This window comes from Plecotus auritus (assembly GCF_963455305.1).
Source record: "Plecotus auritus genome assembly, chromosome: X".
NCBI lineage: Eukaryota > Metazoa > Chordata > Mammalia > Chiroptera > Vespertilionidae > Plecotus > Plecotus auritus.
The window spans coordinates 79,025,695-79,097,783 of record NC_137784.1 but is presented as its reverse complement, the minus strand read 5'-3'; the positions used below and the strand labels follow the sequence as shown (position 1 = coordinate 79,097,783).

At 43.7% G+C, this 72,089-nt stretch overlaps 2 protein-coding genes and 1 pseudogene across 8 annotated transcripts; 1 reads left to right on the top strand and 2 right to left on the bottom strand.

The window, feature by feature from the left end:
- Positions 1-6,241: 6,241 nt before the first annotated feature.
- TCEAL1 (transcription elongation factor A like 1) lies at positions 6,242-9,711 on the bottom strand. 6 transcript variants are annotated; one of them, XM_080652795.1, is made up of 3 exons: positions 9,348-9,433; positions 8,876-8,925; positions 6,249-8,528 (listed from the first exon to the last, which is right to left on the bottom strand). In XM_080652795.1, the coding sequence occupies exon 3, from the start codon at positions 8,514-8,516 to the stop codon at positions 7,995-7,997; it is 522 nt and encodes a 173-aa protein (XP_080508921.1). In that variant the 5' UTR covers positions 8,517-8,528; positions 8,876-8,925; positions 9,348-9,433; the 3' UTR covers positions 6,249-7,994. The 6 variants fall into 6 exon arrangements, with proteins under 6 accessions (XP_080508922.1, XP_080508918.1, XP_080508921.1 ...); XM_080652794.1 differs by having other exon boundaries at positions 9,377-9,427; XM_080652796.1 differs by lacking the exons at positions 8,876-8,925; positions 9,348-9,433 and adding an exon at positions 9,595-9,711 and having other exon boundaries at positions 6,242-8,528.
- Positions 9,712-26,087: 16,376 nt separating this feature from the next.
- LOC308239931 (uncharacterized protein) lies at positions 26,088-37,469 on the top strand. Its single transcript, XM_080652790.1, has 2 exons — positions 26,088-26,531; positions 30,499-37,469. Exon 2 carries the CDS (start codon positions 30,666-30,668, stop codon positions 31,839-31,841), a length of 1,176 nt encoding a protein of 391 aa, XP_080508916.1. The 5' UTR covers positions 26,088-26,531; positions 30,499-30,665; the 3' UTR covers positions 31,842-37,469.
- A 20,797-nt stretch (positions 37,470-58,266) lies between these two features.
- On the bottom strand, positions 58,267-58,801 carry LOC308239929 (annotated as a pseudogene). Its single transcript has one exon. The product of its transcript is annotated as an uncharacterized misc_RNA (transcript).
- Positions 58,802-72,089: the final 13,288 nt, after the last annotated feature.

Here is a 72,089-nt window from a genome sequence, read left to right as displayed (position 1 = left end):
GGAATAAACACTCATATATGATTTTTTAAGAAAGAAAAAAAAAAAGGAAAAACCTTTCACAATCTCTTATCAAGAACAGACCAATGGTCCAGAAAACATTGTCCTTTTAACAGAGAAAAAGGAAGTTAAGTTTTAGTTTTATATAAGTATACTATTGACATTAAAGCTTATGTTTAAAACCCTTATAATTAATTTGTTCAATTTTAGCCAGTTTGACTATGTAAGATTGTCTCTCGCATCAAGGGGTGTGGTTGATATAATACCCATATGAATGAATGTCATGTGCATAGAAAACAGACAAGAATAAATAAAATATATACTATATAAGATATAACTACAGCCTTGGCCGGTGTGGCTCAGTTGGTTGAGCATCATCTCATGCACCTAAATGTCACCAATTTGATTCCCAGGCAGGGCACATACCCAGGTTTCAGGCTTGATACCCATTTGGGGTCCATATGGGAGGCAACCTACTGATGTTTCTGCCTCTCTCTTCCTCTCTCTCTAAAAATAAATAAAAATATATAAAAAATACATAACTACAAATATACAGGGTGTCCCCAAAATGTATATACACTTTGAATAATTATAAAGGCAGTGTTTATTAAAATACATTTAATTTTCAAAATGTAATAGAATTTATAGACATTGTATATACATTTTTGGGACACCCTATATATGAATACATAAAGGTATTTGTATAATAAAGTAATATACATATATACTATATAAAAGTACATTGATGGAGTATATAAAAGGAGCTATTTATACACACAATATGACTACATGTATGTTAATATTAACAATTATTTTCTCCAGGTAAAAGAACTATAAGTAATTTACATCTTCTTTTATACTTTTCTACATTTGATATTTTCTAGTAGAAACATATAATTTCCACAATCAGAGAAAAAGTGAAAGTAAGACCATCCAATTTAAACACCCATACATACACACACTTAATTTGACTTGAGACAAGAAAAAAAAATCTAACTACTATATGTTGTTTCTTATATCATCTCACCCCTCACCCCAGGAAGAGGCCAGTGTGGGTCAGGGTGGAGGCATTGCCCGCCATAATAACAAGTCTTCTCCCCACATCCACCTTCTTCTGTCCCTTCCCTCTCTGTCCTTTGTTAGCTGCGTTCAGCTCGCAGTTCTCGCTCTGCTCACCAGATGGCGCGCTGACCTCTATTTTCTAAATACTCTTCAAAGCCAGGCTGCGGGCTCAATTCCCAGTAGGGGGCGTGCAGGAAGCAGCCGATCAATGTTTCTCCCATGGATGTTTCTCTCTCCCTCTCCCTTCCTTTCTCTCTCTAAAAAAATCAATAAAAACGTATTTTTACAGGGTATTGTCTTGGTAAAAGGAAGGTTTAAAGAAAAAGTTGATTTTTATACATAGGTTTTGAATCAGTCCATTCAATACAATCCCACTTTACTTTGAAAAATATATATTCATATTAAAGGCTAGAAGGAAATACAATTAAATTCTTCATTCATTCATAGGGTGCTTACTATGTGCCAGGTATCCACAGCCTCAATCCATATTTCCAGGCTGATTTCTTTTCCAAACTTGATAATTATATCTAACTATCTGGACAATAACTATCTGCTGACTGGACAATTCTACCTGGGTAAATGTAATGTGAAAATTCACCCAAATGCACAAACCAACAAGGATATAATACTTAGCAAGTCTAAGTTAACTATGTATCCCCTAAAACCTGAAGAACTACAATCAAAATTGAAGGCAGTATGGTAGAGTGGGAAGAAGACAGAATTTTATTCAGACAAATCTGAGTTAGAACACAGGATTGGCCTCTTGTTAATCTGTATAAGCTTATTCCTTCTTTGCAAAGGTAATTGAGTTTCTATTAGTATTTCTGAATTGGAGAGAGAGGAATCTCTGGGTATTTTGCAAGGACCGGAAACCTGATCCTTCTCCACTGCCTCACCACAGGGCTCTCATGCACTGTCTTCTAAGAGCCAGGGCATCCTGGTTAGCACAGGGCTCTCTCTCCAAGGTCCTAGACACTCAATGCTTTCTGCTCCGGATTTGGCCGGGCAAGTCACCTCTTGGACATGTGATGGAGATACAGCATTCTACATGGGCAGGGAGATGGTGAGGGAACCGAGAACCAGGCTCTGGATGCTGCTGATCCTCCACAATCAATGTCTTCAGAAGCATCTTCACACCAATTCACAGCTTGACCTCCTTGGCCCTAAGTCGTGGGCTGGACTTGCAGTGCATAGGGGTGTTCACACGGTAGTGACACCTCTTTTCTCCTGAGTTGAAAGACCACATGGTTTTGCAAGCTCCCTTTACCTGGGGTCTCCTGTGTCTCTGGGCCTGGACTGATGCAGACATCACAGGCACTGCGCCAGGCACACACACAGCTAAAGTCACCAGAGAACCAACCAAACAGGCTGGGACACATTCAAGGCCCTTCTTGGAGTCTGAGCAAAGTGGATAGGGGAGCGATGAGAGAGGGCTGCTTTAGCCCCAAGTTACCTGGTCAAGCCCAGGTCAGACATTTTGCTCAAAGATGATGCCAACCAATGTTCGCAGTTAGAAATGGGGGCTTTATCTTCTCCCCTACAAAGTTCTCCAAAAGAGAAACAGAGAAGGAGGGAAAGGCAAAGTGCTCTGCCTTCAGATGGGGCCAGTCATCGTCCTCCAGGTTAGTACTAGTATGTCCAGGACTGCCTGGCCATCAGCCTTGGAGGGTCTGGTGCCTGCTGCAGGCTGGAACAGAGAAGCCAAAGCCAGACAACCTGGAGATGAGTGTGGTTGGGGTGAGTCTTTCTAATCCTCAGAGCACCAGGGGGATGGATTCATCCTGTCTGTAAAACTGCCACAGTGAGCCCCTGGACCCTCATCTCACTCCATCCGGAATCCAGCCCCACCAGCATCCACCAGGCTGCCATAACCTTGACGACTGCTCTGGAGACATGAAGACCCTCCCAAATGGCATCACACAGTGAAAAAAATAAAAATAAAGGCAAGCCCAGCCGGGACTCAATGGTTGAGAGTTGACCTATGAACCAGGAAGTCACGGTTTGATTCCCAGTTGGGGCACATGCCAGGATTTTGGGCTCGATCCCCAGTATGGGGCATATAGGAGGCAACCAATCAATGATACTCTCTCATCATTGATGTTTCTGTCTCTCTCTCCTCCCTTCCTCTCTGAAATCAATAAAAATATATTAAAAAATAAATAATAAAAATTAAAATGTGCTTGAACAAGACTTTCACCCTTTTAATTTTGATATAATCATCTGTATTTTCTACTGTCTCATAGTTTATTAGTACTAAAGTTAGGAGTATATTGCCCAGCTGGTGTTGCTCAGTGGCTGAAAATCATCAACCCATGAACCAAGAGGTCATCAATTCAATTCCTGGTCAGGGAATATGCCTGAGTTTTGAGCTCCATCCCTAGGAGGGGGCATTCAGGAGGCAGCCAACTGATGTTTCTCTCTTATTGATGTTTCTATCTTTCCCTCTCACTTCCCCTTCTCTCTGTAAAATCAATAAAAACATTTTTTTAAAAAATTCAGGAGTAGGAGAAACAAAGATGGCGGCATAGGTAAGCACCTAAACTGCTGCCTCGCACAACAATTTCAAAACTACAACTAAAAGACAGAACGGACACCATCCAGAACCACAGGAAAGCTGGCTGAGTGAAAATTCTACAACTAGAAGGAAAGAGAAAAGCTCACACAGAATTGGAGGTACGGCAAAGGGTCTTTGTGCACGCAGAGAGGAAGGGCGGCTGAGAGCCTGGCTGACTTTCTCTGGCGGAAGGGGGAAGGAAGCTTCCGACCGCACTGAACCCCAGTTCTGACTGCACTGAACCCCAGTTCCAGGCGAGCCCCTGGGGACCCACGCTCTTATGGGGGGAATCTGGACTCTCGGGCGGAGACTCGGGAGCTGGGGAAGGCGGAGGACTGAAGGCGCGCACATGCCAGTGTGCACAAAGGCTGCGGAGGTTGCCACAGGCTTTCCCTAGTGGAAAGGAGTCAGAAGCTCCTGACTGCACTGAGCCCCAGTTCTGACTGCACTGAACCCCAGTTCCAGGCGAGCCCCTGGGGACCCACGCTCTTTTGGAGGGAATCTGGACTCTCGGGCAGAGACTCGGGAGCAGGGGAAGGCAGAGGTCTGGAGGCGCGTGCGTGCCAGTGCGCACAAAGGCTGCGGAGGTTGCCACAGGCTTTCCCTAGTGGAAGGGAGTCAGAAGCTCCTGACTGCACTGATCCCCAGTTCTGACTGCACTGAACCCTAGTTCCAGGCGAGCCCCTGGGGACCCACGCTCTGGTGGGGGGAATCTGGACTCTCGGGCGGAGACTCGGGAGCCAGGGAAGGCAGAGGTCTGAAGGCGCGCGCGCACAAGGGCAAGGCTGACTGGAAGCCAAGACGGTCTGTTCCGCCCTGAGACTCCACCCCATCCAAGCTGAGCACAGAGGCTATTGCAATTTGGCAAGTCTAATCCTATAAGGCTTTCTCCAGCACTGAACTTCTCCCAGCATAGACACAGCTGATCCTTACAGCCAACTGGCCTGGAGGTCAATTCTTCCCAGTGATACCAACAACAATCAAGACTTAATTACAACAAGGCTGTACACACAGTCCACAAAGAGGTGCACCAAGAGTGTCCACCTCAGGTTAACTGGGGAGGCAGACCCACTGGGCCATATAGGAAACCTAGCACACAAATCTACCCTACCAACTCAGGGAAGCAGTGAAAATGAGGTGTCAAAGAAACAGATCACAAACGAAAGAAATGGAGGAAAACAAACAACTGGATATAGAATTCAAAACCACGGTTATAAGGCTTTTCAAGAATATCCTAGAAAAGGCCGATAAATATAACGAGACCCTCGAAGGTATGAAAAAGGACCAACTAGAAATTAAACATACACTGACTGAAATAAAAAATATTATAGAGACCCAAAAACAGACTAGAGGAACACAAGAATCAAGTCAAAGAATTGAAATACAAAGAAGCAAAAAACACTCAACTGAAAAAGCAAAAAGAAAAAAAAAAATCCAAAAAGTTGAAGATAGTGTAAGAAGCCTTTGGGACAACTTCAAGCGTACCAACATCAGAATTATGGGGGTGCCAGAAGAAGAGAGAGAGCAAGATACTGAAAACCTATTGGAAGAAATAATGACTGAAAACTTCCCCCACCTGGTGAAAGAAATAGACTTACAAGTCCAGGAAGCGCACAGAACCCCAAACAAAAGGAATCCAAAGAGGACCACACCAAGACACATCATAATTAAAATGCCAAGAGCAAAAGACAAAGAGAGAATATTAAAAGCAGCAAGAGAAAAACAGTTAGTTACCTACAAGGGAGCACCCATACGACTGTCAGCTGATTTCTCAACAGAAACTATGCAGGCCAGACGGGAGTGGCAAGAAATTTTCAATGTGATGAATAGCAAGAACCTACAACCAAGATTACTCTACCCAGCAAAGCTATCATTCAGAATTGAAGGGCAGATAAAGAGCTTCACAGATAAGAAAAAGCTAAAGGAGTTCATCACCACCAAACCAGTATTATATGAAATGCTGAAAGGTATTCTTAAAGAAGAGGAAGAAGAAAAAAGTAAAGATAAAAATTATGAACAACAAATACATATCTACCAACAAGTGAACCTAAAAATCAAGTGAATTAAAAACCTGAGGAACAGAATAATCTGGTGAATATAATAGAATCAGGGGCATAGAAAGGGAGTGGACTGATAATTCTCAGGGGGAAAGGGGTATGGGGGGTTTCAGGAAGAGACTGGACAAAAATCATACACCTATGGATGAGGACAGTGGGGGGGAGGTAAGGGCAGAAGGTGGGGTGGGAACTGGGTGGAGGGGAGCTATGGGGGGAAAAAGGAGAAACAATTGTAATAATCTGAATAAAGATTTATTAAATAAAATAAAATAAAATAAATAAAAAATAAAAAATCAGGAGTATATTGTATACAGCAGTGGCTCTGTGATTTGTGTGCTAATTTATAGAAAAGCAGATTTAGTGGGTCTGGGGTAGAGCCCAGGTCTCTGCATTTTTAATAAGGGAAACACTGATATATAAAATATATAACCAATTTTAATGTTAAATCTGGGAAAATAATCCCTCCACCCCACCGTGATCCTTTTGGAACTGCAAAGTATACCTTCTGGAGAAGTTAACACTCATTGAAACTTATTAGTCAAACAGAAATTAGGTTTCATGACTGAGTCATACGTTTTTAAAACATATTTTTATTGATTTCAGAGAGGGAGGGAGAGAGATAAAAACATCAATGATGAGAATCATTGATTGGCTACCTCCTGCACGCCCCACACCAGGGATCAAGCCCACAACCCGGGCATGTGCCCTGACCGGGAATCAAACCCTGACCTTCCAGTTCATAGGCCCAGTAGATGCTCAACCACTGAGCCATGCTGGCCGGGCCCGAGTCACACTTTTAAAAAATTATTAACCACCATCTGTGTGTCTAGAATTAACATGATTAATAGAACAAAATCATAGGTTTTATAAAGGTAGTTTAACAGAGGAATCATAATATCTGATACACACACACACACACACACAAAAGTACTTTGTAAGTGGGGTAGAAAGGAAAAGTCCAAGCTTGGGCCTTACTTTCCTCTTTAGTGTAAACAAGTTGAGCAAATCAGCTGAATTGATCAGGCAAGCCTGCCAGAAGAGAACTCAGCCTAAAGCAAGTATTAAGCAAATAAAACCAAAATCATTGGAGATTATTTGGGAGGGAGGTTCCAATTCCAAGTACACACCATTGTGTCTGGCTCACAAATTTGCTTCCTAGCCAGGACCCAATGAACTCATGGTTGAGACCAATGGAGAAAAGGGAAGCTTTCAGAAAAAAAAGATAGGAAGGACTATTTTGCTAAGAGTTCTTTAAGACATTGACATTTAAGCAGCACTGGGATGGTATCCACCTGGGTAAGTCCACCTGGGTAAGTATAATATTAAAGCTGGAGGAGGGGCATTCACTGAATATTTGTAGGAGACATAGTTCAGCTTTAGCTCAGCACGGACTCCAGAGCGATCATTGAGACTTGCATCCAGTGATGGGGGTCATGGAAGGAGCAGTACCCAAGAGAAGGGCAGCTGTGCCTAACAGACATGACAGTATCCAAGGGAAGCGAAAAGCAGGGCAGGAATAAAATGTGGCATTCACCTGGAATCTCACAGGAATTGTGAGTGCAAGTGAGCCCTCCTTCCTGGCTCGAGTTTGACATGCTTGCTCTAGGGGTTGGAGTTCTGAACGTTGCAGGTGGGGAAAAAACACACAGCTCACGTGATTTTTACCTCATTTGGTTCCACAGCAGCCCTGTAAGTCAAGTATTACTCCTATTTAAGTGGGAAAAGATTGACCCTTAAACAAATATATATTTCTGCCTGAGATTCAGAAGAAACATGGGATTTACTTTTTAATAGTTCTGACAAGTATTTATTAAGTGCTACATTGTCTTTATAAGGTGATAAGTGTGTAAATTGCTTGACATTTCCCCCATTATATTGGGGTGTGGATTTTTTTGCAGCACAAGTAAAATGTGTTCATCCTGAAAAAATGAGACGTTCCAACAAAGCAAAAATGAAAAACAAACACCTATTATCTTACCACAAAGACAGCCACTATTAAGCCTTTGAAGTATATACTTTGTTTTACTTTGCATATTAATATATAAATATACTTTTTTACAAAAATGGGATACTACATATACTTCTTGAAAATTGCTTTTTTCACTTCACAATATATAATGTCCATCTGTCCATGCAAATGGATGAGACACATGATTGATAGGGAGACTTGCAGATGGGAGGGGAAGGAAGCCCAATTTTACACCAGTTACAAGCGAAACACCTTAAATAAAGCCATGCAAAAAGAGTTAAAATTAGGAAGATGGCGAGAGGGATTCGAGTGGCAATACTGAAATTAGGCAAACCAGCATTAAAGGCCGGACACATTAAATAGGATAAGGACGGTTCCGTCTCGCCTTCCAGTGCATGATCATCAATTTGTTTCGTACTCTTTTCATCTCTTCCATCTCCTCTGCTACCTTTATCATCTCCTCGTTGCTCAAATTTCTGCCGTGTATGTCCCCTTTAAATTGCGGGCGAGAGCGAGCCAGCCTCTCCTTAAAGCTTCCTTCTTCCAGCTTATGTTTTCCCACTCCGCAAGGAGGCTGCTCCATGGGAGGGCGCGCCTCGAACAGGTCCGGCCCAGAAAGGCGCTCCTCTGGAGGGCGCCCCTCGGACATCAGCATCTCGGGAAGGAGCTCGGGAAGGAGCTCCTCAGGAAAGAACTCCTCCTCGGAGGATTGCTCTTCCGAAGACGGCTCCTCAGTAGAAAGCTCCTCCGGACAAGGCTCCTCTGGACGATGCTCCTCCGGACTAGGCTCTTCGGGCGAGGGCTCCGCCTGAGGCTGCTCCTCGTCCGTCTTGGGCACGCCCTGTGGCTGTTCATTCGCTTGACAGGATCTGTCCATGTTGGGAATAACCTTCATAAGCACAGTTATTCAGAAGAGACAAGAAAGACAGTCGAGTCAGCATATTTGGTGGCTGGACCAAAACCCCGGCCCTGGGTTCCAAAAGCTGCCTGTTCCTGATTCGGGGACCAGGTCCTCCCTCCCACCCACCCACCCAGGCCTAGAAGCCCTGACCTCCGGGACCCCGCCCAGGTCGCCCCCTCCTTCCCGAAAGCCCACCATTTTCCCAGCAGGCCTTGCCCCGGGCCTCTCCCGCAGCGGCAGGGGCGGGGCGGTAACGCCACCGCGACTCGGTTCCCACCCGCGGCCTTCCTCGCACCCCATCGCGGTCCCCTGCCCACCCATTCCTGGACCCGGACCTCTCCAGGCCGTTTGCTCCCAGGCCTTCTCTCCGCTGTGATCTGCAGACCTGCAGACGGACGCCAGACAGGGTAGGGGGAAGGGAGTGGGTAGGGAGGAAGGACTGACTGACACTCGCGCTCCTTTCTGGGCACCAGCCGCCAACCCCGCGCCAGCCGGCTCTGCTTCCCCCTCAGCCAGGCACCCCCACCCCCTCCATGTCTCCCTTCGTCTCAAGCTTTGTCCTTCGTGCCCCCCACCCCCACCCTTCAGTGCTCATCATTTCTTTTCAGGCGGGATGTGGAAGCTAAGGATTATTTAGAAACTATATCTAAGTGTCTGTGGCTCCCTCCCAGGGTTGGTCCACACACCTCCCCACCCCCAAAACCACCATTTTCTGCACCGAAGTGCGGGCGCGGGGCTGGCATAGGGAAAGGCCTGGACTCTCTGCCATCCTGATCCCTAGGATTACTGGGCAGCACTGACACTCACACAGATTTCAGAGGACCGCAGGGACTTACTTCCTTCTGCTTTTCCCCTCGACCAAAGGGCAGACGGTGTCTGGACTGGCAAAAAGGACCAGGATGAGAGTGACTTGGGCAGACATAGGCTCCTGGTCACGTGAGGGCCTCGCGTCACCGCCGAGCTCAGATCCCCAGTTACCACTTTGACCCACGGCGGTGCTGCAGCAATCTGCCAGTGTTTCCAGATCCCCAATGCACTAGGCATCGTCACTCACCTCTCTTTGTTTATATTTGCCTTTTCCTGGTTACCAGGGACAGTCAGTATCCAGCCTTGAGGGTTATTGCCTCTTCCTCTCAGCAGCTTCCCCTGATACCACCTCTCCCCCTTTCTCACGTCATCAGTCACCAAGGCCCATTATTTCCCCTTCACTCCAGATCCTGCACTGAAATTTGACTATTTCTCCTTAATGAATCAATATCATATGCCACCTCTCCCAGTTTAAATCCACATCCATAACTCTATCATGTCCATGTAGGCTCTGTCAACATGGTTTGCATCTCTTATCACTTTCACGGGAGATAACCTTTCATTTTTCCATTACTTGAGAATTTTATTTTTTTGTGAGCCACCACACCTATATCACAAATAGAAACTCTAGTCTAATTTGGTAATCATTCAGTTCTAGAACTCTAGAAAGAATTAAGTTTGTAAAGTATGTAATTCTAAAAAGACTGAATACTTTGAATTTCATAAATCAAAATATATATTTGTCCAAGTACAAATAGTCTGGAAACTTATCTGAAATGGGAGCATTTTTGGTGCAGAGTGTGACATTATATATATATATATATATATATATATATATATATATATATATATATATATATATTTATTAGAGGCCCGATGGGTGCAAGAGTAGGCCTTCCTTCCTCCAGCTGTGGGCACCGGCTTCCCTCTGGCCGCTGGCAGGCACCCTGGACCTGGGCTTCCCTCGCAGCCCCAGCTTCGTCCAGAAAGTCTTCAGGAAAGACATCTAATTAGCATACTATGCTTTTATTATTTTATATATATATATATATATATATATATAGAGAGAGAGAGAGAGAGAGAGAGAGAGAGAGGGAGAGAGTAATGTAAATAATATAAGTATACTAGTATACAGTATATACTATTCATAATATAAGTATATATATACTATTACTATTCAGTCATTATTTTTCATAATAGAAGCAAGAGATTTTGCTGGGACTTGGATCCTTAACCAGCCATTTCTTGGTGTTGCTGGTTGAGGAAGTTTATATTAATTCACTAAATCAGCAAGTATTTGGGGCATGGGACTGCTAGACCCAAAAAGATAGATTCAGCACAGAGGACATTCATATTAAACTGTGCAGTAATTCTGTTGACCACACACTGACTAGTGGGATTAAAATCATGCTAACATAATTGTCATTACAAATCTGTATTTTGGGATCAAATTGGGTTTTATGATCTTCACCCTCATGCCTGCATCTCACCTACTCCCGTCAGCCTGGATGCTACTTTCTCATGCAGATGCCCTTTCTTCCAGAGAGCAGACTATACCTCTCTTCTCTGAATTTTATACTTTCAGGGTAGGTGGTGATCAGATCTGTGAAGATCTTGGGATTGCTTCTCTCAAATCCAGTGTGACCATCTAGTACATTTCCAAACAAATTCATACGTGAAATTTTCCATTTTGTAACTTTTTGTCAACATTTAATTTATTCTGGGCTGAGATAGCAAAAAGACAGATATTAGTTCACCTTTATATATTTTCCATAACTGTTACTTTTTAAAACCAAGTTTCACTGCACTATATTTCTTTCTTTTATTTTTTTTATTTTAATAAATATTTATTCAGATTATTACAATTGTTTCTCCTTTTTCCCCCCATAGCTCCCCTCCACCCAGTTCCCACCCCACCTTTTGCCCTTACCTCCCTCCACACTGTCCTCATCCATAGGTGTATGATTTTTGTCTTTTCATGAACCCCCCATACCCCTTTCCCCCTGAGAATTATCAGTCCACTCCCTTTCTATGCCCCTGATTCTATTATATTCACCAGATTATTCTGTTCCTCGGGTTTTTAATTCACTTGATTTTTAGGTTCACTTGTTGGTAGATATGTATTTGTTGTTCATAATTTTTATCTTTACTTTTTTCTTCTTCCTCTTCTTTAAGAATACCTTTCAGCATTTCATATAATACTGGTTTGGTGGGGATGAACTCCTTTAGCTTTTTCTTATCTGTGAAGCTCTTTATCTGCCCTTCAATTCTGAATGATAGCTTTGCTGGGTAGAGTAATCTTGGTTGTAGGTTCTTGTTATTCATCACTTTGAATATTTCTTGCCACTCCCGTCTGGCCTGCATAGTTTCTGTTGAGAAATCAGCTGACAATCATATGGGTGCTCCCTTGTAGGTAACTAACTGTTTTTCTCTTGCTGCTTTTAATATTCTCTCTTTGTCTTTTGCTCTTGGCATTTTAATTATGATGTGTCTTGGTGTGGTCCTCTTTGGATTCCTTTTGTTTGGGGTTCTGTGTGCTTCCTGGACTTGTAAGTCTATTTCTTTCACCAGGTGGGGGAAGTTTTCAGTCATTATTTCTTCAAATAGGTTTTCAGTATCTTGTTCTCTCTCTTCTTCTGGCACCCCCATAATTCTGATGTTGGTACGCTTGAAGTTGTCCCAGAGGCTTCTTACACTATCTTCAACTTTTTGGATTTTTTTTTCTTTTTGCTTTTTCAGTTGAGTGTTTTTTGCTTCTTTGTATTTCAATTCTTTGACTTGATTCTTGTGTTCCTCTAGTCTGTTGTTGGGTCTCTGTATAATATTTTTTATTTCAGTCAGTGTATGTTTAATTTCTAGTTGGTCCTTTTTCATATCTTCGAGGGTCTCGTTATATTTATTGGCCTTTTCTAGGATATTCTTGAAAAGCCTTATAACCGTGGTTTTGAATTCTATATCCAGTTGTTTGTTTTCCTCCATTTCTTTCGTTTGTGATCTGTTTCTTTGACACCTCATTTTCACTGCTTCCCTGAGTTGGTAGGGTAGATTTGTGTGCTAGGTTTCCTATATGGCCCAGTGGGTCTGCCTCCCCAGTTAACCTGAGGTGGACACTCTTGGTGCACCCCTTTGTGGACTGTGTGTACAGCCTTGTTGTAGTTAAGTCTTGATTGTTGTTGGTATCACTGGGAGGAATTGACCTACAGGCCAGTTGGCTGTAAAGATCTGCTGTGTCTATGCTGGGAGAAGTTCCGTGCTGGAGACAGCCTTATAGGATTAGACTTGCCAAATTGCAATAGCCTCTGTGCTCAGCTTGGATGGGGTGGAGTCTCAGGGCAGAGCAGACAGTCTTGGCTTCCAGTCAGCCTTGCCCTTGCGCGCGCACGCCTGCGCGCACCTCTAGACTTCTGCCTTCCCCTACTCCCGAGTCTCCGCCTGAGAGTCCAGATTCCCCCCCACAAGAGCGTGGGTCCCCAGGGACTTGCCTGGAACTGGGGTTCAGTGCAGTCAGAACTGGGGCTCAGTGCAGTCAGGAGCTTCTGACTCCCTTCCACTAGGGAAAGCCTGTGGCAACCTCCACAGCCTTTGTGCGCACTGGCACGCGTGTGCCTCCAGACCTCTGTCTTCCCCGGCTCCCGAGTCTCCACCCGAGAGTCCAGATTACCCCCCGTAAGAGCGTAGGTCCCCAGGGGCTCACCTGGAACTGGGGTTCAGTGCAGTCAGAACTGGGGTTCAGTGCAATCAGGAGCTTCTGACTCCCTTCTGCTAGGGAAAGCCTGTAGCAACCTCCGCAGCCTTTGTGCACACTGGCGCACGCGCTTCAAGACCCCTGCCCGCCGGGGCTCCCCCGGGTCTCCCCTGGCTCTCCGAGACTCTGGGTGCCTTTCTCTCTACCTGACAGTCCAGACTCCCCCTGTATGAGCCTGGGTCCACGGGGTTTCGCCCGGGACTGGGGTTCAGTGCAGTCAGAACTGGGGTTCAATGCGGTTGGGGGCTTCCTTCCCCCTTCCACCAGAGAAAGTCAGCCAGGCTCTCAGCCGCCCTTCCTCTCTGCGCGCACAAAGACCCTTTGCCGTACCTCCAATTCTCTGTGAGCTTTTCTCTTTCCTTCTAGTTGTAGAATTTTCACTCAGCCAGCTTTCCTGTGGTTCTGGATGGTGTCCGTTCTGTCTTTTAGTTGTAGTTTTGAAATTGTTGCGCGAGGCAGCAGTTTAGGTGCTTACCTATGCCGCCATCTTGGTTTCCCCATCTGCACTATATTTCTTTTTTTTTTTTTCACCAAGGCTTGGTTTCATTATTTGTATGTTTTCTTTCCAAGAGGAGCCCCATTTCTTCATTTCTATCTTTTTTTCCTTAAATCCTGTGATGGAGAACTCATTACCTTAAAAGACTCCCTATTGAAAGTTCAGGCAATTCTAATCATTCAGCATGGGTTTTTGATGTTGTTGTGCTGAAATCTTCTTCCCAATAGTTTACACACATTGATCTTGGTTCTACCCTCTGGAGGGTACAAGTATAAAATACAAAAGTGCCTTTTACCCTTGATAGCCTGACACACCAGAGTCAATGTTCTGGTTCTTTCCCCTTCCCATCTGTGAAGCAATCTACTTGACCTTTCTGTGACTCAACTTCCTCATCTTCAAACTTGGAGACATAATAGTTCCTACCTTATAGGATTGGTAAGAGGAACAAGTCAGTATATGTAAAGGGCCTGGAAGAGTACCTAGCATATAGAAAGCAGTCTATAAGCATTAACTATAATAATAGTAATAATAATAGTATGACATAGTGCTAATAACACTACTAATTATAATTCTTTTATTATTAACATTAATTGATCACTTATATTGGGCATTCTAACTAAGCACTTTCAATATGTTATCTCATTTAATCCTTAAACAGTTATGTTCTTATAAAAAACCTCCTCTCTTATTTCATCTCTTTCTGATGTGATACATCTTTTCAAAGTCACTCACCATCCTATATATTCCTGAATTTGTAAATTTCTCTGAAAATACTAAATATTCTGACTAGTGTAGAATGGAGTGATCTTATCACATCCTTCATTCTAGAATAGCCACTATACGTCTATACATGCATCCTAAGATCATAGCAGATATTGTGGATGCCATATCACAGTTGAATCCAGTTGTGTGTATTTTTTTAAAGAACCAATTGCATCGCCCGGCTGGTGTGGCTCAGTGGTTGAGTAATGACCCATGAACCAGGAGGTCATGGTTCAATTCCCTGTCAGGGTACATGCCCAGGTTTCAGGCTTTGATTCCCAGTAAGGGGTGTGCAGGAGGCAGCTGATCAATGATTCTCTCTAATCATCCATGTTTCTTTCTCTCCCTTCCACTCTCTGAAATCAATAAAAATATGTTTTAAAAAATGCATTGCATATTGATTTAGAGACTTTTTTATTTTACTGATTTGAAAAAGAGAGAGAGAAACATCGATTTGACACCCATTGATGCATTCATTGGTTTATTCTTGTTTATGCCCTGACTGAGGATCAAACCAGCAACCTTGGTGTAGCTGAACAATGCTCTAACCCAGTGGTTGGCAAACTGCGGCTCGCGAGCCGCGGTTTGCCGCTCTGTTGACTAATGAGTTTGCCGACCACTGACCTAGACTCTCGATTCCAGTAATTACAGGCTGTTGTTGTTCCTTGTGATTAAGCCCCTATCCCAGTGGTCGGCAAACTCAGTCAACAGAGTGGCAAACCGCAGCTCGCGAGCTGCAGTTTGCCGACCACTGCTCTAACCAACTGAACTACCTTGACAGGGTTACAGTTGAATCCAGCTTAAGTTGCAATCAACTGAGACCCTCCCCCCAGATCTGTTTCATACATCCCTGTTAATGTACTACTATAAGTCCATTTTAACACAAGTACAGAAGCTTCTATTTTTCTGGGTTAAATGTTGACTTGTTAGATTCTCTCCCTCATTCTTTGAATCCAGGTTCTGTTATTCAGTACATTAGCTACAAAATATTAATTTAAAGCGCACCAATCTCAGGAAAGATCTAGGGAGATCTCAGCAAAGAGCTCTGACTCCAAATAGAAAATTCCTTTTCCCTGTTGAGCGTGGCAGCCAGGAGTGTGTGCCCTGCTGGGCCAGTTCCTTTCATTTCCTCTCTCAGTGTGACTTCTCAGAATAGGATTACTTTCTAGTGCTGCTGATAGAAGACACAGTTGCCCCTGGAAGCTCCCAAACCAGTATAAATTAATCCTTGATGAGAACTTGGTAAACATAGGGGGTGGTCAGACAAGGGAGGTAGGAGGAATTGGAACCAGGAAAGGAGGAAGGAAGACAGTGTCTTGGTATTATAGGCTCTAAGTCTCTGCCTGACTGTAGCTGATTTGGGGTTCCCTTGAGAGGAAGGGCTCTCAACAAGGAATAGGTGAAGGTGGTCCTACAATGGTGACAACCATTTGTTACAAAGGAATGTGATCGGCCCCTTGTCTGTGTGTGGTCAGGGTAGGGGCTGTGAAATAATCCTGATAGATTTGATTTGATTCTGCTGATGTAAGGTCTGTGACGATATGTTGCTGGGCTCACTATTGCTAGTGAGAGTTGAAGTCTATGAAGCTCCATTTTACAGGTGAGAAAACTGAGGCTCTGGGATGTTATAGATTGTTCCCACAGAAACACAGATGATAGTAAGTAGCTAAGGTGGGATTTAAACAACAGCAGTATGACATGAGTAATTGAACCTCTAACCACTTTGTAAAACTGTTCCTGGGCAGTGGGCTCCAGACACCTTTATGTGCAGCTGGAGTGGACAGCACAGGCCTTTTCATGTAATACGAGCTGAAGGCTGGCAAGGCAGCCAGGGTGCAGGGGAAAGACAGTCAGTCCTGGCAGCTGCTGCCATGACAACAGTCTCCAGGGGCGAGGCCGTTTTATAAGGGATCTGAGGAAGCCCACAGGTTTCTGGTTCAGGGATTCCTGTACCCTGGTGAGGCTGCACTTCTGCAGCATGATCAGAGCCCTCCTCCCTCATGAGCCCCTCTACAGCACAGACTCCTTGGAGGTCTGGTTTCACTGTTCAGGGCCAATCAGCCTGGAGTTGAGTTCTGCCATCCAGCCCTGAAGTTCTCCCTGCTGCCACCTCTGCATTCTTTCCTAATGACACCCATGGCAGTTCTTTGGTCTCAAGACTTGCTGCTGTGGGCTACAGCAGGCCTTGTCCAGGCTGTGGCTCTCAGACTCTCCTCCCCGACTCCACTCCAGGGGAAATAGTCAAGTGGGAAATGCAATGACTAGAGCCTCCTCTTTTCTGCTTCTGGCCTTATCCTACCAGGGCCTACACACACACCCTGTACATGCCCAGAGAAGCAAGGAAGGGTCTTTGAGGAAAAGTGGGATAGCAACTCAGGCTGCTAGGAAATACTCAGGCCCGGGGAAGGCAGGGCCAATCTGGGTCAAAGGGAGGCAACATCAGGCTCTGGGCTGGGCAGGACTTGGGCTGTCACTCACTCGCTGGAGGCTCTGGAGGCTGGGAGTCTTCTACCCCACTCTGTGCTTCTATGTTCTCCTTTCTAAAAGGTAGAGGAAGGAGTTGTGGTAGAACAATGAATGAGATCCCCTCCAGCTCTAGGATGTTACAACTCCATGCTGTCCACCATGGTGAGGAGGGGCTTCTCGTAGAAACACCATTAGGGCTGAGTGGGGACCTCTGCATTCTATGGCTGCTGCTGCCTTTCCCAGGATCTAGAAGAGCTCAGAGCACAGAACTGAACTCATCATGCTGGCCTTCTCCGCTGGGCTCTGACACACTCACAGCCTTATTCTTAGCCTTTCAGAGACTCTCAAAAGGGCCTAGACACCAATCTGATGTCTGGATGACAGGTTGGGACAGAGGCAAGGTAGGTGACATAATTTACATGGCCTAGTGTAAAATGACAATGCAAGGCCTCTTGTTCAAAAGCCAAAAGAATAAAAAAATAAACTCTTTATTGTGGAATACTTTTTAAAATATATTTTTAATTGACTTCAGAGAGGAAGGGAGAGGGAGAGAGAGATAGAAACATCAATGATGAGAGAGAATCATTTATTTGCTGCCTTCTGCACGCATCCCAACTGAGGATTGAGCCCGCAACCCAAGTATGTACTCTGACTGGGAATTGAACTGTGAACTCTTGGTTCATAGGTCGATGCTCAACCATTGAGCCACATCGGCCAGACTGGAATACTTTTTAAATAACAAGAATATCATCAAAAGTACTAAAATACAAGTGTAAAGTTTTTCTTCTCCTATCGTCTTTCGACTTCTCATGTTTTTTTAAAAATAGACTTCATTTTGTTAGAACAGTTTTAGATTTACAGAGAAATTGAGAAGATACAATAAAGAATTCCCATATATTCCACACCCAGTAGCATCTTACAATAGTATGGTACATTTGTTATAATTAATGAACCAATATGAATATATTGTTATTAAAGTCTATACTTTATTCATATTTCCTTTGTTTTTACTTAATGCCCCTTTTTTCTTCTCCTGGATCCTCTCCAGGATACCCTGTTGCTTTTAGTTGTCACATCTCCTTAGGCTCCTCTTGGCTGTGACAGTGTCTCAGACTTTGTCTGATTTTTTTTTAATCCTCACCTGAGGATATGTTTTTTAATTGATTTTGAGAGAGAAAGGGAAAGAGAGAAACAATGATGTGAGAGAAACATTGATCAGTTGCCTCCTGCACGCTCCGGGATCAAGGGTCAAACCCACAACCTGGGTATGTTCCCCGACCAGGAATCAAACCCACAAACTTTTGGTGTATGGGACGATGCTCCAGCTAACTGAGCAACTCAGCTAGAGCTCAGACTTTCTCTGATTTTGATGACCTTTACAATTTTGAGTATACTAGGCAGGTATTTGTCGATCTCCCATCTATTAGGATTTGGCTGGTGTTTTTCTCTTGGTTAGACTAGGTTTATGGGTTTTGGGGAGGAAGATCACAGAGATAAAGTGCTATTTCATTGCATCATATCAAGGCTACATGCTATCAATATGATTTATGACCATTGATGTTGCCCTTGTCATGGTGCTTTTTATTTATCATTTAATATTGTTCTAAGTAAAGAAAAATTAAAATGTTAAGTTATTAACATGAATTAAACAGTTCATATTGTACAATGCCAATTTTATTTTTTTTAAATATTTTATTGATTTCAGAGAGGACAGGAGAGGAAGAGAGAGAAAGAAACATCAATGATGAGAGAGAATCATTGATCGGCTGCCTCCTGCACGCCCCCTACTGGGGATTGAGCCCACAACCGGGCATGTGCCCTTGACCGGAATTGAACCCAGGACCCTTCAGTCCACAGGCTGAAGCTCTGTTCACTGAGCCAAACCAGCTAGGGCTACAATGCCAATTTTAAATGCAAACATAAGAGTATCTGACTCATGAAGAATCACCAGAAATGCACAACTCATATTTCTGTAGCTCATACATGCATATTTACTTCTTACCAGAACAGTGGAAATGCTGCACAAAATTAACTCAACTGTTTTTATTGCACTTCTTGATACATGCACATGTGCATATTCTACAGGACTGAAAGGAAAAGGAACTGTGGTTGCTCTAGCTTTCCCGTTGTCATCATTTTCAATGTGTAAGTGGTTGGCAAATACAGGGAAGTAATACATGTGAGAAATGATATGACTTGGTTTCTTGGTCATTTATCTTTCTTAAAATAAGATTCTGTGTTAGAAGTAAGTTCTGAATGGAATCAAAAGGGTGGCCTTTCCTATCTGTCGGCAATCCTATCTAATAAAGAGGTAATATGCAAATTGACCATTACTCCAGCACACAAGATGGCCGCCCCCATGTGGACACAAGATGGCCACCACAAGATGGTCAGCAGGGGAGGGCAGTTGTGGGGGACCAGGCCTGCAGGGGAGGGCAGTTGGGAGGGACAAGGCCTGCAGGGGAGGGACAAGGCCTGCAGGGGAGGGCAGTTGGGGGTGACCAGGCCGGCAGGGGAGGGCAGTTGGGGGCAATCGGGCCGGCAGGGGAGCAGTTAGGCGTCGATCAGGCTGGCAGGGGAGTGGTCAGGGGGTGATCAGGCTGGCAGGCAGAAGCGGTTAGGTGCAATCAGGCAGGCAGGCAGATGAGCAGTTAGGAGCCAGCAGTCCCGGATTGTGAGAGGGATGTCCAACATCCCTCAAGGGGTCCCAGATTGGAGAGGGTGCAGGCTCAGCTGAGGGACACCCCCCTATGCATGAATTTCATGCACCGGGCCTCTAGTCATAAAAGTCATAGGCTTACCATTTACATGTTTGAGTGTTGCCAAATTTCCCATACATCAAGAGTCCATTGGAATTTTGTGCTTATGGGGCATAGGGAATGCAGTATGCAAGTGAGGCAATGAGAATGGCAGACATACATACTGTGTTTCTTCTCTCCTGTCCTTTTGCAAATACTATGCTGTCTTGATTACTGCAACTTTATAGGAAGCTCAAAGTCAGGTATTATCAGTCCTCTGATACTGTTATTTTTAAAGATTGTTTCAACTGCCACAATTCCCATGGATTTCCTCACAGATTTTAGAATCAGCTTGTTGATTCTCACACAAAAAACCAGCTGGGATCTTACTTGAAATTATATTCAATATACAGATTAATCTGGGAAGAATTGCTGCTTTGACACTATTGAGTCTTCTGATAGGTGAACATGGTATACTTTGCCATTTTTTTAGGTCATCCATAATTATTCTCAACAATATATCATAGTCTTCATGTCATGCATAAAATTTATTCCAAATTACTTCATGCTTTTTAATGCCATTGCAAATGGTATTTAATTTTTTTCATTTTCTAATTATTTATATACACTGAGAGGCCAGATTATTATGATCTCTGAACACATAATAATCTGGCCACTCAGTGTATATCCTATATAATAAAAGGGTAATATGCAAATTGTCTCCTTGACCAGGAGTTTGACCAGCAGGCAGGTCGCGCAACCACCCATGTCCCCTCCCCCTGGCCAGGCTGGCCGCACCCCCACCCATGCACGAATTCATGCACCGGGCCTCTAAAAACCTCTAATATATATATATATATATATATATATATATATATATATATATACACACACACACACACACACACACACACACACTCTGAGTGGCCAGATTATTATGCATTCAGAGATCATAATAATCTGGCCACTCAGTGTATATAATACATGTGTATATATTTGATTTTTGTATATTGACCGTTAATCCTGAGACTATGCTAAATGCACTTATTAGTTGTAATAACATTTTATAAAAATATTTCTTTTATTCCAGAGAGAGAGAGAGAGAGAGAGAGAGAGAGAGAGAAACAGCAACGATGAGAGAGAATCTTCAATCGGCTCCCTCCTGCATGCCCCCTACTGGGCATTGAGCCTGCAACCCAGGCACATGCCCTGACTGGGAATGGAACCATGATCCCCCAGTTCATGGGTCGACGCTCAACTACTGAGAGACACTGGCCAGGCAGTTCTAATAACTTTTTATAGATTCTTAGGGCATTCTGCACACTCATGATATTCCTGCAAATGAAAAGTTTTACTTCTTGCCCTAGATGGTTTAGCTCAATGGATAGGGCATCAGCCTGTGGACTAAAGGGTTGTGGGTTCGATTCTGGTCAAGGACACCCAGTCAGGCACATGTGGGAGGTAAGCAGTCAATGCATCTCTCTCACATTGATGTTTCTCTCTCTGTGTGTCTCTCCCCCTCCATTCCACACTCTCTAAAAATCAATGGAAAAATATCCTCGGGTGAGTATTAACAACAAAAAAGTTTTACTTCTTTTCCCATCTATAGGCCTTTTCTTTCCTTGCCTATTGCACTAACTAGGATTTCCAGTACAATGGTGAATAGCAGTGGTGAGCGCAGACATACTTGCATTATTATAGGAAGAAAGCATTTAGTGATCTTTCACTATCTATACTGATAAAAGGGTAATATGCTAATTAGGGAAGACGTCTTCCAGATGTCCTTAGGGACATCCATCCAGACCAAGCCACAGCAGCTGTAAAGGCAGCTGGGTGGCTGTAAGGGCCGAGGGCCAGCCCAGAGGTGTGGTCCCTTTCGCAGAGGCCTTGGGAGAAGGACGGCACCAAGAAAAGGGAGAAGGCCAGCATCTCAGTAGAAAGGAGAAGGGAAAAGGTGGCAGTTAGGGAGTTAGGGGGATCAGGCCAGGAGGGAGAGCAGTTATCAGTTAGGGGGATTAGGCCAGGAGGGGAGAGCAGTTAGGGGGATCAGGTCAGGAGGAAGAGCAGTTATCAGTTAGGGGGATTAGGCCAGGAGGGGAGAGCAGTTAGGGGGATCAGGTCAGGAGGAAGAGCAGTTAGGGGGATAAGGCCAGGAGAAAGAGCAGTTAGGGGGATCAGGCCAGAGGGGAGAGCAGTTAGACAGTTAGGGGGATCAGGCCAGGAGGGAGAGCAGGTAGGCAATTAGGGGGATCAGGCCAGGAAGGAGAGCAGGTAGGCAATTAGGGGGATCAGGCCAGGAAGGAGAGCAGGTAGGCAATTAGGGGGATCAGGCCAGGAGAAAGAGCAGTTAGGGGGATCAGGCCAGAGGGGAGAGCAGTTAGTTAGGGGGATCAGGCCAGGAGGGAGAGCAGTTAGGGGGATCAGGCCAGGAGGGAGAGCAGGTAGGCAATTGGGATCAGGCCAGGAAGGAGAGCAGTTAGGCAGTTAGGGGGATCAGGCCAGGAGGCAGAGCAGTTAGGTAGTAAGGGGGATCAGGCCAGGAGGGAGAGCAGTTAGGGGTATCAGGCCAGGAGGGAGAGCAATTAGGGGAATCAGGCCAGGAGGGGAGAGCAGTTTGTGGGATCAGGCCAGGAGGGAGAGCAGTTAGGGGGATCAGGCCAGGAGGGAGAGCAGTTAGGGGGATCAGGCCAGGAAGGGAGAGCAGTTAGGGGATCAGGCCAGGAGGGGAGAGCAGTTAGTAGGATCAGGCAAGGAAGGGAGAGCAGTTAGGGGATCAGGCCAGAGGGGAGAGCAGTTAGGCAATTAAGGGGATAAGGCCAGGAGGGAGAGCAGTTACGGGGATCAGGCCAGGAGAGGAGAGCAGTTCAGCAGTTAAGGGGGATAAGGCCAAGAGGGGAGAGCAGTTAGGAAGATCAGGCCAGGAGGGGAGAGCAGTTAGGGGGATCAGGCCAGGAGAGGAGAGCAGTTCAGCAGTTAGGAAGATCAGGCCAAGAGGGGAGAGCAGTTAGGAAGATCAGGCCAGGAGGGGAGAGCAGTTAGGGGGATCAGCCCAGAGGGGAGAGCAGTTAGGGGGATCAGCCCAGAGGGGAGAGCAGTTAGAGGGATCAGCCCAGAGGGGAGAGCAGTTAGGGGGATCAGCCCAGAGGGGAGAGCAGTTAGGGGACCAGCCCAGAGGGGAGAGCAGTTAGGGGGATCAGCCCAGAGGGGAGAGCAGTTAGGGGGATCAGCCCAGAGGGGAGAGCAGTTAGGGGGATCAGCCCAGAGGGGAGAGCAGTTAGGGGGATCAGCCCAGAGGGGAGAGCAGTTAGGGGGATCAGCCCAGAGGGGAGAGCAGTTAGGGGGATTAGGCCAGGAGGGAGAGCAGTTAGGGGATCAGCCCAGAGGGGAGAGCAGTTAGGGGGATAAGGCCAAGAGGGGAGAGCAGTTAGGAAGATCAGGCAAGGAAGGGAGAGCAGTTAGGGGATCAGCCCAGAGGGGAGAGCAGTTAGGCAGTTAGGGGGATAAGGCCAAGAGGGGAGAGCAGTTAGGAAGATCAGGCAAGGAAGGGAGAGCAGTTAGGGGATCAGCCCAGAGGGGAGAGCAGTTAGGCAGTTAGGGGGATCAGGCCAGGAGGGGAGAGCAGTGAGGCAGTTGGTGAATCAGGCCAGGAAGGGCGAGCAGTTAGAGGAGAGGAGAGCAGTTAGGCAGTTAGTTGGATCAGGCCAGGAGGGGAGAGCAGTTAGGCAGTTAGGGGGATCAGGCCAGGAGGGGAGAGCAGTTAGGGGGATCAGCCCAGAGGGGAGAGCAGTTAGGCAGTTAGGGGGATCAGGCCAGGAGGGGAGAGCAGTTAGGAAGATCAGGCAAGGAAGGGAGAGCAGTTAGGGGATCAGCCCAGAGGGGAGAGCAGTTAGGCAGTTAGGGGGATAAGGCCAAGAGGGGAGAGCAGTTAGTTAGTTAGGGGGATAAGGCCATGAGTGGAAAGCAGTTAGGCAGTTAGGGGGGTCAGGCCTGGAGGGGAGAGCAGTTAGGGGGATCAGACCAGGATGGGAGAGCAGTTTGGGGGATTCGGAGAGGAGAGCAGTTAGGGGAATCAGGGCAGGAGGGTAGAGCAGTTAGCGGCATCAGGCCAGAGGGGAGAGCAGTTAGTCAGTTAGGGGGATAAGGCCATGAATGGAAAGCAGTTAGGCAGTTAGGGGGGTCAGGCCTGGAGGGGAGAGCAGTTAAGCAGTTTGGGGGATCAGGCCAGGACAGGAGAATAGTCAGGGGATCAGGTCAGGAGGGGAGCATAGTTAGGGGGATCTGGCCTGGAGGAGAGAATAATTAGGGGGATAACGCCAGGAGGAGAGAGCAGTTAGGGGCATCTGTCCAGGAGGGGAGAGCATTTAGGCTGTTAAGTGATGAGGCTGGAGGGGAGAGCAATTAGCGGGATAAGCCCAGTAGTGGAGAGCTTTTAGGGGAATCAGGCCAGGAGGGGAGAGGTCTTAGGGGGATCAGGCCAGGAGGGGAGCGCAATCAGGGGGATCAGGGTGCTGCTTGCATGGTGGGTGGGCCGCTCACACAGCTTCTGCTCCTTGGACAGGGTTGGGCTGCTCACGGGGCTGCTTCTTTTTGGATGGGGGCAGGCTGCTCATGCAGATTTTTTTTGTATCCTTTGTGCCACTCAGGGTGTAGTCTGGGTGTGGCTGTATTGGTTGCCTGGAGACTGCAGGGAGGGGCTATGTCTTCAGGAGAAAATGGCTACCTAGGTCTGGCAAGTCAGGTATGACTCAGCGCCAGACTTGCGGCCACCTTTCCCCGACCCTCTCCTCTTCCCCAGACTCTACAAGTCTGCACCTTCTCCTGCACCTCAGGCACGGGTGAGTGTCCGTATCCAAAAGGTCCTATAAACTAGGTTCAGCGAAGAAAAGCAAAGGCCACAAAGAGGGGAAAGAGCTGCACCACTGCGAGCTCCTCTCCTCCCTGCACGGTCCTGACTGCCCCCTCTGGGCTCAGTCTCTCATGAATGTGGACCCAGATATAGAATGCCCTGCCACCAGCAGTCCTGCGGACCTCCCTTCCACAGTCAGACGCTATTCTACGCCTGTCCCAAGGGACGTGGTCTCGGTGCCGTGCGGTTTCCCTCTGACCCTCTGGCCTCGGATGTCTTGCAGTTCTCCCCAGTCCAGATCCCTGATTTTACCATTCTCTAGGCATCCTCTACCCTTCCCCTTGCCTGCTTCTTTTTCCTGATATGTTATACTTTCCTATTTACACATAATTTTTTGTTGGAAACTGCACATTTTAGATAATGTATTATAGCAACTCTGGGTATTGGCTCTCCCTCCCCATCTGGGGCTTGTTATTGTTATTTTCTAGCGACTAGCTGGATTATTCTAGAGCAAGCATGTCAAACTTGTGTCCCGCAGGCCGCATGCGGCCCACAACGAATATTTTTGCGGCCCAGCCAATATAACGGTATGTAAGAAACGTTTTAATAAAAAATTCTGGTAACTTAATTTTTACAATATCCTGTTAAACATAATTATTAATAACAAATTACAATGTTTGTTAATGACTGATTACTATAATCATGTTTCATTCATTTCCTTTATGTGCCTAATGCGCAGGTGCTCCATTTCTCTCCACTAATACTAGCAGCGAATATTTTAGTAGCTGATTGCCACATCATTAGTCTTGGACTGACTTGGTTGGTGTGTACAACAGGAAATATTTCACTTTTGGAAAACAAGAAAAATAGGTTTATTTGCATTACACTTATTAATTTGTGCAGTTATTCAGTGTCTGGTAAGTTAATGTTCAAGAAAAAAGGTAAATTTTTATTAAAATGTTCTATTATTTTATGTTAATGAGCCCTCATTTATTTCAGCCCTTTGTATTCAGCATATCTCTATCAAAATAAACCTACGTTTCTATGGAAAATGAAACTTTTGTTTTTTTGTGGCCCACATAAATTTAAACCTTGTTTATTTGGCCCGTGTTAGCCTTTGAGTTTGACATGCTTGTTTTATTTTTTATTTTTTAAAATATATTTTTATTGATTTCAGAGAGGAAAGGAGAGGAAGAGAGAGAGAGAAACATCATTAAGGAGAGAGAATCACTGATTGGCTGCCTCCTGCACACCGCCTACTGGGGACCGAGCCCACAACATGAGCATGTGCCCTTGACTGGGATCAAACCCCGGTCCCTTCAGTCTGCAGGCCGGTGCTCTATCCACTGAGACAAACTGGCTAGGGCTGACATGCTTGTTTTAGTTAATTTAGATTATTTTATATAATCCAACTAGTCTCTAAACAAATAATATCTGTGCCCATACAGTATGACACCTTATTTTGCTCCTCAGTGGGCACAGCATTAGGTATGCTCACAATCAGGTGGTTTTGTTAGGGCTCTCTTTGACTATTTCCCTGAACACACACAGCTATTTATTTATTTGCTTATTTATTTATTTATTTATTTATTTATTTATTTATTTATTTGTTAATCCTCACCTGAGGATATATTTCCATTGATTTTTAGAGAGTGGAAGGAAGGGAGAATGGGGAGAGAGAGAGAGAGAAAGAGAAACATCAATGTGAGAGACACAGCAATTGGTTCCCTCCCACATGCACCCCAACCAGGGCCAGGGTTCAAACCACAAGGTATGTGCCCTTGACCAGGAATCAAACCTGTGACCCTTTGGTCCTCGGGCTGATGCTTTAACCACTGAGCAAAACTGGCCAGGGCCACAAAGAGCTTTTAAATGCCACTAATTGTCTGCTGATTGCTCTATTATTTTTTAATATAATTTATTTGTTTATTTATTTATTAAATATGTTTCTATTGATTTTTTTTATAGAGGAAAGGAGAGGGAGAAAGATAGAAACATTGATAAGAGAGAATCACTGATTAGCTGCCTCCTGCACGCCCCCTACTGGGGATTAAGCCCACCACCCTGGCATGTGCCCTGAACAGGAATTCAGCCGGGACCTCTTGATGTTCAACTGAGCCACACCTGCTGGGTAAGCACTATTATTTTTAACAATGCCCTGAGGCATAAATTGTTCTAGTGACTGAGATTAGTTCTTCTCTTGGGTCTTCTCCTAGTTTTCTCTCTTTCCCAGGTTTTCTCAGGTAAATAGCTGACCTAGAATTTATATCTCTAATGAATCTACCACTATCCTCTAAAAAAGATAATGCCGCACCATGTGTGGCATTATCTGACACTACTTTATAACACCAAAAGTGTTGTGTTCTTCAACACCAACCAGTTCTCTAATTCTCCAGCAACTGGGTGTCCTACAACTTGATTCAATTATTTCTGTTTTACATTTCTATTTATTGCCGAGAGAGAGAGAGAGAGAGAGAGAGAGAGAGAGAGAGAGAGAGAGAGATTTTTGTTGTTCCACTTATTCATGGGTTCATTGGTTGATTCTTGCATGTGCCCTGACTGTGGATCAAATCCACAACCATGGTCTCTCAGGAGGATGCTCAAACAAACTGAGCTACCTGGCCAGGGCTCAATTCAGTGCTGATACTAATTCATCAAATTAATGCAGATCCAACAGGTTAAGGGCTGAATCCTACAAAAATGCCCCCACGAGCCACAAATGCAGTACCCAGGGTACTCATATGTTTACCCAGCCAGCTACAAATTTGGGGAGTTCTCATGATCCCCTCTTCAATTTTTTTTAAAATACATTTTTATTGATTTCAGAGAGGAAGGGAGAGAGAGATAGAAACATCATTGATGAGAATCATTGATTAGCTGCCTCCTGCACGTCTTCCACTGGGGATCGAATCCAGAACCTGGGCATGTGCCCTGACCAGGAATGGAACCATGACCTTCTGGTTCATAGGTTGATGCTCAACCACTGAGCCTCGTCAGCTGGGCTCCCCTCTTTAATTTTGATAGTTTACTGGAACAACTCAGAGAACTCAAAGTGCTTTAGTTACTAATACCAGTTTATTTTAAAGGATGCTACTCAGGGACAGCTAAATGGAAGAGAGAGGCTCAGGGCAAGGCATTGGGAGAAGAGAGTGGTACAGGGTTTCATCACATGCATATTGATTAAATCATTAGTCATTGTTGATTGAACTCAATCTCCAGCCCCTCTTATCTCTATAGAGGTCGGGGGTCAGGGTGGGGTGAGACTGAAAGTTCTAACCCTCTAATCATTTATTTGATCTTTATGGTGACCAGCCCCCATCCTGATATTGGGGGGGGTCCCACCATGTATCATCTTGTTAATAATAAACTCAGATGTGATCAAAAGGGACTTGTTGTGAATAAAAAAGACACTTCTATCATTTAGGAAACCCTAATGGTTTTAGGAGCTCTGTGCCAGGAACGAGAGACAAAGACCAAATATATATTTTTATTATACCACATACCTCCAGTGTTTTCAAGAGCAACTTTAGGCTTGATCTCCACACTGTACAAATGAAGTCATTTCCTTTGGGAAGATTTAGAGCTCTCTGTTTTATAGTCTGCTTCTCTCCCTAGGTAAAATATCCAAGCCATGGCTCTGGAGTTTACAATATTTATTTTATATTATCACAGTATACCTTTAAATAATATTATGTGACTTTGTGGATGATGGAAGAACTTTACTACTGTGTATTCCCCCTCTCATTCTTTATTGTTTTATATTTTACTTGTACATGTGTTATAATCCCACAACACATTGTTATTATTTATTGTATAATTTTTTCTCTTTAACAGTGTTATTGAGGTATAATTTATATGCCATATAATTCACCCACATAAAGAGTACAAATAAGCCAGCCAATGTGGCTCAGTGGTTCAGCATCGACCTATGAACCAGGAGGTCATGGTTCATTTCCCAGTCAGGGCACATGGCCAGGTTGAGGGCTCAATCCCTAGTTGGGATGCCTGAAGGAGATACCCGATTGATGATTGTTTCTTATCATTGATGTTTCTATCTCTCCCTCTCCTTTCCTCTCTCTGAAATCAATAAAAACATTTTTTTTAAAAGAGTACAAAGCAGTGGTTTTTAGTACATTCACTGGGTTGGGCAGCCATCACACAATCTAATTTTAGAACATTTTTATTACCCCCAAAAGAAATCTGGTATCCATTTTCAATAATTTCCTATCCCTACCCTTTTGCCAGCCCCAGGCAACCCCTAGTCTACTTTCTGTCTCTATACATTTACTAATATGGAAATTTCTTGCAAATTGAATAATAAAACATAGTCTTTTGTGACTTCTTTCACTTAGTATATTGTTTTAAAGGTTCATTCATATTATAACATGTTTCAGTACTTCTTCCTTTTAATTGCCAAGTATATTTTATGATACATATCACATATTATCTATACCTCAGTTGATGAATATTTGGGTTTTTTTCCTTGGCTATTATAAACAATGCTGCTATGAACATTTGTGTTTAAGTTTTGTGTGGCCATGTATTTTCCTTTCTCTTGGGTATATACCAAGGAATGGAATTGCTTGGTCATACCATAAATCTGTGTTTAACATCTTGAAGCACTGCCAGTCTATTTTCCAAGGCATTTTACATTCCCATCAGCAATGTTAGAGTGCTTGTTTCTCATCACCCTCGCCAAAACTTTTTCTTTTCCACCCTTTTCTTTTTAGCCATCATAAATTGTCCCATATGAGAGACTGGAAGTCGTAGCAGATCTACCTAAAACATGGACACAAACCCAAACAGGCAGCCAAAATGGAGACACAAAAAAAGAACAAGCCCCAAATGAAAGAACAAGAGAATTCTCCAGAAGAGATAAATGAAATGGAAATAAGAAAAGTGTCAGATAGCTCTAGCTGGTTTGGCACAGTGGATAGAGCATCGGCCTGTGGACTGAAGGGTTCTGGGTTTGATTCCGGTCAAGGGCACATGCCTGGGTTGTGGGCTTGATTCCCAGTAGGGGACGTGCAGGGGGCAGCTGATCAATGATCCTCTTTCATCATTGATGTTTCTATCTCTCCCTCTCCCTTCCTCTCTGAAATCAATATATATATTTTAAGAAATGTATCCAGATATAGAGTTCAGAATGATGATTACAAGGATGCTCAACAGCATGAGAAAAGATGTAAAAACTATGAAAAATGACCAATTGGAAATGAAGGATGACATACTATCTAATAAAAGAGTAATATGCAAATTAGCCATCACTCCGCTACAAAATGGTGGCGCCCAGTGCTCTCAGCCCTGCCGGAGGCCCACAGTCTGGCTGGAAGGCACTCGCACCCCCACACCCCCCACACACCGATCCCAACCGCCATTGGAGGCAGCAAGGGGTGCGCCTGGGAGGCACTCTCACCCCCACACACCGATCCCCACCACCAGCGGAGGCAGCACGGGTGTGCGCCTGGGAGGCACTCTCACCCCCACACACCGATCCCCACCACCAGCGGAGGCAGCACAGGGTGTGCGGCTGGGAGACCCCTGGGGTGTCCAGCCAGGGGTCACGTGGGATGCACCCACTCAGGTAGGGGATCAAGCCTGGCTCCTCTGCAGCCTCTGGAATGTCTGGGGCTGAGCAGCGAGGCTGGAGTGTTTGGGCCTATGTGCCCGGCCAGGGGTCGTGGGGACGAAGTGGACAGGCGGGATCCGCCTACTCCAGTGGCAGATCCAGCCTCACTGCTCCCCAGCCTCTGGCATGTCTGGGCCTGTCAGCATCTCCATGAGGCTGGATGTTGAGTCCAGGGGATACACAAGTGGGTGTTCTGGCGCAGAGGGACTTGATGCTGTGTCCCAGTTAGTGCTGGCCCAGACTCTGACAGCAGGGAGGAGGAAGTCCCACCCCCACAGAATCAGCCAGAATCAGCCATTGGTCAGACAGCTCTCAGTGGCCTGACAGCCATCTGACAGCAGGGGGAGGAAGGCCCACCCCTAGAGAATTGGCCGTTGGTCAGACAGCTCCCTGCCACCTGACACCAGGACTCTCATTCACCTGACAGCAGGGAGGTGGGACTATGTCTAAGCATCTACTATTGATACAGGTAGCTCTGCGGCTGAAAGAAGCCGGCATTATCCACAGAAAATGTCTGAAGACCAATGTGCTTCTGATCTTGAAAGAAGGCGGCACCTGCGACAGAATGTATCTGAATAACAGCTATTGGGAAAACGTCGCTCTGAAGCTGAAAGAAGCCAGCGTCATTGACAGAAAATGTCTAAAGATCAACGTGCCTCTGAAGTTGAAAGAAGGCGGCAGTGTCGACAGACTATGTCCAAAGAACAGTCATCAACAAGTACTACCAACACTGGTAGGAACTGCCTTCTCAGCGAAAATGGAGTACATGAGGATGCAATTCTCCAACATAGTTGTGGTGGAATGACTGTTAGATGTGAATTTTGCCTATCACTAAATTTCTCCGATGAAAAACCATCTGATGGAAAATTTACTCAATGTTGTAGCAAAGGTAAAGTCTGTCCAAATGATACACATTTTCCAGAATACCCAGCATATTTAAAAAGATTAATGACAAACGAAGATTCTGACAGTAAAAATTTCATGAAAAATATTCGTTCCATAAATAGTTCTTTTGCTTTTGCTTCCATGGGTGCAAATATTGCATCGCCATCAGGATATGGGCCATACTGTTTTAGAATACTCGGACAAGTTTATCACCATACTGGAACTTTACATCCTTCAGATGGTGTTTCTCGCAAGTTTGCTCAACTCTATATTTTGGATACAGCCGAAGCGACAAGTAAAAGATTAGCAATGCCAGAAAACCAGGGCTGCTCAGAAAGACTCATGATCAACATCAACAACCTCATGCATGAAATAAATGAATTAACAAAATCGTACAAGATGTTACATGAGGTAGAAAAGGAAACCCAATCTGAAGCAGCAGCAAAAGGTATTGCTTCCACAGAAGTAACTATGGCAATTAAATACGATTGTAACAGTGACCCAGGGAGATATAATTCTCCCCATGTAACTGAAGTTGCTGTCATATTCAGAAATGAAGATGGAGAACCTCCTTTTGAAAGGGACTTGGTCATTCACTGTAAACCAGATCCCAATAATCCAAATGCCACTAAAATGAAACAAATCAGTATCCTGTTTCCTACATTAGATGCAATGACGTATCCTATTCTTTTTCCACATGGTGAAAAAGGCTGGGGGACAGATATCGCATTAAGACTCAGAGACAACAGTGTACTCAAGAATAATACTAGACAAAATGTAAGGACACGAGTCACACAAATGCAGTATTATGGATTTCATCTCTGTGAGGGACACGTTCAATCCTATTTTAAATGCAGGAAAGTTAACTCAACAGTTTATTGTGGATTCATATTCAAAAATGGAGGCCAATCGGATAAATTTCATTAAAGCAAACCAATCTAAGTTGAGAGTTGAAAAATATAGTGGTTTGATGGATTATCTCACATCTAGATCTGAAAATGACAATGTGCCGATTGGTAAAATGATAATAATTCCATCATCTTTTGAGGGTAGTCCCAGAAATATGCAGCAGCGATATCAGGATGCTATGGCAATTGTAACAAAGTATGGCAAGCCCGATTTATTCATAACCATGACATGCACCTCAAAATGGGCAGATATTACAAACAATTTACAACACTGGCAAAAAGTTGAAAACAGACCTGACTTGGTAGCCAGAGTTTTTAATATTAAGCTGAGTGCTCTTTTAAATGATGTATGTAAATTCCATTTATTTGGCAAAGTAATAGCTAAAATTCATGTCATTGAATTTCAGAAACATGGACTGCCTCATGCTCACATATTATTGATATTAGATAGTGAGTCCAAATTACGAACGGAAGATGACATTGACCGTATAGTTAAGGCAGAAATTCTGGATGAAGACCAGTATCCTCGACTTTTTCAAATTGTAAAATCAAATATGGTACATGGACCATGTGGAATAAAAAATCCAAACAGTCCATGTATGGAAAGTGGAAAATGTTCAAAGGGATATCCAAAAGAATTTCAAAATGCGACCATTGGAAATATTGATGGATATCCCAAATACAAACGAAGATCTGGTAGCACCATGTCTATTGGAAATAAAATTGTCGATAACACTTGGATTGTCCCTTATAACCCATATTTGTGCCTTAAATATAACTGTCATATAAATGTTGAAGTCTGTGCATCAATTAAAAGTGTGAAATATTTAAATACATCTATAAAGGGCACGATTGTGCAAATATTCAAATTTCTGAAAAAAAATATTATCAATCATGACGAAGTACAAGACTTCATTGACTCCAGGTATGTGAGCGCTCCTGAGGCTGTTTGGAGACTTTTTGCAATGTGAATGCATGACCAATCTCATGCAATCACAAGATTAGCTATTAATTTGCCAAATGAACAAAATTTGTATTTTCATGCTGATGATTTTGCTGAAGTTTTAGATAGGGCTAAAAGACATAACTCAACTTTGATGGCTTGGTTCTTATTGAATAGAGAAGATTCTAACGCACGTAATTATTATTATTGGGAGATTCCACAGCATTATGTGTTTAATAATTCTTTGTGGGCAAAACGCCAAAAGGGTGGGAATAAAGTATTAGGTAGACTGTTCACTGTCAGCTTTAGAGAACCAGAACGATATTACCTTAGACTTTTGCTTCTGCATGTAAAAGGTGCGATAAGTTTTGAGGATCTGCGAACTGTAGAAGGTGTAACTTATGATACGTTTCATGAAGCTGCTAAACACCGAGGATTATTACTTGATGACACTATCTGGAAAGATACGATTGACGATGCAATCATCCTTAATATGCCCAAACAACTACGGCAACTTTTTGCATACATATGTGTGTTTGGATGTCCTTCTGCTGCAGACAAATTATGGGATGAGAATAAATCTCATTTTATTGAAGATTTCTGTTGGAAATTACACCAAAGAGAAGGTGCCTGTGTGAACTGTAAAATGCATGCCCTTAACGAAATTCAGGAGGTATTCACATTGCATGGAATGAAATGTTCACATTTCAAACTTCCGGACTATCCTTTATTAATGAATGCAAATACATGTGATGAATCGTATGAGCGACAACAGTTAGAGGTTTTGATAAATTCTCTGAATGATGAACAGTTGGCAGCCTTTCAGACTATAACTTCAGCCATCGAAGATCAAACTGTACACCCCAAATGCTTTTTCTTGGATGGTCCAGGTGGTAGTGGAAAAACATATCTGTATAAAGTTTTAATACATTATATTAGAGGTCGTGGTGGTACTGTTTTACCCACAGCATCTACAGGAATTGCTGCAAATTTACTTCTTGGTGGAAGAACCTTTCATTCCCAATATAAATTACCAATTCCATTAAATGAGGCTTCAATTTCTAGACTCGATATAAAGAGTGAAGTTGCTAAAACCATTAAAAAGGCCCAACTTCTTATTATTGATGAATGCACCATGGCATCCAGTCATGCTATAAACACCATAGACAGATTACTAAGAGAAATTATGAATTTGAATGTTGCATTTGGTGGCAAAGTTCTCCTTCTCGGAGGGGATTTTCGACAATGTCTCAGTGTTGTGCCACATGCTATGTGATCGGCCATAGTACAAACGAGTTTAAAGTACTGTGATGTTTGGGGATGTTTCAGAAAGTTGTCTCTTAAAACAAATATGAGATCAGAGGAGCCTGCTTATAGCGAATGGTTAGTAAAACTTGGAGATGGCAAACTTGATAGCAGTTTCCATTTAGGAATGGATATTATTGAAATCCCCCAGGAAATGATTTGTAACGGATCTATTATTATTTTTTTTAAATATATTTTATTGATATTTCACAGAGAGGAAGGGAGAGGGATAGAGAGCCAGAAACATCGATGAGAGAGAAACATCGATCAGCTGCCTCCTGCACACCTCCCACTGAGGATGCGCCCACAACCAAGGTACATGCCCTTGACCGGAATCGAACCCAGGACCCTTCAGTCCGCAGGCCGACGCTCTATCCACTGAGCCAAACCGGTTTCGGCAGTAACGGATCTATTATTGAAGCCACCTTTGGAAATAGTATACCTATAGATAATATTAAAAATATATCTAAACGTGCAATTCTTTGTCCAAAAAATGAGCATGTTCAGAAATTAAATGAAGAAATTTTAGATATATTCCATGGAGATTTTCACACCTATTTGAGTGATGATTCCATTGACTCAACAGATGATGCTGAAAAGGAAAATTTTCCCATTGAATTTCTTAATAGTATTACTCCTTCGGGAATGCTGTGTCATAAATTAAAACTGAAAGTAGGTGCAATCATCATGCTATTAAGAAATCTTAATAGTAAATGGGGTCTTTGTAATGGTACCAGATTTATTATCAAAAGATTGCGACCTAATATAATCAAAGCTGAAGTATTAACAGGATCTGCAGAGGGAGAGGTTGTTCTGATTCCAAGAATTGATTTGTCCCCATCTGACACTGGCCTCCCATTTAAATTAATTCGACGACAGTTCCCCGTGATGCCAGCATTTGATATGACTATTAATAAATCACAAGGACAAACTCTAGACAGAGTAGGAATATTCCTACCTGAACCCATTTTCGCACATGGTCAGTTATATGTTACTTTCTCTCGAGTTTGAAGAGCATGTGACAAAGTTAAAGTTGTAAATACTTCATCCCAAGGGAAATTAGTCAAGCACTCTGAAAGTGTTTTCACTCTTAATGTGGTATACAGGGAGATATTAGAATAAGTTTAATCAGTTTATCAGTCATTGTTTGCATCAATGTTGTTTTTATATCATGTTTTTGTTGTTTTTATATCATATTTTTGCTGTTTTCATATGACGTTTTTGTTATTTTTATATGTCTTTGTTGTTCTTATATCATTTTGTTTTTGTTTATTAATAAATTCATATATTATTTTCATATACATTTTACTCATTTCCTTTCATCTCTCATACTTCTATTATAGAGAAAGGGCAAATAGCAATATTAACATATTTCCTCTAATTCCCTTTTAATGTGCATGAATTTCATGCACCGGGCCACTGTGTGATCCCTGTGGGATCGGGCCTAAACATGCAATCAGACATCCCTTGATGGGTCCCAGATCAGAGAGGGTGCAGGTTGGGCTGAGGGACACCCCCCCACCCCCAGTACACGAATTTCGTGCACCGGGCCTCTAGTAGTACTAATAAAGAACACATTGGAAGGAATATACAGCAGATTATGGGAAACCGAAGATCGGATCAGTGAGTTTAGAAGACAGGATAGAAAGAAATCAATCAGAGAACCAAAAAGAAAAAACAATTTTAAAAAACAGGAGTATAGCTTAAGGGAGCTGTTGGGACAGCATGAAACATAACAATATTCAAATAGTAGGTGAGCTAGAAGAGGCAGAAAGGGAGAAAGGGATAGAATTTTTCAAGAAATAATGGCAGAAAACTTCCTTAACATGGTGAAGGAAAAAGACACAAGTTCAGGAGGCACAGAGAGTCCAAAGCAAGAAGAACCCAAATAGGCCCATGCCCAGACACAGCATAATTAAAAAGCCAAAAGTTAAAGACAAAATATTAAAGGCAGCAAGAGAAAAGGAATTTGTTACCTACAGAGGAGCTCCAATAAGGCTGTCAGCAATTTTTCATCAGAAACTCTACAGGCCAGAAGGGGATGGCATGAAATATTTAAGGTAATGAATGAAACCATGGCTACTATATCCAGCAAGGCTATCATTCAAAATAGATAAGGAAATGAGCTTCCCAGACCAAAAAAAAAAAAAAAAAGGCTAAAGGAGTTTATCACCACCAAACCAGCATTGCAAGAAATGCTAAAGGGACTGCTGTAATAATAATAAGAGAGAAAGAGAGAGAGAGAGAGGCATAAATAATTAAAATGGCAATAAATAGTATGTACCAATAATCTTAAATACAAATGGATTAAATGCTCCAATCAAAATACATAGGGTTCCCTGGCTGGTATGGCTCAGTAGTTGAGCATCGACCAATGAACTGGGAGGTCACAGTTTGATTCCCAATGAGGGCATATGCTCGGGTTACTGGCTCAACCCCCAGTGTGGCATGTGCAGGTGGCAGCCCATTAATATTTCTCTCTCACCATGGATGTTTCTATCTCTCCCTCTCCCTTCCTCTCTGAAATCAATAAATATTTTTATTTTCATATATTTTTATTTTTTTTAGCCCAGCTAGGGCTAAAACTTTTTTTTTTTAAAGACATGGGGTATGTGAATAGGTAAGAAAACATGACCCAAATATATGCTTTCTACAAGAGACCCACCTGAGAAGAAAAGACTCACACAGGATGAAAGTGAAGGGATGGGAAAAAAATTTCCATGCAACTGGAAACAAACAAAAAAGCTGGGGTACCAATACTCATATCTGACAAAATAGACTTCAAAATGAAGACCATCACAAGAGACAGTAATGGTCAATACATAATACTAAAGGGATTGATCCAACAAGACAATATAATCCTGGTAAACATGTGCACACAATATAGGAGCACCTAAAAAAACTTCTGGAGGACTTTAAGGGAGAGATTGACAATAATACAGTCATTGTAGAGGACTTTAACACCCCACTGACTTCACTGGGTAGATCTTCCAGACAAAATCAATAAGGAAACAATGACTAAATGATACACTGGATAAGATGGATTTAATTGACATTTACACAACATTTCACCCCAAAGTTGCAGAATACACATTCTTCTCAAGTGCACATGGGTCATTCTCAAAGATAGATCACAATTTACAATAGCAAAGATCTGGAAACAGCCTGAATGTCCATCAATAGATGAGTTGATAAAAAAGCTGTGGTACATTTACACCATGGAAAGTATGCAGCAGTAAAAAAGAAGGATCTCTTACCCTTTCATATAGCATAGAGGGACCTGGAGAGTATTATGCTAGCAAAATAAGCCAGTCAGAGAAATACAAGTATCACATGATCTCATATGTGTAATCTAATGAACAAAATAAACTGATGAACAAAATAGATCCAGACATAGAAGCATGGAACAAGCCTGTCTGTCTAATCCCAGAGGGGCAGGGATGGGTGGGTGGGTGGTAAGAGACTAATCAAAGAACTTGTATGCATATATGCATAACCCATGGACACAGATAATAGTGTGGTGAAGACCTGTGGTGGGGGGCGGGAATGGGCTAGAAGGGGTCAGTGGGTAAAAAAGGGGGACATATGTAATACTTTCAACAATGAAGTTTTTTTTTTACCTGTGAACAATAAAGATTTTTTTAAAAACTCTTTGAAAATTTAATATGCTTCAGTATATATATATATATATATATATATATATATATATATATCTCCTATCTAATAAAAGAGTAATTGCAAATTAACCATCACTCTGCTACACCCACCAGCCATGCCCACCAGCCACACCCACCAGCCAATCAGGAGCGAATATGCAAATAAACACAACCAAGATGGCTACGGCCATAGAGAGCAGGAGGGAGGCTTGGGTTTCCCCGGCGATGGAGGAAGCCAAGCTTTCCACCTGCCCTTGCCGGCCTAGGCCTCCACTCAAGGCTACAAAGCTTCAATGATAGAAGATACATAAACCCAAACAGAAATGGCGGCAGCCACGGAGCTGGAAAGAGCAGGAGGCTAGGGTTGCCCCCGGTGATGGAGGAAGCCAAGCTTTCCGCAGACCCTGGCGGGCCCAGGCCTCCGCTTAAGGCTACAAAGTTTCAATGATAGAAGATACATAAACCCAACAGAAATGGCTGCCGCCACAGAGCAAGCAGAAGGCTTGGCTCCGCTCCAGGCTACGAAGTTTCAATTGTAGAAGATAAATAAACCCCAGATACCAGGGCCTCTGCTTGGGTCACCAGGGGGCATGGCCAGCCTGCAAACCACCACAGGTCCCTCGCCCAGGCCACCCCACACCCCAAGGGAACCCCCACCCTGATCCGGGACACCCTTCAGGGCAAACCAGCTGGCCCCCACCAGTGCACCAGGCCTCTATCCTATCTAATAAAAGAGTAATATGCAGATTGACCATCACTCCAACACACAAGATGGCTGCCCCCATGTGGTCAAAGATCCTGCCCCCATGTGGACACAAGATGGCCACCACAAGATGGCCAGCAGGGGAGGGCAGTTGGGAGGGACCAGGCCTGCAAGGGAGGGCAGTTGTGGGCGATCAGGCCAGCAGGGGAGGGCAGTTGGGAGCGACCAGGCCTGCAAGGGAGGGCAGTTGGGGGCGATCAAGCCTGCAGGGGAGGGCAGTTAGGGGTGACCAAGCCGGCAGAGGAGGGAAGTTGGGGGCAACCAGGCCTGCAGGTAAAGGCAGTTGGGAGGGACCCAGGCCTGCAGAGGAGAGCAGTTGGGGGGGACCAGGCCTGCATGGGAGGGCAGTTAGGGGTGACCATGCCTGCAGGGGAGGGCAGTTGGGGGGGACTCAGGCCTGCAGGGGAGAGCAGTTGGGGGGGACAAGGCCTGCAGAAGAGGGCAGTTAGTGGTGATCAGGCCTGCAGGGGAGGGCAGTTAGGGGAAAACAGGCTGGCAGGGGAGCAGTTAGGCATCAATCAGGCTGGCAGGGGAGTGGTTAGAGGGTGATCAGGCTGGCAGGCAGAAGCAGTTAGGGGCAATCAGGAAGGCAGGCAGCAGTCCTGGATTGTGAGAGGGATGTCCCAGATTGGAGAGGTTGCAGGCTGGGCTGAGAAACACACAGTCCCGTGCACGAATTTCGTGCACCGGGCCTCTAGTATATATATATAAAAGCCTAAGCAACTGGAACGACTGGTTGCTATGATGCGCACTGACCACCAGGGGGCAGACACTCAATGCAGGAGCTGCCCCCTGGTGGTCAGTGGACTCCCACAGCCAACCTCCCCCATCCAGCCAACCTCCCACAGTTCCTCCGCCTGGCCCCGGGTCTGGGACAAGGAACCAGGGATTGGTGGCAGCAGACATGGCCCCTTTCCCAGGGGGCCAAGGGCTGGTTCCCTCCTTGAGGCCAGCGGCCAACCTCCCATGCCCTGTTCCTCCCCGTGGCCAGCAGGCCCCAATCAGCCCACCACCCGCCCACCATGGTGGTGGCAAGGGGAGGGGGGGAGGGGGAGAGGCAGGGAACCACACAGTGGTGGGGTGCCAACGATGGCAGTGTCGGTGTCTGGTGTATGTTCCTTCCACGCCCAGCCCAGCAACTGTCGCCTCCTCTCTGGCCCGGCCCTGATCGGCCTGGCCCCAATCAACCCTGATCGCTGGCCAGACCTCGGGACCCCACCTGTACATGAATTTCATACACCGGGCCTCTAGTTTTTTAATAATACTTGGGAAATTTGTAAAGTGTTGGTATTTATTCTTCTTTAAATATTGGTAGATGGAAAGAAAAACACACTCCTGTGTGTCTCTGCTCTCAATACTCTACTACCACAGTACTTCACTGCTGACACCATGTGTGCAGGTTTTCCTCACATCAAGCAATTCTGTGATACCAGCTGGGTATCCTGTTTTAACTCAGTTCTGACTATCTCCCAGGAGATAGCATCAGATCCCACAAATAGAGTGTTCAGTCCTACAACACCGCTTCCACCCCCATTTCAGATGCCAATTGCAAGTCCAGGTTACCTGTGCTTCTGATTGGAGGTTCCCATGACCCCCTCCTCAGGTTTGATTAATTTGCTAAAGCAGCTCACAGAATTCAAGAAACCATTTAATTTACCAGATTATCAGTTTATTATAAAAGGATATAACTCAGGAACAGCCAGATGGAATAGTTGCATAGGGCAAGGTATGTGGGAAGGGGCATGGAGCTTCCATGCCTTCTCTGGAAGAGTAAATCTTCTAGCATCTCCATGTGTTTACCAACCTCACAGTTCAGAGATTTTTTTATGAAGGCTTCATTACATAGGCATGATTAATGAAATCATTGGCCATTAATGATTAGGTCAACCTCCAGCCCCTCTCCCCTCCCCTCAGGTGGGGTGGCAGGAGGGAAGTAGGGAGGAACTGAAAGATCCACTTCTCTAATTATGGTTTTCCCCCTGGCAACCAATCTCCATCCTTAGGTTACTTGGAGATTTGCAAAGGTCACCTCATTAATATAAACTCTGATGTTGAAAAGGGCTTGTTATGTATAACGAGACAATACCTTTATCGTTCTTATCACTTAGGAATTCCAAGGGTTTTAGGAGTTCTGTACCAGGGACAGGATGAATACCAAATATATATTTCTTATAAAAAACAACTAGAGGCCCAGTGCACGAAAATTCATGCACTTGGGGGGGGGTCCCTCAGCCCAGCCTGTGTCCTCTCGCAGTCTGGGATCCCTCGGGGGATGTCCGACTGACGGCTTAGGCCTGCTCCCCGGGGGATTGGGCCTAATCTGGCTGTCAGACAGCCCTCTGACAACCCGGGAGCCCTTGGGGGATGTCCATCTGCTGGCTTAGGCCTGCTCCCCGTTAGTCAGAAATCCTTAGCGCTGCTATAGAGACCGGAGAGGTTCCAACCACTGCCGCTGCACTGGCCAGCCATGAGTCAGCTTCTGGCTGAGCAGTGCTCCCCCTGTGGAAGTGCACTGAGCACTAGGGGGCAGCTCCTGCATTGAGCATCTGCCCCCTGGTGGTCAGTGTGCATCATAGCAACCGGTTGTTCCACCATTAGGCTCAATTTGCATATTACCCTTTTATTATATAGGATATCACAATAGAATTCACCAGTGCAGCTGTCTGGTTCTAGGCTTTTCTCTGCAGAAAGTTTTTAAAAAGATTTTTATTGATTTAAGGGAGAGGGAGAGAGAGAGGGTGATAGAAACATCAATGATGAGAGAGAATCACTGATCGGCTGCCTCCTGCACACCCCACACTGGGGATCAAGGCCATAACCCAGGTATGTGCCCTGACCAGGAATCGAACTGTGACCTCCTGGTTCATAGGTCAACGCTCAACCACTGAGCCACACTAGCTGGGCAGAAAGTTTTTTAAAAAAAATAACTAATTTAGTCTATTTACTTGTTATAGGTCTTTTCAGACTTTATATTTCTTCTTGACTCAGTTTTGGTAGTTTGTGTCTTTCTAGGAACGTTTATTTCTTCTAGGTTATCTAATTGTCATACAATTGTTTATAACAGCAAATTGCAACCTTTTTCATCTCATGGCACATATAAACTAATTAAAATTCTGCATCACACAAAAAAATACGTTTTTTGCCAATATGACAAAAATAGGTATGATTTTGATTCATTCACAATAGAGATATTGTGTTGTCTGTTGTCATTTTTTAAATTTGACAATCTAAGGGAATAGATGTCAATGCCCCTAACTAAATAGTCAGGAATTGCGTGTTTTAAAAATTCTTGCTGCACACCAGTTGAAAATCGCTTTTTTATAGTATTGTCTTACAATCCTTATTTCATTCATGATTTTAATAATGTGAATCCTCTCATTTTTTTCTCTTTTTCTTGGTCAGTGTAGTTAATTATTTGTTACTTATGTTATTTTCAAAAACCAAAATTTGGTTTCATTGATTTTTTTCTCTTTTGTTTTCATGTTCTCTATCTCATTAATTTCCTAATTTCTGCATCCTTCTACTTGTTTTGTGTTAAATTTGTATTCTTTTCATAGTTTCATGATGTGGAAGATTAGGTTATTGACATCTTTTCCCTTTTTTAAAATATAGTTATTTACAGCCATAATTTTTTTCTCTAAGCTCTGCTTTAATTGAATCTCATAAGTTTTGGTATGTAGTGTTTTCATTTTCTTTCATCTCAAATTAATGTGTAATTTACCTTTGTTCTCTTTTTAAACCCAATAGTTTTTAAGGAGTATATTTTTTATTTCCCACATATTTGTGAAATCCCCAGATATCCTCATGATACTGATTTCTAATTGCATGCTCTTTTGATTGTAAAACATTTTGTATTATTTAAATCCTTTTAAATATTTTGAGATTAAATTTATGGCTTGACATATTTATTGGGAAAAGTAGAACAAACTAAACTAAAGCAAACAGAAGGAAGGAAATAATGAAGATTAGAACGGAAATAAACTTAATAGAGTATAGGAAAACAAAATGGACAAATGTTAGCTACTCTCACTAAGACAAAGCAAGAATACTCATTACTAAAATCAGGAACAAAATGGGGACATCACTACTGACATTAAAGAAATAAAGAGTATTATAAAGGAATAATATGAATAACCACATGTTAACAAATTAGGTAATCTAGAAGAAAGGGACATTTTCTAAAAAGATATACTTTTTCTCCGCATCCTCGCCAACACTTGTCGTTTGTTGATTTGTTGATGATAGCCATTCTGACAGGTGTGAGATGGTATCGCATTGTCGTTTTGATTTGCATCTCTCGGATAATTAGTGACTTTGAGCATGTTTTCATGTGTCTCTTGGCCTTAAGATATGTACACATATAATACCTTAATAAAAAATAAATAAATAAATAAATAAATAAATAAAAATAAAAAGATATACTTGCCTGGATGGCATGGCTCAATGGTTGAGTGTTGACCTATGAACCAGGAGGTCATGGTTCAATTCCTGCTCAAGTCACATGCCCAGGTTGCGGGCTTGATCCCCAATCTGGGGCATGCAGGAGGCAGCTGATCAATGATTCTCTCTCATCATTGATGTTTCTATCTCTCCCTCTCCCTTCCTCTCTTAAATCAATAAAAATATATTTTAAAAAGATATACTGTACTGAAACTGATTAAAGAAGAAATTTAAAACTGGAATAGACCTCTATAAAGAGATTGAATTAGTAATCTAAAAACCTCAAAAAGAAAAACCCAGGCCCAGACAACTTCACTGGTTCATTATACCAAATTTTAAAGAAAAATTAACAAACAGCCCAGCCGGCATGGCTCAGTAGTTGAGCATCAACCTATGAATCAGGAGGTCATGGTTCAATTCCCAGTTGGGGCATATGCCTGCGTTGTGGGCTCAGTCCCCAGTGTGTAGCATGCAGGAGGCAACCAAATGATGATTATCTCTAATCATTGATGTTTTATCTCTCTTTCCTTTCTCTCTGAAATAATTAAAAATATATATATTTTAAAACCTTAAATATTCTTCCAAAAATAGAAGAGAGAACACGTCTCAATATATTCTTTGATGTGAGAATTACCCTGACATAAAAACAAAAAAAAATTACAAAAGAAACTACAGAACAATATTCCTTATGGATATAAACACAAAATTCCTCTACAGAATACTACAAAAATAATCCAACAGCATATATAAAGGATAACATTATCAAATGGAATTCACTCCAGGAATGTAAGTTTGGTTTGACATCTGAAAATTAGTCAATCAACATAAAATGCTATATCCTATCTAATAAAAGAGAAACATGCAAATTGACCGTACCTCCACTATGCCCACAAGCCATGCCCACCAGCCAATCAGGAGCAAGTATGCAAATTAACCCAACAAATATGGCAGCGGCCACAGAGCCGGAGAGAGCAGGAGGCTTAGGTTGCCCCTGGCAATGGAGGAAGCCAAGCTTTCCACCCGCCCTGGCCTGCCCTGGCCTCCGCTCAAGACTACAAAGTTTCAATTATAGAAGATAAATAAATCCCAACAAAAATGGCGGCAGCCACTGAACTGGAGCCAGCCGGAGGCTTGGGTTGCCCCTGGCGATGGAGGAAGCCAAGCTTTCCGCCCACCCTGGCCTCCGCTCAAGGCTACGAAGTTTCAATTATAGAAGATAAATAAATCCCAGATACCAGGGCCTCCGCTTGGGTCGCCGGGGGGTGTGACTGGCCTGCAAACCACCACAGGCCCCTCGCCCAGGCCACCCCACGCCCCAAGGGAACCCCCACCCTGATCTGGGACACCCTTCAGGGCAAACCAGCTGGCCCCCACCTGTGCACCAGGCCTCTATCCTATCTAATAAAAGAGTAATATGCAAATTGACCGTCACTCCAACACACAAGATGGCTGTCCCCATGTGGTCAAAGATGGCTGCCCCCATGTGGACACAAGATGGCTGCCACAAGATGGCCGCCACAAGATGGCCAGCAAGTGAGGGCAGCTGGGAGGGACCAGGCCTGCAAGGGAGGGCAGTTGTGGGTGATCAGGCCAGGAGGGGAGGGCAGTTAGGGGTGACCAGGCCTGCAGGGGAGGGTAGTTAGGGGAAAACAGGCTGGTAGGGGAGCAGTTAGGCATCAATCAGGCTGGCAGGGGAGTGGTTAGGGGGTGATCAGGCTGGCAGGCAGAAGCAGTTAGGGACAATCAGGAAGGCAGGCAGGCGAGCAGTTGGGAGCCAGCAGTCCTGGATTGTGAGAGGGATGTCCAACTGCCCATTTAGGCCCAATCCCAGGACATCCCTCGAGGGGTCCCAGATTGGAGAGGGTGCAGGCTGGGCTGAGGGACACGCCCTCCCGTGCACGAATTTCGTGCACCGGGCCTCTAGTTAACACAATAAAGGAAAAACACATGATCATATCACTAGACACAGAAAAAGCATTTGACAAAATGGGAACTTCCTCAACCTGGTAAGGATATACCCAAATGTAACTATAGCTTACATCATACTTCATGGTTAAAGATTTAATGTTTTTCCCTTAAAATCAGAAACAAGACGAGAATGTCTAATCCCCATACTTTTATTTAGTATTGAACTATAGGTCTAGGGCAATGGTCGGCAAACTCATTAGTCAACAGAGCCAAATATCAACAGTACAACGATTGAAATTTCTTTTGAGATCCAAATTTTTTAAACTTAAACTTCTTCTAACGCCACTTCTTCAAAATAGACTCACCCAGGCCGTGGTATTTTGTGGAAGAGCCACACTCAAGGGGCCAAAGAGCCGCATGTGGCTCGCGAGTTGCAGTTTGCCGACCACGGGTCTAAGACAATTAAGCAAGAAAAAGAAATAAAAGGCATCCAGATTGGAAGGAAGAAGTAATTCTATCTCTATTTATAGTCATGATCTTGTAGATAATATTCCTAAGGTATCCACACTGAAAAAAAGCTTTTAGAACTAATAAGTGTATTTAGAAAGGTAGCAGAATACAATATCAATATACAAAATGAGTTATATTTCTGTACACTAGCAATGAACTATCTGAAATTGAAAATTAAGAAAATGATTCTTTTCAAAGCATCAAAAAGAATAAAACACTTAAGAATAAATTTAACCAAAGAAGTGCAATATTTGTATGCTGAAAAAAAATTGTTTAAAGAAATTAAAGGAGATGTAAATAAATGTAAACATATGATGCTTCATGGATTGTAAGACTTAATATTGTTAAATTATCAATACTTCCTAAATTGATCTCATTCATTGCAATCTGTATCAAAACTCCAGCTGATATTTTTTCAGAACTTGACAAGCTGATACCAAAATTCATAGACATCCAAAGTAACCCAGAATCTCTAAAATGATCTTGAAAAAGAAGTAGAAAGCAGGCCTCACAGTTCTCAATTTCCAAATCCATTACAAAGATACAGTAATCAAGACAGTGTGGTGCTTGCACTAGTATAAGGATAGACATATAGATCAATAAAACATAATTGAGAGCCTTAACTGGTTTGGCTCAGTGGATAGAGCTTCGGCCTGCGGACTGAAGTGTCCCAGGTTCAATTCCTATCAAGGGCATGTACCTTGGTTGCGGGCACATCCCCAGTAGGAGGTGTGCAGGAGGCAGCTGATCGATGTTTCTCTCCCATCGATGTTTCTAACTCTCTATCCCTTACCCTTCCTCTCTGTAAAAAATCTATAAATATATATTTTAAGAAAACATAATTGAGAGTCTAGAACTAAGCCTTCATATTTATGGTCAATGCGTTTATTATTTTTTATCTTCACCTGAGAATATGTTTATTGATTTTAGAGAGAGAGAGGAACATTAATGTGAGAGAGAAACATTGATCACGTGCCTCCTGCACGTGCCCTGACCAGGGATGGAAGCTGCAATCTAAGTATGTGCCCTGCCTGACCAGGAATTTAACCCGCAACCTTTTTGGTGTATTGCTGACCCTCCAACCAACTTAGCACCCCCACCTGGCCATGGCAGTTCAATGCATTTTTGACAAATATACCAAGACAATTCAATGGGGAAAGAATCATTTTTAAAGAAATGGTGCCGCTGAAACCGGTTTGGCTCAGTGGATAGAGCGTCAGCCTGCGGACTGAAAGGTCCTGGGTTCGATTCCGGTCAAGGGCACGTACCTTGGTTGCGGGCACAACCCCAGTAGGAGGTGTGCAGGAGGCAGCTGATCGATGTTTCTCTCTCATCGATGTTTCTCACTATCTATCCCTCTCCTTTCCTCTCTGAAAAATCAATAAAATATATTTAAAAAAAAAAAAAAAAGAAATGGTGCCAGGTCAACTGGATATCTAGATGCAAAAGAATGAATTTGGACCCTTACTTTTCATGATATAAAAACTCAAAGTGATCCCTGGCCGGTGTGACTCGGTTAAGTGTCATCCTATGCACCAAGAGGTCACCAGTTTGATTTCTAATTAGAGCACATGCCTGGTTTGTGGGCTTGATCCCTGATAGGGGGTGTGCGGGAGGCAGCCAATCGATGTTTCTCTCTAAAACTAATAAAAATGTTAAAAAAACAACAACCTCAAAGTGAATCATCGTTCTGAGTGTAAGCACCAAGCCTATAAAACTCTTAGAAGTAGCCCTAGCTAGCTTGACTCAGTGGATGGAGCATCGGCCTGTGAACTGAAAGGTCCCAGGTTCAGTTCTGGTCAAGGGCACATGCCTGAGTTGCAGGGTCAATCCTCAGTGGGGTCATGCAGGAGGCAGCCAATCAATGATTCTCTATCATCATTGATGTTTCCATTTCTCTCTCCCTTTCCCTTCTCTGAAATCAATAAAAATATATCATCCTATCTAATAAAAAGGGAATATGCTAATTGACCCTCACACCATTGCAAAGATGGTGGCGCCCACAGCCAATAAGGAGGGAATGTGCTCATTGACTGCCCTGCCCTCAAAGATGGCGGTGCCCACCGCCAATAAGGAGGGGATATGCTAATTGACTTCCCTGCCCTCAAAGATGGTGGTGCCCACAGCCAATAAGGAGGGAATATGCTAATTGACTGCCATGCCCTCAAAGATGGTGGTGCCCATAGCCACAAGATGGCAGTGCACAGTCCCCTCAGCCCTGCTGGGGTGGCAGGCATGTGGCAAGGCTGGGCCTGCCCCCAGGTGGGCCCGGCCACTCTGCACATCTGCCTCTGGAGTCCCCCAGTCCCCTCAGCCCCACAGCCGCCCAGGGCTGCTCTGAGGCACAGGCAAGCCTCAGATGGTGGCTGCCCAGCCACCCAGGGCTGCATGAGACTCAGGTAACCAGGGTTGGCCGAGGCTTGTGCTGCTGGCAGTGGCAGCAGCAGAGGTGTGATGGGGCATCGCCTTCCCATGATCATCGGTCGCATCCCGCCCCTGAGGGCTCCTGGACTGTGAGAGGGGGCAGGACGGGCTGAGGGACCCCCCCCTCCAGTGCATGAATTTTCATGCACCAGGCCTCTAGTCATAATAATAAAAGGCTAAGAGTTGTCATGACCAAAATGACCAAACGAATGGTCACTATGAGGGGACCTCTGCCATGATCAGGGGCGTGGCTTGCCTTCAAACTGCGGGTGGCGCCTTGCGCAGGCTGGCCCAGTGCCCCAGAGGGGACCCGTGCCATGATCGGGGGCATGGCCGGCCTTCAAACTGTGAGTGGCCCCTCGCACAGGCCAGCCCAGCACCCCAGAGGGGACCCATGCCTCAGGCTCCCCACCCTCACGAGCCTGCATCCAGCCTCACCAGCAGCTGCTGCTCCCCTCAGCTATCAGCCCACCAGCACCGGAGGAGAGGAGAGGAGGAGGGAAGCTGCCAGTGTGAGTGCGATTAGAATCACAGATTGCCCTGCTAAAAGCCACACACTCCTACCAAAAACCAGTCCTATAGATGTTTAAGCTCTCCCCATGTGCCTCCCTGCCCTGCCTCTGCTGATGGGACCCTGCCCCTGACATGCCTTTCTCCAAGTTGCCGCCATCTTGGGAAGGTCAACACCCAGCTGACTGCCCAGGCCTCAGGCAGCAGACGCCATGACGAAGAGGTCATGGAGGGTCAAGGCACTGCCTCTGGTTGAAGCAGGTGCTGTGGGAGCAAAGTGACCAAAAGAAATAGTTATGTCCAACAGCCATCTAACTCCACAGTGGTGTGCCAATTAGTCATTGTTTAGTACTGGTGTGCCCCATTTTAAGCCAGGGGTGGGCAAACTTTTTGACTCGAGGGCCACAGTGGGTTCTTAATCTGGACCGGAGGGCCGGAACAAAAGCATGGATGGAGTGTTTGCGTGAACTAATATAAATTCAAAGTAAAGGAGAGAAGGGGAGAGCAAGAGAACCGGATAGAACAGCCGGATCCGGACCACGGGCCATAGTTTGCCCACGGCTGTTTTAAGCCGACCCCCCAAATAGACTTACCATGTTGATAATTCACTTTACTACAGAAAGAATGCACAAAGATTCTGGAAATAAGCAAAATATTTTGCACCACATAGTACGAGATGTTTAAATATCATTAAAAATAATCTCTATGAGTAAAGGGAGTTGATATTAACAAAATCTAATATACCCAATTCAAAATGTCATTCAGAAATGCATCTACTCTGTAAAATCAAAGTATGGGATCTAGGGTTTGGAAAAAACAACTTTATTCCGCTCTACCTGCTCATCCCCCAGCCTTATGCTTTGCACAAAAGTCTCAATAAAGAGATGGAGCAGAAGGAAAAGTAATGCCTCATGGCACTGAAATTTATCTGTTTCTTCAACAAATATTTATAAAAGTTGTATTAACTTTGTGCCTGTATTATAGAAACACAATACACCTCTGTCCCATCTTTAAATGGCTTAAAGTCTCTGTGAGTTCCTGGTAAGGTAAACCCATGAACAGCCAAAGAAGGAGCAGGTTCCAATACAATTTTTATTATAAAAATTACTGAATAAAAAGCTGTCCTCACTCTCCCTTCAGAACAAGAATTAAAAGGAGCAAATAAATATAATGAATGAATCCGAACTCCTTTGGGGACCCCAACCCTCAGGGACTAACACAGGTTTTGTGAGGCCTAAAGTTTACTGAAACTGAAGGACTAATATTTTTTTTTTTGGGGGGGGGCATTTTTTAATAAGGTTTAAAATGACTTTATTTAGAATAAGAAAATAAATTACAAATAACTATAGGCTTGGGGAATCTGTCCCTTTCTCTTTTATTTTTTTAACAGAGAGGGAAAGGAGAAGAATAGGGAGTTAGAAACATCGATAAGAGAGAAACATTGATCAGCTGCCTCCTGCACACCTCCCACTGGGGATGTGCCCACAACCAAGGTACATGCCCTTGGCTGGAACCGAACCTGGGACCCTTTAGTCCGCAGGCCGACGCTCTATCCACTGAGCCAAACCGGTTAGGGCTGTCCCTTTCCCTTTTAAATCATTTCAGGCAGGTTATCCAAAATGTTGCTGGTGGCAACTTGCTTGCTCTCTCCCCCAGAACAAATCCAGCCCTCATAGGGGCTCTGAAGCTTCTTTAGCTTTACCATAAAAATAAACAAACAAACAAAACAAACAAACATTTCAACAACACCCCTTTCTGGACAAAATTCTTTTTAAATTTTTTAATTTTATCCAAGTAGTAAATACATAGTTCATAATGTATCTTTTTTTTTCCCTAATAGGTGTGTAGTGTAATGGTATATCGTTGTTTTCATTCTATTGTTGACACTATTATAGATATCTCCCATTTCTTCCCCTTTACCCTCCTCCACCTAGCTCCCCCCCCACCTCTGGCCATCACCACACTTTTGTCTATGTCCATCCCCCTCCCCTCTGACTTCTGTCAGTCCCTCCCATCCTATATAATAAAAGGCTAATATGCAAATCGACCAAATGGTGGAACAACCAGTCGCTATGGTGCACACTGATCACCAGGGGGCAGATGCTCAATGCAGGAGCTTCCCCCTGGTGGTCAGTGTGTTCCCACAGGGGGAGCGCTGCTCAGCCAGAAGCCCTGAGCTGGGCTCACGGCTGGCAAGCGGAGCTGCAGTAGCACTCCCGCCTCCGTAGCAGCACTAAGGATGTCTGACTGCTAGCTTAGGTCCCTCCCCCACGGGGAGCAGGCCTAGGCCGGCAGATGCATCCCCCAAGGGCTCCCAGACTGCGAGAGGGCATAGGCTGGGCTGAGGGACCCCCGCGAGTGCACGAATTTCATGCACCAGGCCTCTAGTTTAAAAATAAATAAATAAATAAGTAAATAAAACTTAGAAGTAAACATATGAGTAAATATTGGTTGCCATAGGTTAGGCCAGTGGTCAGCAAACTGCGGCTCGCAAGCCACATGCGGCTCGCAAGCCACAGTTTCCTGCTCTGTTGACTAATGAGTTTGCCGACCACTGGGTTAGGCAATGGTTTCTTAGAGATGATACCAAAGTATAGTCAATGAAGATAAAACAGATGAACTTAATCAAAATGAAAAACTGTGCTTCAAAGAACACCATACAGGAAGCTAAAAGAAAACCCACAGAATGAGAGAAAAGATTTGCAAATCATATATCTGATAAGGGCTTATATCCAGAATATATAATGATCTCTTATGAGTCAACAATAAAAAGGCAAATAAACTAATTCTTAAATGGACAAATGTTTCCAATAGATATTTCTCTAAAGAAGATATACAAATGGGCACTATACCCATGAAAATATATTTGATATCATTACCCATTACGGAAATACAAATCACACCTCAATGAGATATCACTTCACATTCACTAAGATAGATTTTTCAAAAGACAGACAAGAACAAGTCCTGGTGAGAATATTAAGTAATTGGAACCTCATACATTGTTGGTGAGAATGTGAAATGGTACAGCCCCTTTTAAAAACATTTAGCACTCTAACTGGTGTGGTTTAGTGATTAGATTGCCTGTCGGCCCGCAAACTAAAGGGTTGCAGGTTCGATCACCGGCCCAGGCCGGGGCATGTGCAAGAGGCAATCAATCAATGAGTCTCTCTCACATCAATGTCCCTCTCTCTCCCCCTGCCTCCCTACCTTCCACTCTCTCTAAAAACTCAATGGAGCCCAGCTGGTGTGGCTCAGTGGTTGAGCATCGACCTATGAACCAGGAGGTCATGGTTCGATTCCCAGTCAGGGCACATTCCCAGGTTGAGGGCTCAATCCCCAGTAGGGGGCGTGCAGGAGGCAACCAATCAATCATTCTCTATCATCATTGATGTTTCTATCTCTCCCTCCCGCTTCCTCTGTGAAATCAATAATAAAAATATTTTTAAAAAATAGAATTAAATTTGCCCTAGCTGGTTTGGTTCAGTGGATAGAGCATCAGCCTGAGGACTGAGGGGTCCCGGGTTCGATTCCAGTCGAGGGCACATGCCTGGGTTGTGAGCTTGATCCCCAGTAGGTGGCATGTAGGAAGCAGAAGATCGATGATTCTCTCTCATCATTGATGTTTCTATCTCTCTTTCCCTCTCCCTTCCTCTCTGAAATCAATAAAAATATATATTAAAAATTTTAAATTTAAAAAATATCTTTGGATGAGGATTAACAAAAATAAAATAAAAAACATTTAGCAATTCTTCAAAATTTTAAACCTAGTTACCACATAACCCATTAATTATATTCATAGGTGCACATACTCCAAATAATTGAAACATGCGTTCAAACAATAACTTTTTCACAGATGTTTAAAGGAGCATTATTCATAATAGCCAAAAATTAAAACAGCCCAAATGTTCATCAACTGATGAACAGATAATAAATGTGGTATACCATTTAACTGAGTATTATTAGTCAGTAAAAAGGGATGGAGCACTGATACATGCTGCAGTATGGGTGAACCTTCAAAACATTATGTTGAGTGAAAGAAGTTAGTCACAAAAGACCACATATTTTTTCCATTTGTATAAAATGTCCACAATAGCCAAATCCATAGAGACAGAAGGTAGATTAGTGGTTGCCAGTAACTGGGTGGGGCGAGGATGGTGGGGGAAGGGAATATTTAGTGTTTGCTAATGTACAGTGTTTCTTTGGGGCATGATGAGGATATTCTAAAACTAGAGGCCCAATGCACAAAATTCATGCATTGGGCCTCTAGTATCTCAATAAAACTACTATCTTAAAAAGCATGATTATTTCTGTGCTGCACTGGCACAGCCAAGGGTGAACCTGAGTGGGGGTGGCTGAAAGGCTTAGAAAAGACAGACAAGAGAATGAAAGCTGGGTCTCGGTGGGACACTGCTTCCTGAGAGACAGCACCGCCACCCACAAGCCATGTCTTTATTTTATAGCCAGATTCCATGAGGCAAAGTAAGGGCATGGTCAAGATGTTTACAATATTCTCATGGGTTTCGATCCTACTCAACTACATGCACCTGAACTCTATCAAGCCTACATTACTCAGGCACGTGGGGCCATGTGTTCAAACCATAGGTTCAAGCTTACAACTACAGCTGTTGGCTATAATTGTGCTGGGAGGGCTCTGCCCTACAAGCTGGGACTTGCACGTGGCCACGAGAGGACTGTGCCCTCTCATCGGTCCAAGGCTTGAATCTGTCCAAAACACTGTAGCCACGCCCCACATATTTCCATTTAAAGACAAAGTAGTCTCTCTGAGGTGGGAGAGGTCTCCTATAATCAATCTTTTCCAAATTGATGACTGGTATCCCCTAGAAATGGTGCCATGTTAGGGGCTCAACATTGGTTCTGTACTCAGCTGTGACAGTAGTTATATAAGGTTGGTAAAAGGAGTCAATATTGTTGAGCTTTTGCATAGCTCTATTCTTCCTTCCATGTCCACTTTGTACATGGGCTCATTGAGCAAACACTGGGATTGCTGGGAGGAAAGGCTGAATGATATCTACAGAGATGGTCATTTTTTTTCTCCCAGTTGTTCAGTTTCCTCTATAATGGATGCCCTCAGTGGGTACATTCAATATCTGAATAAGTATGGGCTATGGAGAAGGGAATACCAACTGGTAGCCTTTAGATCCCAAGATCCCCCTACTGAATGAATGGGATTAGTTGTATTATAAAAGAGACACCAGAGAGCTCCCTTGCCCCTTCTGCCATGTGAAAACATCTGTTAATGAACCAGGAATCAGAGCCTCACCAGACCCGAAATGCTGGCACCTTAATCTTGGACTTCCCGGACTCAAGAACTGTGAGAAATAGGTATTTGTTGTTTTAGCCACACAGTAGGTGGTATTTTTGTTATAGTAGCCTGAATTAAAACAACATGCAATTGTTCTAGCATCACTTGTTGAAAAATCTATTGTTCCCTGAATTACTTTAGGACCTTTTAAAAAATGAATTGAGAGGAGAAACCAAGATGGCGGCATAGGTAAGCACCTAAACTGCTGCCTCGCACAACAATTTCAAAACTACAACTAAAAGACAGAACGGACACCATCCAGAACCACAGGAAAGCTGGCTGAGTGAAAATTCTACAACTAGAAGGAAAGAGAAAAGCTCACAGAGAATTGGAGGTACGGCAAAGGGTCTTTGTGCGCGCAGAGAGGAAGGGCGGCTGAGAGCCTGGCTGACTTTCTCTGGTGGAAGGGGGAAGGAAGCCCCCAAACGCATTGAACCCCAGTTCTGACTGCACTGAACCCCAGTCCCGGGCGAAACCCCGTGGACCCAGGCTCATACAGGGGGAGTCTGGACTGTCAGGTAGAGAGAAAGGCACCCAGAGTCTCGGAGAGCCAGGGGAGACCCGGGGGAGCCCCGGCGGGCAGGGGTCTTGAAGCGCGTGCGCCAGTGTGCACAAAGGCTGCGGAGGTTGCTACCGGCTTTCCCTAGCAGAAGGGAGTCAGAAGCTCCTGATTGCACTGAACCCCAGTTCTGACTGCACTGAACCCCAGTTCCAGGTGAGCCCCTGGGGACCCACGCTCTTACGGGGGGTAATCTGGACTCTCGGGTGGAGACTCGGGAGCCGGGGAAGACAGAGGTCTGGAGGCACACGCGTGCCAGTGCGCACAAAGGCTGTGGAGGTTGCCACAGGCTTTCCCTAGTGGAAGGGAGTCAGAAGCTCCTGACTGCACTGAGCCCCAGTTCTGACTGCACTGAACCCCAGTTCCAGGCAAGTCCCTGGGGACCCACGCTCTTGTGGGGGGGAATCTGGACTCTCAGGCGGAGACTCGGGAGCAGGGGAAGGCAGAAGTCTAGAGGTGCGCGCAGGCGTGCGCGCGCAAGGGCAAGGCTGACTGGAAGCCAAGACTGTCTGCTCTGCCCTGAGACTCCACCCCATCCAAGCTGAGCACAGAGGCTATTGCAATTTGGCAAGTCTAATCCTATAAGGCTGTCTCCAGCACGGAACTTCTCCCAGCATAGACACAGCAGATCTTTACAGCCAACTGGCCTGTAGGTCAATTCCTCCCAGTGATACCAACAACAATCAAGACTTAACTACAACAAGGCTGTACACACAGTCCACAAAGGGGTACACCAAGAGTGTCCACCTCAGGTTAACTGGGGAGGCAGACCCACTGGGCCATATAGGAAACCTAGCACACAAATCTACCCTACCAACTCAGGGAAGCAGTGAAAATGAGGTGTCAAAGAAACAGATCACAAACGAAAGAAATGGAGGAAAACAAACGACTGGATATAGAATTCAAAACCACGGTTATAAGGCTTTTCAAGAATATCCTAGAAAAGGCCAATAAATATAACGAGACCCTCGAAGATATGAAAAAGGACCAACTAGAAATTAAACATACACTGACTGAAATAAAAAATATTATACAGAGACCCAACAACAGACTAGAGGAACACAAGAATCAAGTCAAAGAATTGAAATACAAAGAAGCAAAAAACACTCAACTGAAAAAGCAAAAAGAAAAAAAAATCCAAAAAGTTGAAGATAGTGTAAGAAGCCTCTGGGACAACTTCAAGCGTACCAACATCAGAATTATGGGGGTGCCAGAAGAAGAGAGAGAACAAGATACTGAAAACCTATTTGAAGAAATAATGACTGAAAACTTCCCCCACCTGGTGAAAGAAATAGACTTACAAGTCCAGGAAGCACACAGAACCCCAAACAAAAGGAATCCAAAGAGGACCACACCAAGACACATCATAATTAAAATGCCAAGAGCAAAAGACAAAGAGAGAATATTAAAAGCAGCAAGAGAAAAACAGTTAGTTACCTACAAGGGAGCACCCATATGATTGTCAGCTGATTCCTCAACAGAAACTATGCAGGCCAGACGGGAGTGGCAAGAAATATTCAAAGTGATGAATAACAAGAACCTACAACCAAGATTACTCTACCCAGCAAAGCTATCATTCAGAATTGAAGGGCAGATAAAGAGCTTCACAGATAAGAAAAAGCTAAAGGAGTTCATCACCACCAAACCAGTATTATATGAAATGCTGAAAGGTATTCTTAAAGAAGAGGAAGAAGAAAAAAGTAAAGATAAAAATTATGAACAACAAATACATATCTACCAACAAGTGAACCTAAAAATCAAGTGAATTAAAAACCCGAGGAACAGAATAATCTGGTGAATATAATAGAATCAGGGGCATAGAAAGGGAGTGGACTGATAATTCTCAGGGGAAAAGGGGTATGGGGGGTGGTTCAGGAAGAGACTGGACAAAAATCATACACCTATGGATGAGGACAGTGGGGGGGGGAGGTAAGGGCAGAAGGTGGGGTGGGAACCAGGTGGAGGGGAGCTATGGGGGGAAAAAGGAGAAACAATTGTAATAATCTGAATAAAGATTTATTAAAAAAATAAATAAAAAATTTAAAAAAATGAATTGACTATATATATGTGTGCCTTTTTCTGGACTGTTTTAGTCCACTGATCTATATGTTTAGCGATGCCAATACTACATAGTTTTGATTACTGTAGCTTTATAATCTTCAAATCAGTCAATGAGTCCTCTTTGTTCTTCATATTCAAAATATTTTGGTTATCCTATGTCCTTTGATTTTCCATATAACTTTTAGAATCCTGTTTTTCTGGGATTTCTATTGGGATGGTATTGAATTTATAGATCAATTTTGGAGAGGATTATCATATTAACACTATTCAGCCTCTAGTCCATAAGCGGTATATCTCTTTAAACTCAGGATTCCTGATTCAATCATAATTTATTAAGTAAATGTGTCAACTATACTGTAAGGAATATCAGAATGAATAAGAAAAAGTCTATTTTGAGAAAGGAATATACTGGTTGGCTAAATAAAAAATGTCTCACATTGAGAGTTTTTAATATTTTCAAGAGCACTATTACCCTTTTCATTTGGAATTGGTTTGGAACGGGAAGGGATATTTTCTGCTTGAAACTCAGTTGTGTGACCCTCAGTTGTGTGTGGACAAGTCTCTTGATTTTGTATAGAAAGCAAGCCAGAAAACATTTTAGAGAGCAAATACACTAAGAAAGGCATGTAAATTTAGATATGGTTTCCCTAGGGTACTGCAGTGTGGTGTTTAGTTCAAATCACCACCCATTGCCCGGTGCATATATTAGTCTCAGGACACAGCCCCCAGTGGACCCAAAATATCTAAGCCTTATGAAGAGAAAAGAAATTATAAGCAAATATAAAATGAACTAAAAATAGTGACTACTTTGCTATGCACTATGTAATACAGTGGGGCCCAAGCAGCCCTTGGGCAGTACCACCTGGGTAGGTATAACTCTGAAGTTGGGGGATGGGCTTTATCCACACTCCTGTAGGAGTCAAATAGAGGCTTTGGCCCTTTCAAGACTATAGGGAATCAGAGGACCTTTGTCACCATGAGGAGTCCATCATATCAATAGCTGTCAGCAGAGGGTATATGGTAATATCCAGAGAAAGATGGTACCTGTTCTCAGCTACTTGGATTTGTTCCTGGGCACAGGTGAGCTCTCCCCTGAGTGTCTGACAGGATACAGGGTTCTTCTATTGCAAAGGAGCCAGCCCAGCACAGCTCACATACTTAGTACCTCATTTGATCCACTCAGCAGTTGGTAAAACCACCAGATTGATTCCTCTAGCTATGAACCCTAGAGATAATATGTTTTACATATCATTTTACATTCTGACAAGAATTTTTAAGTGTTTTCATTGCCCTCATAAATTCACTGAACATTACCATGTATTGATTCCTGGATTTTTTTTGAATTTTTTAAATTATGACAAACATAATCCATATCCTTTAGGAAAAAGTGGAGATTAGTGAGCAAAGCAAAGAAAAAGAATCACAGATGGAGCCATAGAGCAGTAGAGGACCCAGGATACAGAACATCAGTGCCCACTGATATGGTTACAACTAGGGGATGACATAAGGATGGTCATGTCCACAAAGGAATGGCATGGAGGTACCTAACCATCAGGTGACTGGACTTATTTTTGAGTACAGGCAAGACCTCTTTTTGTCTACCATGCAGGAAACACCATCACCTGCTTTCTAGTGTACACGTTTTCAGAGTCTTCTCTGTGCATAAACGCATTATGCAAACATATTCACAGTTTTACAAAGTTGGGCTGGCACTGTATATGTGGTTCTGAAAACAGTTTTCTTTATTGTTTTACAAAGTATCATGACCATCTCTTCCATGCACATGGATGAAAATCCAGTACTGAAATGGAGAGAACTGTATAGTTGGACCAAAAGGCTGCAGGTAACAAGAATAGCAGACACTTACAGCAAAGTATCAGCTTAAGGTTAAAGCACATCACCTGGCAAATACTCTCCCCCATCCCCGCCCAAGGGAAAGCAGGGTTGTAATATTCTCATCAGAGGAATCAGAATTGAAGTCCAAGGGTTTTAAAGATATGGGATATTATGTAAGCCCCTTTGGCCCCTACCTCCACCCTTCACTCCCCTGACACCCCGCTGGCCCCTTGGGAAGAATGGATCCTGTACATCTCTTTGCATCCAGTGAAAACTACCTGTTTTCTGTCTTTTCCTTAGCTCTTCCTGAGCCCTTGCTACATCTCCACATTCTCTCATCCTCTCCTCAATGCCCAAATGCCTTTTCTGTAAGTCCTCCTGATAGTCCTTGAGGGAATCATCTGTCCACCTGTCCGTTTTTTGCTTTGCTTTCCAGGGCACATACTCTTCAGCCGGGCGTTTTTCGGCAGCTCGCAGCTGGCTCGCTGGCTTGGCCTGGGGTTCTGGCTTGCCCTCACTGAGAGCTTTTCCCTCACCTTGGGACTTGCTCTGCTTTTCTTGTTTCCCCTCATCATCTGGCTGTCCTTGATCTTGGAGCTTTCCCTCATGCTCTGGCTTCCCCTCCACTTCTGGCTTTTCTTTCCCATCTGACTTTCCTTCATCTTCTGTATCTACTTCATCTTCTGGCTTTCCCTCGCTTTCCAGCTTTCCTTCATTTTCCTTGTAGAGCTTTTCCATGTTGAGATGTCCCCTCCCTTTCCTGTACTGGGGTGTGGTGTGGGGTGGGGGAGGAGGAGAGGAAGAGAAGACAAGGAAGACTGAGGGCTGGCTCAGATAGTACTGGCATCTGGCCCATGGTCAGGTGCCGGAGCCTGCTGGCATCAGTCGAACAGTACCTGCAAGGGGGGGAGAGGATGAGAAAAGACAGACAGAAAACAGAATGGGATCGGGAGGACTGTAGCACTTCCTGCTTACAGTCCCGAGTTTATTTTTCACCATACATTTATACAGGGTCAGTTACATTCCATACAATACATCATTCCTGTTATGTGGTAAACATAATTATACCCCTTTGTTTTAGGTTTCCTACTGACCTTTACACAAAGTTCCTTATCTTGGCTAAGATTCCAACGGCTATACCTGTACATACACCTTTGACGCCACCTAAGTTCCTTTCCATGAGATAATCTAGCTATGCTTCTTGCTAAAGGATAATTACGCTTATACATAAACTGTGCTTGAAGATTAACTAAGCTCTAGGGGGCAGAATGTGTGATTACTAAACTATTGTGCTTAAGGGTCTCTAAGCCTAAGGGGGGGCAGGATGCATGACTAACCTTGGGAACAGGCAGGCCACTTTGTGAAACCTGCCCTCTCAGGACTTTGTCAACTGAGGTCGCTCCCAACAATTCCCCCCTCCTTAAAAATTAAGTAGGTTGGGCTTTTAATTTTAGTTCATGTAGCCCAGTGCGCAGTGCAAGAATGCCTTTACCTACTCTACGCATTAAGATAGGAAATAAACAAAACAGTATCAGAACTAAACCTCCTAATCCAGGAATTCCTAAAGCTAAATGCTGAAAATCTCCTACAGAGGGAACAATCTTAAGAAATTGATCAAGAAAATTTCTAGCGGTATCACTGGCATCAAAACGCAAGGGTCCTGCTTCTTGCAAAACTTGAATCTCTTTATGCAAAGCTAATAAGTCTAAAGAATCATCCGCACTATGCCATATGCCTTCTAAGTGGTTCTTCACTCTATTCCAGGTATGCACACTCTTATTATATTTCTTAGAAGTAACACAGATCCAACTATAATCTGCGTGACAGTCCAATCTAGATCTTATTTGGAGACTCTGTACCTTTTCTCCTAGGTACAGTACCATGTCATGTAAAGCATTCAGTTTCTCCTCTATTTTCCTATCAATATTTTCCTGAGTGCCCATTGCCTGGGAGACATTTTTAGACAAGTTATTAACAAAATGCGCTGTTTGTACTTGCTGAGTTAATGCCACTGCCGCTGCAGTAGCAGAGGCAATCAAGGTGATGAGGGCTGTGATACCTGCTATCAGTAAGCCAATGAATCTCCTTGGCCTGGATAGTGCCCCTGTGATCTCATGCCAGACCTGTAACCCCTTGTCTGAATACCAGGGGCCTGTAAGATTGACAGGCACCATTACAAAGGATGGTTGGTGTACCACAGCAACTTGTTTCCCATTTTCTAAATTCTTGACACAGTTGGTCAAATTGCATTGGACACACTGTAACTGGTATCTATTTCCAGAAAATGTGACATTAATCCTTCCTGCTAATAGAGCATAAGGTTCAGGCACACAGGCAATGACAGGTCTTTTTTCAGGCAGATTAGTATAAAGTAATGACTCTGGTCTAATGCAAGAGATGTCCTTATTATCTTTCTGAACCAGAGGAGTACCCATACTTGCTCCTAATTTCCATAACCCATATTGGAATTTCCCATTACTTAATCCCCATATTCCCTTATACATTCCCAGTTCCAAGGAGTCTGTCCTATTGGGTTGAGACCAGTCATAAATGGAGAAATTAGTTCCTGGGAGTACATACTGTACTGCCTGAGTACCATGACAGCGTTTCCATGGCACAGCGTACTTGGCAGTCAGGGATTCTTTTTCACAAGGGGGCAAGTCCTGGGGTGGAGTGATGTTGATTACCTTTCCCTTCTTTCCGCTCAGTCCTTTAAGAAACACTGTCCAGCCGGGAGATGCCATTGCTACAGAGTCCATTTGTAGACATCCCGTTACATCACCCTCTAATGACAAACAAATAGGCATTCCATTCCCTTGTCCAAAATAGTCAAAACCCATATGTAGTTCTGGTCGTATATGTCCATTAGAAGGTATCCCCAGGGTGTGTCATTTACATATACCGGAACTGACGGTCCGCCCCATTCAGCTGGATGAAGTAAAGGAGGGTCAGGAACGTAGGCCCAGTGGATGACTCCTCGGACGCTCGGTACTTGGCAGCTTAGGATAGCCATCATTGCCAGGAACATTGAGACTCCTGTCTTTGGAGTAGAAGTCTGTATCAGCGTCTGTTCTGCTTCAACCGCCAACTTCTTTATCTGTCCCCAGGTGGGCACCGCTGCTGTCCGCGTCGTCTGAGCCAGGTTGTAGGGTTGCTCTTGGAGAGTCAGTTGTCGAACTCCCTTGACCAGCTCGCCCATCTCCTGCGAAGCGCACAAGCCTCTCCGGAAGCCACCTCGCACTTTCGGCATCCTTACTCGGTGCACCTTCTTCTTAAATTGCAGTGTCCTTCTCCGTTTCCCCCTATATCAGGTCTCCTGTTCGGGCGCCAGAAAATGCCGGAGCCTGCCGGCATCAGTCGAACAGTACCTGCAAGGGGGGGAGAGGATGAGAAAAGACAGACAGAAAACAGAATGGGATCGGGAGGACTGTAGCACTTCCCGCTTACAGTACCGAGTTTATTTTTCACCATACATTTATACAGGGTCAGTTACATTCCATACAATACATCATTCCTGTTATGTGGTAAACATAATTATACCCCTTTGTTTTAGGTTTCCTACTGACCTTTACACAAAGTTCCTTATCTTGGCTAAGATTCCAATGGCTATACCTGTACATACACCTTTGACGCCACCTAAGTTCCTTTCCATGAGATAATCTAGCTATGCTTCTTGCTAAAGGATAATTACGCTTATACATAAACTGTGCTTGAAGATTAACTAAGCTCTAGGGGGCAGAATGTGTGATTACTAAACTATTGTGCTTAAGGGTCTCTAAGCCTAAGGGGGGCAGGATGCATGACTAACCTTGGCAACAGGCAGGCCACTTTGTGAAACCTGCCCTCTCAGGACTTTGTCAACTGAGGTCGCTCCCAACAGTCAGGGTTCCCCTGAGCTGGCCTTCTGCCACACTTTCCCCCACTGTACACACGAGCGTCAACCATTTCTCTGGTAAGCCCTGGTATCTTTTGTATCATCCTTCAGTCTGATGGGGTGTGTTCATATGTGGAGGTGAGCCCTCAGATTTCGCCCAAGCTGTGTCCTCCACACTCACACACCCCACCTCAGTGCCCCCACCCCCCTTCACTGACCTGCAGGGATTCTGGACAGGTTCTTCCTTTCCGTGCCTAGCAGAGTGCTGGGGTCAGACACACAGACCTGCAGACAGACAAGAAACCCAGCCAGTGGCTGTGCGCTCAGTGGACTGGTGTCCCTTTCCTGAATCAAGGGATTCCACATCCAACGTTGCTCTCCCCTACCTGCCCCGCACCTAAATGGCCATATCTCTTTTCAGGCCTGGGGCACCAGACCAGGAAGCTTTCCAAACTGTTTGTGCTTCTGTGTCCCCCTCCCCTGCAGTTAACCCACCCCACCCTCATCCCTTTTTCGTGGAGGTCGATATTTCCTCACAGGCCCAGTGTGAGAGGTGGGGTGGGGTATTTCCAGAATATGCCTACATTTCACTGTCGTACTGCGGTACGCGCCCCCTCCCATTTCGGGCTCGAAAATGGATGGTCTCAGAGGTGGGGCGTTCAGGAGGTGGCGGGGCCTGTGATGGGGTCTTCCTTCCTCACCTGCCCGCGCCAGTGCTGCGTCCACCTCCTCCCCCATCTCCACGACTCTTTAGCTTCCCCACCCCACCGCTGTTCCCCATCCTCGCATCCACCTTCACCCCAACCATGGCCGCTGGCAAGGCCCACCAGCACGCTCACCTGCGGGCCTGGGCCAGGCCTGCGCCTCCTCAAGCTCATGGAAGCCCACTCACCCCTCGCCTGCTGCCAGGGCATCTCAGGGAGGTGGCACCCCACAGCAAGGGGAGCTGACGGCCTTCGGATTTGTCTGGGGGCGGGGGCTGCTGCCCACGTGGGCACTTGGCGGATCATGTGAGTGTCGCATCACCCCAACTGGACACCCCCCCCCCCAAATCCTGGGAGACCTGGCTGCTGCAGACCGTGGTGGGGGGTGGGGGGGAGAGAAGGCGGGTGATGGCAATGGGGATACTCACTGAAATTTTTCTCCACATCCTTGACAGCAGGAGGAGGCAGCTTTCTGCCCGCAGGTTCTTTACCTGCTGCATCTCAGGTCCTCGCCCAACATCCCTGTGAGATACCCATTATCGCCAGGTATGACAGCTAATCACAGGGAGGGCACCTTACTTCACTAAGAGTGCTCAGGAACTCAGCCCCACAGCCTGCTTTCAAGACCAGCTCTGCCTGACTGGAGTCTGGTGGTGGCGCCTGCCAGAAAGTTGTGCTGCCACCTTAAGTAGGGTGTTCCTGGGCCTCCTCTATTCTCAGTCCACATGTTCTATCCCTCTGAGTTATCTGTTTATTTTCCTCCAAGCATAGATGATTCCCAATTTAATTACATCTCCAGGCTAGTCCCTTCCCTGAGGCTCAGACCTGTTTTTTGCTTTCCCACTAGCAATACAGGAGTGTGTGTTTCCCCACACCCTTTCTATCGTAATGTGTAACTTTTTTAATTTCCACTAATATGATAGGTGAGAAGTCTCTCAATTGCATTTTATTTTAATATCATTGTAAATTGTATGTACATGTCTTTCCACATATTTCTATTGGGTGGTTGTTCTTTCTCCTCTCATTTTTCAAGTGTTCTTTATACATTAAGGCTAACTGGCTTATTTCAGGTCCATCCATACTGTCTCAAAGAGTAAGAGAGCCTTCTTTTTTACAGCTGCATAGTATTCCATTGTGTAAATGTACCACAGCTGTTTTATACACTCATCTACTGATGGGCACTTGGGCTGTTTCCAGATCTTAGCTATTGTAAATAATGCTGCTATAAACATAAGGGTGCATATATTCTTTCAGATTGGTATTTTGGGGATTTTAGGATATATTCCCAGAAGTGGGATGGCTGGGTGAAATGGCAGATCCATTTTTAATTTTTTGAGGAACCTCCATACTGTTTTTCCATAGTGGCTGTATGTCTGCATTCCCCCAGCAGTATACTAGTGTTCCCTTTTCTCCACATCCTTGACAGCACTTTTGTTTTTTTATTTATTGATGGTAGCCATTCTGGCAGGTGTAATATGATACCTCATTGTAGTTTTAATTTGCAGGTCTCTGATGATTAGTGATTTTGAGCATTTTTCATATGTCTATTGTCTGCCATACATTTTAATATGTAGTCAAATTTATCATACTTCTTTGCATCTAGATTTTGATTCACAGTTAAGAACTTTTTCTACATGAGGTCAAAGAGGAATTTACCCATGTTTTCTTTTGTCTTGAGGGTACCTGTTAATGAATAAAGGTTAAGGAGTAAACCAGCACCAAACTCAATTGAACCTAAAGCTGACTAAAGGTACTAGAGCAGCCGTGGGCAAACTACGGCCCACGGGCTGGATCCGGCCCGTTCGGCTGTTCTATCTGGCCTGCGGAGCCAAAAGAGCGGAGGGTTCTCTTGCTCTCCCCTCCGCTCCTTCACCAGCAGCAGTGTTAACATGGCAACGGCGGGAAACACAGGGCCGCAGCTCCTTCTTCTGAGTGGGCAGATTTATATCCGCCCATTCAGTAGAAGGAACAACCTCTCAATCTTCCAGAGACTCCTTGTAATGCCCGCGGACGCGTCCCCCGACATCACCCTGGGAATGCGTAGACACGTTATCGTGGTGATGTAGGGAGACACGCCCCTGGAGAGCACAGTATCAGAGCATTAGCTAAAAAGGAGACCAACAACACTGTTCCCACTGAAGTTGATGTTTTAAAGACCAAAAACCTTTCAACCCAGTCTACATTGCCATCTACATCTACGTCCCGGGCATAATTTGGAAGTTGCACTAAAGAAAATGTTTAATTTACTGCTTACACATTTTGTTCTTTTCTATTTGTTTTAGTTTTAAATTATTTTATTATATTTAAGTTTAATTTGAAAGGCTTTTGTACCTTTCCTTTGTTAGGCAATTTTATTTTGCCTTTGCCATCTTCAATATAAGGTATGTTATTGTGCTATGATTCCTCCATTTTTTGAAGTTTCAAATTATAATAATTAGTGTTTACATTCTTCTTGTTAAAATGTTTGAAATGAATAAAACTATTGAAATAAAAAAAAAGACCGTACCCTTTTATGTAATGATGTTTACATTGAATTTATATTAGTTCACACAAACACTCCATCCATGCTTTTGTTCCGGCCCTCTGGTCCAGTTTAAGAACCCATTGTGGCCCTCAAGTCAAAAAGTTTGCCCACCCCTGTACTAGAGTAACAAATATCAACACCAAAGGCTGATTGAAAGAGGAGGAGTTTCCTAACAAACCATCACTCATATAATGCTGGGAACCAAAATGTTTCAGATTAAGGTTAATTACAAACTGGAAATACACTAGCCCTCAGAAAGTCTTTAAGTTTGGTTTTGCAACATGTAGGTGGCCTCTGAACATAGATTATGGTGGTTCCATATAGGAATCACCCTTACTGGACTAGCAAACAAAATCTTCTTTGGAGTAAAATACTGTTAACTTATTTCTCAAGTTATTTCAATAACCAAATGTTCATGTACAATGCTGACACCCAAAAATAACCAGGAACACAAAGAAAAAAGAGATAATTATGTGAAAAGCTGTAGAGATAACAGGTAACAAACAGATCCATTAGCTTTGAATTATTGGATACAGACTATTTAACCATAATGCTCAGTGCAATACAGTCTCATAACATAGAAATCCACACCTGAAACCTATATGACCCTATCAACCAGTGTCAACCCAATAAATGTAATGAAAATAAATAAAAATGACAAAAATACTTAGTGTATTAAGATAAATAAAATCCAATCTTGACATTTCAACAGAGAACTAGAAGCAAAAAAAAAGAGGAAATTCTAAAACTAAAAAATAACTGAAATTAGAAGCTCAATGGATGGCCTTAATAGCCAAATAAATACAGCTCAAGAAAGAATTACCTCTTGTTGGTGTTTCTCAGTAGTTAGAGCACCAGCCTGCTGCACCAAAGCACTACCTTTTGATTCCTGGTCAAGGAATCATGTACATGGGTTGCAGGTTCTTCCATCCCCAGCCCATTAGGGCATGTGCAGGAGGCATTCAGTTGATGTGTCTCTCTCACATCAATGTTTCTCTCTCTCCCTGCTACCACCCTCCTACTCTCTCTAAAATATCAATGAGAAAAATATACTCAGGTGAGGATTAGCAAAAAAAAAAAAAAAGAAATAATTAAATTATATTCAAAAGAAACTATAAGGCTGAACAGGTAGTCTAAAATATGGAAAATATATATGGGAGAGTATAATAAGGTCTAACATGCTTTGTTTTACTGAATTTATTGGAGTGACATTGGTTAAAAAAATTATACAGGTTCCAGGTGTACCATTCTATAATATATCATCTGTATAGTGTAACGTGTGCTCACCACCGAAGGTCTAACGTATGTTTAATTAGAGTCTGAAAGGAAAAGAGAAATTGAAGTGTTCAGAGGCAACATTTGAAGATATAATGGCTGAGGATTTTTCAGAACTGATGAAAGACATTGATCCATAGATCCAAGAAGTCCAACATACCCCAAACAGAATAAATAAAAAGAAACTCATGTATAGATGTATAATTGAACTTGCACAGAATAAAAGACAAAGACAAATAACAATAGTAGCCAGAAAAAAATAGAGTATGCCTTGAAAAGAACAAAAGTTAGGCTGATTTCTGGCTTCTTAACAGCAACAATGGAAGCATGAGGTTGGTGGAATATTTTTAGTGTCCTAAAAGAAAATAAATGCCAAGAAATTGATAACCAGCAAAAATACCCTTCAAAAATAAAGGTGAAATAAAGACCTTTACAAATAAATAGAAACAGACAAAGTTTGCTAGCCATAGGCATGAACCAAAAGAAATACTAAATGTTACAGGGGAACTGGAAAATGATTACAGATGGAAGTCTGAAGATGAAGGAAGGGATAAACAGCAATTAAAAGGATAAATATTGATGCAAGTTTAAATTAATGCTATATGAAACAATAATATTATCTTATTAATGCATGTTGATAAAGAATGAATCAAAAGGGCTGGAGCAAAACTATTTAAGTTTCTGCACTGCCAGGCCTGTGTGGCTCAATTGCTTGAGTGTAGTCCCATGCACTGAGAGGTGCCCTTTCAATTCTATGTCAGGGCACATTGCCAGGTTGTGGACTTGATCCCCAGTAGGGGGCAATGTTTCTCTCTCATCATTTATGTTTCTCTCTCTCTCTCTCCCTCTCTCTCTCTCTCTCTCTCTCTCTCTCACTCTCTCTCCCTTCCTCTCTCTGAAATCAATAAAGACATATTTTTAAAAAGAAATGTAGCCCTAGCAGGTTTGGCTTAGTGGATAGAGCGTCGGCCTGCAGACTGAAGGGTCCCAGGTTCGATTCCAGTCCAGAGCACATACCTCAGTTGCAGGCTTCTCCCCTAGCTCGGGCCCTGGTAGGGCGCACGTGGGAGGCAACCAATCAATGTATTTCTCTCACATCGATGTTTCTTTCTGTCTTTCCCTCTCTTCCACTTTCTCTAAAAATCAATGGAAAAATCCTTGGGTGAGGATAAAAAAAAAAAAACACACAAAAAAAAACTAAAAACCAACAACAATAAAAAAGAAATATAAAAATATTTTGAACTAAATGAAAAATATCACAATTTGGGGAATGTAGCAAAAGTAGTGCTTCATGGGAAATTTCTAGCTTAAATGAGAAAAGGCTAAAGATCTAACATCAATAACCTAAGCTGTCTCTTAGGAAACTAAAGAAAGAAGAATAATTTAAGCAAGCAGAAGAATGAAACAGAGAAGAAAAAAAATGAAAGTGAAAGAAAGAAAACAGAAAATTAACAAAACTTTTCTGGTTCTTTGAAAAGATAAATAAAATTTATAAATCTCTTGCCAGGATAACCAAGAAAAAACAAAGACCTAAATTAACAATATCAGAAATTAAGTTGGGATTATCACTCCTGATCCCAGGGACATTAAGATAATGAAGGAATACTGTGACTAACTCTATGCCTACATATTTGACAGCTTAGGTGAAATGAACCAATTTCTTGAAAGACAAACTGCTAAAACTCACACAGGTATAAATAACTTGAATAGCCATTTATTTATTAAAGAATTGAATCAATAATTAATAACCTTCCAAAGATAGACATCATTAGGACCAAATTCTACCAAACATTTAAGGATTACCAGTGAACATTTAGAAATCAGTGAATTCTACTAAACATTAAGGAAGAAATAATACCAATTCTCTACAATTCCTTCCATAATATAGTAGAGAGAACATTTGATTCATTCTGAGGCCAGTATTACCCAAAGTACAAAACCATATAAAAGACAACACAAAAAAAGGGAAACTACAGACCAATTTCTCATAAACAGACACAAAATCCTCAACAAAATATTAGCAAATCAAATCCAACAGTGTATTAAAAGAATCATACACCTAACAATGAAACTTATTCTAGGTTTGCAAGGCTGATTCAACATTCAAAAATTAATCAATATAATCCACCATTAACAGACTGAAGAAAAATCATATGATCTTATCACTTGATGTATAAAAAGCAATTGATAGAATCCAATACCCATTCATGATCAAAGCTCTCCAACTAAAATTAGAGGGGAACTTCCTCAATTTGATTTTTTTTAAATCTACAAGAAGCCTACAACTGGTATCATACTTAACGATTAAAAAAAGGACACTTCACGTAGCAATATCTTTACTAATACAGCTCCTAGGGCAATGAAAACTAAGGAGAAAATAAACAAATGGGACTACATCAAAATAAAAAGCTTCTGAACAACAAAATAAACAATCAACAAAACAACAAGAGAGCCCATGGCAGGGGAGAACATATTTGCCAATGTTATCTCCGATAAGGGTTTAATCTCCAAAATTTACAGAGAACTCATACAACTTAACAAAAGGAAGATAAACAATCATATAAAAAATGAGCAAGGGCCTACATAGACACTTTTCGAAAGTGGACATACAGAAGGCCAAGAGACATATAAAGACATGCTCAAAGTCACTAATCATCCGAGAGATGCAAATCAAAATGACAAAGAAATACACCTCACACTTGTCAGAATGGCTATCATCAACACACAACAAGTGCTGGCGAGGATGTGGAGAAAAAGGAATTTTAAACTGATGCATCCACTGTGGAAAACAGTATGGAGTTCCCTCAAAAAATTAAAAATGGAACTCCCATTTGACCCAGTGATCCCACTTCTAGGACTATATCCCAAGAAATCAGAAACACCAATCAGAAAGGACATATGCACCCTATGTTCATGGCAACACAATTTACAATAGCTAAGATTTGGAAACAGCCTAAGTGCCCATCGGCAGATGAGTGGATTAAAAACCTGTGTACATCTACACAATGGAATACCACACAGCTGTAAAAAAGAAAGAACTCTTACCATTCGCAACAGCATGGATGGACATGGAGAGCATTATGCTAAGCGAAATAAGCCAGTCGGAGAAAGATAAATATCACATGCTGAAGCATCCATCTTATATAAAAACTGGTGTTTGAAATTTTAACCCTGCTATTTGGCTTCTGTAAATGCTTTCTTGCTTAAATAATAAGGAAAATAAGACTACTCCCACTTCAGAGAGGCCATTAAACCTTCCCCAGACGAAATTATCAGTGCTGGCACCAGGCCAAGCCTTTGGTTGAGGTCTCAAGGCCCCAGCACACAGGGGCTCTTTAAGAACTTGCAAAGGGGGCCGAAACACCCCATATTTGGGAGACAAAGAAGGTAAAAACACATAAATAGGGAAAATTCCTCCATGTTGGGGCCCAGAATTTGAGAGAAATTTTCCTCTGGACTCGCACGTAATAAATGTAACCCCATCTCTCTAAGTATTGCTTGGTTCTTCTCCAGTTTTCTGTAACATTAATGGTTCCCTGACTGGGAAACAACTGTGCTTGGCCTTTTGGCCTCCGGTGAATGGGCCAGGTTTGGAGCCTGGGGGAGCCGGATAGGCCTCTGGGAGGTGCCGCTCTGCTGATTTAGCAGAATTGAACCGGGGGACTCCGGGCACTCCCGGACCTCAGCCCAGGACCCGGCCGGCATCTGGAGAGTGGACAGACACTTCTGGACCTGTGGACAGAATCAGTAAGGTAGGGGCCCCGTCAGTCAGGCCCACTCTGAGTGAGTGGAAGGGGGAGCTTGATCACCTCCCCGCAAGTCAAGGACTTCCTCAGGCAAATTAATCAGGAATCAGGTGGCGCTTATCTGCTCAGCTCCAGTCTGGGCTAGTCTACTGAGAGAATGTGAGTATGGATGTTTGTCTGTCTTGGCATAATTATCTGCTCATTAACTGGTCTGTGTGAAGTGAAAGCTACTTTGTGCCTTCTGGCTGTACACATGAGAGTATTTGTTATCTCTTTCTATTGTTTAATTTGTTTAAAGATAGGGCAGACTCACTGTGCCGGAATGCAAAAGTCTTTAGCAGCTTCGAGATTTCTTTTTCTCAGAGTCTTTTGCTCTCCATCAGAGAGGGAATCAGCCCACTTAGCTAATAAAAATTTCTGTCTATATTTGTATAAGTAAGGGTTTCAGTTTGCTTTGATTTGTGAATTTGCTATATTAAATTGAAATTTTGAAGTCCTAGGGTTAATTTAAAGGTATAAATTTGTGACATTTCAAAGAACGAAGAACTTTTATTTATGGCTTTCTTACCTCTTTTGGTGGTCGGAGACTTCCAGGGGCAGGGCTTACAGCTCCGCAGGGCAGAGAGATTTACAGGCCCTGTCCCTGCCTGTGACATCATAGTCCAACGTGAGCCACCTGAGGCGGAACTAAGGCTGAAGTTATTATTAACTGTCTATGGACCCCGTTAACCCTGGTTGTGTGTCTTGTGGGGTCTGTTGTCTTTGTGGTTGTGTGTTTTGTTTGACTTGCTGTTTTCAGTTATTTATTAGGATCCTCATAGAGGACATAACCTGGTCTTTCCCTTCCTATTTCATCCTGATTCTAATAGCATCTGTAACTGGATTAAAGATCTTTTCTTTCAGGAGGCCATCCAGGCTTTCAGTTTGCAAGAAATCTCCCTATACACCCTTATCCTCATCCGCTATCTTTCCAGGCTGACTAAGAGTCATTTTTCTCTACATGTCAGACCCCAGCCTCCAGGAGGGAGAATTACTACAGTGGTAGTCTGTAGTTTTCTCCAAAACTCCCACTGTTTCTATTTCTCCCCTCTGTAGGAATTGTCTTCCTTTGGCTCACAATCGGAAAGGGAGACAAGCAACTGGACTGGGGGACGGGACAGGGTGGGGAGGGGGTGGTCGGAGAAATCAAGAGTGGTAAAGGAGGATTTAAGATCCTCAGTCTAGGGGCTTAGAGTAAAAATCTATGAGGGAAAACAACGGTTACAGAAAGAAAAAAGTATCCTTAAATGTAAAAAGCCTAAATATACAGGATCTCAGACCCTTTGCCTTGTTTCAGGACAGAGTAAATGGTTAATGCAGAAAAGAGGGGGAGGTGTCAGCAGTTAATTATGAAGCAGGGAGAGATAGGTTTTTGTTGATTTTACTGGCTGCAGACTGCTCTGCTGGCATAGGGGTCTGGTCCAGGTGTCTTATCAGAACTTCACTAGATTCAAGGTCGCAAGTTTTCTGCAAGCATAATTAATCTAGCTGCCCTGGTGATTTAAAACTGGTTGCTAGGCAGACTCAGCCCCCAAGAGCCAGGTGAAAGAAGCGGGTGAGGGGGGCTGGATGCCCGAGCTGCCTGCAGTGGCCCTGGAAGAAGCCATAGCAGCGAGAAAAGCAGGGGACAGCAGACATTTACCTGACACTAGAGCTGCCCCGCTGCTGCCCAGTGAGTAATGAGCATTTTACAACAAGCAATACAAGACTTAGGCCTTTGGCTTGCTGCTACAACAGTTAAACCAGAAGCCAGTGACTGCTATTGGCCTTCCGGCAGCCCCAGGAATAGAGCAGCGAGCCCGGGATCTGTGAAAGCAGCAGATAGAGCTAGTGGAAACTCCCTGTTTGCAAATGTACTGAAAGG

What these genes read in the sequence shown, in the direction of transcription:
- TCEAL1 (XM_080652791.1), bottom strand. Translation starts at nt 9,462, where the DNA reads ATGTCTGCCCAAGTCACTCTCATCCTGGTCCTTTTTGCCAGTCCAGAC. An exon ending in GAGGGGAAAAGCAGAAGGAA is followed by an intron (nt 8,509 to 9,376) that starts GTAAGTCCCTGC and finishes CAACATGGACAG; the next exon opens with ATCCTGTCAAGCGAATGAAC.
- LOC308239931 (XM_080652790.1), top strand. Translation starts at nt 30,666, where the DNA reads ATGTCTAAAGATCAACGTGCCTCTGAAGTTGAAAGAAGGCGGCAGTGT.